We start from the raw sequence: 72,089 nt of genomic DNA on the forward strand, positions 1-72,089 counted from the left end.
GTTGAAAGGCCATCAGAAAATTTCCGGCTGAAAATGAAGATTCCGGTTTACAATCCAGTTCAAGGGAAAGATGTCTCCCACAAAGCTTTGAAGCTCTCAATATCCGGTTCAAAATCCCGGTTCAAGAAGGATTTATCTCTTGCAAAAAGTTAAAGGGTGCCAAAGAGGACCTGCTGCCATGATGCGCGGTCCAAACATGGGTATCATGCCTTATTGGCTTATCATATTATTGATCACTTGGGGGTTTGGTTGTATCCGAACCATAACCACGCCTCTTGATCGGCCTAGTGCCACAACATCACTTGGGGGTTTGGTCATGTCCGAACCAATGCAACACCTTTTGATAGGCGAAAGCCACCAGATCACTTGGGGACATGGTCAAGTCTAAACCAGTCACGCCTCTTGATCGGCCTAAGGCCATAGAGTCACTTGGGGGCTTGGTCGAACCCGAACCATTGCCACGCCACTTGATCGGCATAATGCCACGGTTTTAGTTGGGGACCTGGCTGACTTGAACCATAGCTACACCTTATTGGGAGCTTGGTCGTGTCCGACCATGGTAACACCATCTGATCGGCTCAGTAAAGCCTCTTTTTGCAAATGGTCTTATCATTGCCTTTGCTTCCATATTTTTTCATAACTGTTATTTGATTTTTGTTGCGTTTTTAAACCGACATTGTTAATCCGTTTCAAACTGTCAATTACAAATTGGCGGAACACGGTCAAATCCTAATCCGGAGACTATCTGCCCGGTTTGATTTTATGTTACCATCTTATTATGGAGTAAACCGGTGTTCATTAACCTGGCTTCACTTTCAATTACAAGTTGTCAGTACATGATCAAATCTTAATCCGGAGACTATCCGCCTGGTCTGGTTTGACTACGAGTCGCTAGTATTATATATGGTTAAACTGGTGTTTATCACAACCCGGTACGGTTTATCATAAACCGACACAGTATGAAAGGAGTTATCACCATTACTACAAAAAGTTGGTAAACTAATGATGTGATTAAATGTCACAGGTATGATATATTTCATTGATTATTCTTAAATGCAGCCTTGGTTATAAACCTGGGTTATATGTTGGGCATTATGACCCGTCCGGCAGTAAACCGCCAGGACACTTTAAACTTGTTGTATGCAGAGACAGGTTGAATAAAGCATGATGATAAATTATCCGGTGTTTGTTAACCCGGACTGGCTTTGGACTATAAGTCGCTAGTACATATTTGGATTGCGCCATTGGAATCATGCGCTTATAAATCATTGGGTTATATTATTCAAATAGCCAAACTTGGCTGAATTTTCATTATGATATTGAATGAATAAGGTTTTTCATACCAGATTATATTATCTTGAATAGCCAACATGGCTAGATTTTTATTATGGTTATCAATAACCAATATTATGATTGACGTTTTCAAAGTCGCTTCAGCGCAATGGCTATTATTTCATCAAGGGGTATGATTTATTCTACAATGGAGGGAATAGTCCCGAGTCGCTGCAGGCTTACAACCCGACACTTGGGGGCTACATTATTTAAGTTTAGATTATATCAAATATGCAAGTCTCATGTCGCTGCAAGCATGCACGATCGGCCCTTGGGGGCTACCAATAATACGGTCGGCCCTTGGGAGCTACCAACTAATGCAAAGTAATTTTCTGCTTGAAGACCCGACTCATGACATTATAATGAGTCGGCCCTTGGGGGCTACCAATTGCTCCTGTCAACAGTTGAAGGTACAAAGCTTTTTATTCATTATATTGAAGAGTCCACTGCTCAGTTGGTAAAGCACAAGGCTCTTAAACCTTGTGGACGTAGATTCAAGTCCCATGATGAGGGTTACATCATATGATGTTATTTTCATTGAAGTATATATTAAGTCCCAGCTTAATATTATCTTACCGAGCCGACACTTGGGGGCTACACATCATTGCTCAAATCTACATGATTATACCTACAAAGTCCCTGCTCATTATTGCATAATGACCCGGCGCTTGGGGGCTACATAATATGGAGTATTCAGTTTTTACTAAGTGACTGGGATGAACAACATGGATTTCTTCTTAAGTGGCAGCATTTATATTGAAGCAAGTCTTAAGCAATCACTTTGTTCTGTTCAAGACTTGGGGGCTACAGGTATTATATTATTATTGAAGAAATATTTTCAAATTCTCTGATTGAGCAAACTAGGTTGACCCGGCGTCACCAATCATTATGACCCTGTGGCTGCAACCCGACGTCATTAATAATCATGAACTGGCATTGGCAACAATCATGAACCGGTGTCTGCAACAACCATGACTCGAAATTATCAAGTTTTTATAACCCGACAGTCTTTGGCAATGATAAAACCGGCAAGTTCTGCATCTTCAAACCGGTTGAATGTCAGATGAGTATTTCAAGACCAATATTTCTTAAACCGGCGCTATGGAAGCCGACTCAAGTGGATTATTCTTCACAATATTTTTTCTATAAGAAGCCAACATCAGCAATTTGAGTATGAAGCTGGTTATTGACCCGGATTTTCTAGAAGGAGGAAATGACAAAGGACTTAAGGACGATCAGATGCCGGTCTACAAGAATTCTTAACCCGGAGCACAACCTGCCAAATTTGTTCTGGTGTTTATTTTGCAGCATAAGTTTACCATGGATAAATCCAAGCTAAACTTGGGGGCTAATGTCGGGGATATACCCTGCGGTGTAAACCGGCCGGAAGTTAACCCGGCCGGACTTGGCGGTTTATTTGAGACCCCGCTGACACTTGGCGGTTCACCGACGACCCGTTTGGACCTGGCGGTTCACGACTCATTGGTAATCCGGCAGGCGGGTGCGAGGAGCGACAAGACCTGGTGGCCCAACAGGCGGTTCATGAAGGCTGGTTCATACTATGGTGGGCCGGTTTAAGAGGAAAGGCATAAGGAATATTTGTCTTACAAGGAGTTAAGACCTGGACTTGTATCCGGTTTGTATTAGAGATAGACTAGTCCTAATCCTAATAGGACTCCACATGTAACCCGTCCCTTCAACATATATAAGGAGGGGCAGGGCTCCCGAAAGAGGGAGAAGCTACAGGTAAGAAGCAAGAAACAATCTTAGGGCTAGACACAAAGAGGAGAGCCGGTTTACGGCGACTCCCTCGTGATGATAATGAGACCTAGCCTCAAACAGCATGTAGGGTTTTTACCGGATGATGTTTCCCGGGGCCCGAAGCTGTCTAAATCCCTGTCTTGTGTTGCGTCTCTCGATCCTGATCAACCCCTTCAAGCTACCACATAGATGCGTTGGCCTCGCGACTAAGTCCTCACCCTAAGGACATCTGCCATGACAAATCCACGACAACAGTCGTCAAGATTCTCACCAAGCATACCTTTTGCTTCCTCCTTCGCCTTCGTGAAGTTCTCCTGGACAAGCTTCCAGTCAAGTTCGAGCTGGATATGTTTGTTCTCCAATTCAGTATAGCGAGACACAAGCTCGCAAGATTTCTGTGAAAGTTCACTCGACAGACACCAAAGATAGGTCACTTCTGAGTGACTAAGAGAAAAAATTGTAGCATTTCTAGGACTACAGCCGAATCAAAATATTCAACAGTAGTCTCGGGGACTACACCCAGTGGGTGCACTCAGTGTGCCCCCACTGGTTCTACCGACTCGGTTCGATCAGTCGACCGAAAGAGACAAAAAGGTTATGATCCTAAACCATAGCTAACTGCTAGCAGTCAGGCATAGTATCATCACGATCAAAAAAAAGAAAAAAAAAGAGATGTTCTTCAGACCTTAGTCGACTTCTAGCAGTCGACCATGGTCTCGGGGACTACACCCAGTGGGTGCACTCAGCGTGCCCCCACTGGTTCCAAGATTCCATTCGACCAGACCGAGTGGAGAAGTTAGAGTGAACAAATTCAAAGTATAAAGACTACAGTCGACTGCCAGCAGTCCACCATAGTCTCGGGGACTACACCCAGTGGGTGCACTCAGCGTGCCCCCACCAATGCAAATCAATCGACACACCCAATGGGTGTACAGATACAAAGATCTTCAGAAAGAAGAGTTTTCGGATACCATATCCTAACAGAACAAGCGGTGACCAACTGACCTAGACGTTGCTCTGAAGAGCTGAACTTGCATCGTAAGACGCTTGGCTGGAATCCCGGATCGCCTTCACCTCCTCCATCATAACCCCCTCCTGGCGTATAGCCTCCGTAGCAGCACCCGCTTGGTCCTCTGGGACGTGGTGTGTGGCGAAAAGGGAAGACGGATCGGCAGTCAACGATGAAGGACGAACACTCGTCAGCAGCACAGCGAAGGACACCGAAGTTCGAGCGACGTTGCCACCCTCCTGAACCAGCGTCTCAGATGCTGGCGCAACCGAGCAGTCTTGCCAGCAGGCGCCTTTTTATTCCTCCTCGGCCTCAGAGGCGCCTCATCATCATCATCAGGGAGATCCATGACATGAGGTGGGGCTACGGGAAAGATTCAAAGTTAAAAATGAAGACCCAATCGACCAAAAGCAAAACTACAGAGATCATACCAAGGTTGGAGGTGGCAGCATCTTCCATTTCTTGGTCCTCGTTCCTGGCTGAGGTCTCGGAGGTAGCAGCACTGCAGATTTCAGAAATCAGTCGGTTTGCTAACGAGTCGACCAAGAGTTTATCCATGCCAAACAAGAAAACACAAGTTCTGCTATTACCCAGAAATAGTGGGAATCACCATCCTCATCTTCGGCAGGGCCTTCGTCGGCTTTGATGACGTCGCTCGGGGTTGCTTCGGCGCTTTCTTACTCGGCATCGGAGAGGTCGTCCGAGGGCGTTTCGTCGACTGTCCAACAGGCACAGTTGCTTTGCCACGCTCGACTACGGGGTCATGGGCTAGTTTGGATCGCCTTTCAGTGTGGGGAGGGCCGACTTCCTCCTCCTCTTCCTCCTCCTCTTCTCCACCATAGCCTTCGTCTTCTTCATCCTCCTCACCATCAGATTGCCACTCCTCCTGACTTTCACCTCCGCTCCCCTCCTCCTCCTCGATCTGTTCTTGCGCCCCGTTGGGCATCGAGTACATCTCGGTAGTGACCTGGAAGACAACAAACAAGACAAAAGTCAGTCGATCGATGTTAAGCAAACAGGATGAAGAAAGCAGGATCACAGTAAAAGATACAAGATTGGACCTTGTCTACTTCATATGACTGGTCGAGTGGAGGAATCCTCCTAGCTCCTCGAGGGTTATCCTTGTTCCCTGTGATGGCAGTCATCCACCTCTCCAGCGTGGCATCCTCGACCTCCTCTGGGTGGATCTGAGTGGTGTCTTTAGTGCCAGAATACATCCACATCAGATGGTCTCGATATTGAAGCAGCTGGATGCGTCGTCGGAGGAAGACCTCCAAGAGATCCATGTCTGTCACCCTGTCACGGATAAGCTGGACTACACGCTCGACCATCACCTTAACCTGCGCCTTCTCCTCCGCGGCCACCTTCAAAGAGGACGGCTTTCTCACTCGGTCCATGGAAAAAGGAGGGAGTCCAGTCGACTGCCCTGGAGTCGGCTGGTCTTGGCAGTAGAACCAGGTCGACTGCCACCCTCGGACCGACTCGAGAAGGACCATGGCTGGAAAGGCACTTTTTACCCTCATTTGAACCCCAAGACCCCCATACATCTGAATCACTTGGGTTTTCTCGTCACTCGGATTGGCCTTTTTCACCGTCTGGGAGCGACAAGTGAAAATGTGTTTGAAAAGGCCCCAATGAGGCCGGCAACCCAAGAAATTCTCACACAAGGACATGAAAGCAGCGAGATACACGATGGAGTTGGGTGTGAAGTGGTCGAGTTGTGCCCCAAAGAAGTTCAGAAATCCCTGAAAGAAAGGGTGAGGAGGCAAAGAAAACCCGCGGTCAACATGGGTGGCCAAGAGGAGACACTCACCCTACCGAGGCTGCGGCTCCGACTCCTTCCCCGGGAGCCGTACTGATCCATGGGGGATCAGCCCTTCATTGGCCAGGTAGTCGAGATCTTTCTGACGGATCGTCGAGCGGATCCAGTCACCCTGGATCCAGCCCTACGGCAGGCCGGCCCTTGACGAGGATCCGCCCCGACTGGTTGCCCTTCTCTTCGCCTTCGCCGTTGCCTTCTTCGCCCGCTCCAAAGCCGTCGTCTTCTCCTTCAACATCGCCGGTGAAGCGCGCATGGAGCAGCAGCGCTGGGATGGAAGCGAACGCGGCGGATGAGTTTGAGGAAGAGGGAGAGGGAAATGAGGGCGCACCGTTCAAAAACCCTTGTCCGGCGCCTTATATGAGGTCGCTTCCGAGGGACTGACTTCTAGGCCCGGACAATCCTGTAAAATCCTGCAATAGTCGCGCGTGTGATACGTGGCAAAAAAGGTGGCACGGAGATCGAGGCGATCCTGCCTTATCCCATCCGAGTACCGCGGCCTCCTCCGCCTCGCGCGCTTCCTGAAATTCGGATCCCGCCAAATCCGCGAATTGCAGAGCAACTTGTCAGACGGGAGATTTCCTCCGCTCTGCCGTTCGGAGATCTCCAAGTACAGAAAAGTCACTCGACGAATACAAAGAATGGATCAAGGCGACTGAAAAAGAAGTTGGTGCCGTCACTTAAGTTCATTGATCCAGAACAAGACATACTCATAGCACGAAAAATGGGACGGAAGAGTTCTCAACTCCTTCCCCACTCAAACCTCGATCCATTCGGGGGCTAATGATGAAGCCATGTACCTAGGGTAGGGTCATGGACCTGTCCAAGATACCCTCCCCAAGGAAATCTCTAGAAGAAACCACTTGTCAGTCAACCTGGAAGGAATCGACTCGACGGACTTGAAGACACTCGACCATGAAGCCAACCACTCGACCGCACGGAGATCTAAAGTCAGTCTGCACACAAACGGTCAGTCATTAAGTAGCTTTTATGGTCATCATAGCACTTTATGTGGGACGTTACCAGTAACCCCCGATCTTAATGTACTTTAAACCCTGCATAACTGAGGGCTGGAGGGGTCTGGCGAACTCTATATAAGCCACCCCCCTCCTTAGTGTAAAGGGTTCGCACCCCTGTAACTCATACGCACATAATCCAGTCAACCGCCTCCGGGCTCCGAGACGTAGGGTTGTTACTTCCTCCGAGAAGGGACTGAACTCGTAAACATCTTGCGTATACAACTACTCCATAGCTAGGATCTTGCCTCTCCATTCCTACCCCCTATTCTACTGTCAGACTTAGAACCATGACAGGTGTCAAAACCGGTAGATCTCGGGTAGGGGGTCCCGAACTGTGCGTCTAAGGCTAATGGTAACAGGAGGCTGGGGACAGAATGTTTACCCAGGTTCGGGCCCTCTCTATGGGGGTAATACCCTACTTCCTGCTTGATTTATCTTGATGAATATGAGTATTACAAGAGTTGATCTACCACGAGATTGTAATGGCTAAACACTAGAAGTCTAGCCCATGAGGTTATGATTGTTGTGGTTAAACCCTAGAAGTCTAAACCCTCCGGTTTATATAGACACTGGGAGGGGCTAGGGTTGTACAAAGTCGATTACAGAGAAAGGAATATACATATGTGAATCGCCAAGCTTGCCTTCCACGCCAAGGAGAGTCCCATCCGGACACGGGACGAAGTCTTCTATCTTGTAACTTCATAGTCCAACAGTCCAGCCAAAGTATATAGTCCGGCTGTCCGAGGACCCCTTAGTCTAGGACTCCCTCACCCGTCTCCCTACAAGAACGCCATCCATAGCACACATGCTTATCTTGCGCATTTTAGAGTATCCACTTTCACTTGTCTATGAACTGTATAGGCAACCCAGAGGTCCTTTAACGCGGACACGGCTATTCGAATAGACCATATTAACCCTGTAGGGGTGTACTTCTTCACACACGCTCTCGCCACTTACTGCTATGTACACATCATGTATCTCGGCAACCTTCGAGCGGAAGCCTAGCAAGGGTGTCGGCCACGAGCTAACTAACCACACAAGTCTCTAGTCCAGGTTTATCGCCTATTCGGGTTCCATCTGCAAGGAGATCCGGCCGGGGTGTCGCTCACGGCCCCAAATGAGGTGAGCAGGGTTCCCAAGCCCACCATCCGGGTGCCACTTGGTACACCATGCCACTGCACCTAGTCTGTCCCAAGCCCACCTATATCGGGTGCCACTTGGTACACTACCAGCACTACCTACAAACACAAGAAACTACTTGCAACTCCTGGACAGATATCGAGTTGATTAATAAGTCGAGAGAGCTTGGAGTGCCCAGAGTCCAACGTGTGGTAGAAACTGTTCATGGATCACAAACACAGAACTCAGTTCCTAAGGACGGTTTCAATGAGACAACCCACCATGTACTCCTACATGGCCTCTCACCGCTACCTTTACCAAATCATGGTCACACACTTAGCTCACACACAATAGGACATGTTTATCACCATTCCAATACATCCCCGATGAATCAGACCTGACTCAACTCTAAGCAGTAGAAGGCATGACAAACAAGCATGAATGAGTAGGCACATCAGGGCTCAAACAACTCCTACTCATGCTAGTGGGTTTCATCTATTTACTGTGGCAATGACAGGTCATGCAGAGGATAAGGGGTTCAACTACTGCAGCACGTAACAGATGAATCATTGTTGTCCTAATGCAGTAAAAGAGAGCAGGAGCGAGAGAGTGGGATTGTATCAAAATTAACAAGGGGGTTTTTCTTGCCTGGCACTTCTGAAGATGATATAACTCTTCATCGGTGTCATCGAACTCATCGTCGGAACCACGTCTACTAAGAGGGGACAAATACCGAAAAACAAAGAAGAACACAATTAATGCAATGCAACAATATGATGCATGATCATGACATGGCAATATGATGTGGTTTGAGCTAATGCAACTAGCAACAATTTAATGAAGTTGGTTTGAACCCTAGGTTCAAATTCAAACTCCATATATGAAGGTTTAAATTCCATTATATGATTTGGCCTAAAAAATAGCGATAAGTTGTTCTAACATGCATGTAAATGGTACACATGGATAGATTGGATTTTTCTGATCATTTTTCATATATAATTTATTTCATTTGGAGCTATAGATTATTTTCTATAAATTTTAGAAGTTTTGAGCATTTTTCGAAATAAATAAATCATTACTGATTTATTTTAAACTCTAGAAAAAAATACTGCGTCAGGGTGATGTCAGCAGGTCAACTAGGCGAGTCCAGGTCAAACCTGACCAGTGGGGTCCACTGGTCAATGACATAGTGCTGCTGAGGGTCAAAGACTGGTGGGGTCGGGTCAACAGCCACGTCAGCAGGTCAACGCTGATGTGTGGGGTCCGTCAACAGGTGACGTGGCCAGGTCAAACTATCCTGTGGGCCCTGTGGGGTTAGTTTAATCTAAACAAAAACTAAACCAGGGTTAATTAGGAAGTGGCCTGATACGTCTCCAACGTATCTATAATTTTTGATTTCTCCATGCTACTTTATCTACTGTTTGGGACTATATTGGGCTTTATTTTCCACTGTTATATTACTTTTGGGACTAACCTATTAACCGGAGGCCCAGCCCAGAATTGCTGTTTTTTGCCTATTTCAGTGTTTCGAAGAAAGGGAATATCAAACGGAGTCCAAATGGAATGAAACCTTCGGGAACGTGATTTTCCAACCGAACGTGATTCAGGAGACTTGGATCGTACTCCAAGAAGTGCCAGAGGCGGTCACGAGGGTGAAGGGCGCCCCCCTGGGCGCGCACCCTACCTTGTGGGCCCCCTGACACTCCACTGACGTACTCCTTCCTCCTATATATACCTACGTATCCCCGAACGATCAGAACAGGAGCCAAAAACCTAATTCCACCGCCGCAACCTTCTGTATCCATGAGATCCCATCTTGGGGCCTGTTCCGGAACTCTACCGGAGGGGGCATCCACCATGGAGGGCTTCTACATCATCACCATAGCCCCTCCGATGAAGTGTGAGTAGTTTACTTCAGACCTTCGGGTCCATAGCTAGTAGCTAGATGGCTTCTTCTCTCTTTTTGGATCTCAATACAATGTTCTCCCCCTCTCTCGTGGAGATCTATTCGATGTAATCTTCTTTTTGCGGTGTGTTTGTTGAGACCGATGAATTGTGGGTTTATGATCCAGTATTATCTATGGAAAATATTTGATTCTTCTCTGAATTCTTTTATGTATGATTGAGTTATCTTTGCAAGTCTCTTCGAATTATCCTTTTTGGTTTGGCCAACTAGATTGGTAATTCTTGCAATGGGAGAAGTGCTTAGCTTTGGGTTCAATCTTGCGATGTCCTTACCCAGTGACAGAAAGGGTTGCAAGGCACGTATTGTATTGTTGCCATCGAGGATAACAAGATGGGTTTTTTTATCATATTGCATGAATTTATCCCTCTACATCATGTCATCTTGCTTAAGGCGTTACTCTGTCTTTAACTTAATACTCTAGATGCATGCTGGATAGCGGTTGGTGAGTGGAGTAATAGTAGTAGATGCAGAATCGTTTCGATCTACTTGTTTTTGACGTGATGCCTATATACATGATCATTGCCTAGATATACTCATCAATTCTGTCAATTGCTCAACAGTAATTTGTTCACCCACTATAGAATACTTATGCTCTTGAGAGAAGCCACTAGTGAAACCTATGGCCCCCAGGTCTATTCTCATCATATCAATCTCTATCACTTTATTTACTTGCTTTGTTTTACTTTGCCTTTTACTTTTTACTTTGCATCTATCTATCAAAAATACCAAAAATATTATCATCTCTATCAGATCTCACTATCGTAGTGACCGTGAAGGGATTGACAACCTCTAATCGCGTTGGTTGCGAGTTGTTATCGTTTTGTGTAGGTACGAGGAACTTGTGTGTGGTCTCCTACTGGATTGATACCTTGGTTCTCAAAAACTGAGGGAAATACTTACGCTACTTTGCTGCATCATCCTCTCTTCTTTGGGGAAATCCAACGCAGTGCTCAAGAGGTAGCATGAAGAATTTCTGGCGCCGTTGCCGGGGAAGCTCACGCAAGCAAGTCAACCATACCAAGTACCCATCGCAATCCCTATCTCTTGCATTACATTATTTTCCATTTGCCTCTTGTTTTCCTCTCCCCCACTTCACCCTTGCGGTTTTATTCGCCCTCCCTTTCCCAATCTCTTCCTCTCTTTCCCGTTTGCCTTTTTCCCGTTGCCTTTCTGTTTGCTCGTTCGTTAGTTTGCTTGCTTGTCGTTATGTCTGAAATTGGGGAAATTATCATTGATATGGACAATAATGATAACACAGAAAATCCTGAGGCTCCGGCCGATGAACCTCCTATCTTGCATACCAAAAAGTTTTGAATCGGTAGTGGTAACATCATTGGCAAAGGCGTTATTCAAGATTTCTTTACTTGTACCAGTGCTTTACCTTCCATGGGTTGTTCTATTCGATATAGAACTAGTAGCCTTGCGGATGCTATAGCTATGCTTGTGGTTGAACTTGAAAGACAATTTATGCATATGCACCCTTGCATTCAGAGAATTTTCTTAGAGTTCTCTAATATTGAGCACTCTTCTGTTAAGCGCGTTGTTACTATCTTTTTGGCTCATGAATTTAGATTTATCATAAGAGAAGCCAAAGAAATCTTTTGCGCACTATATGGTGGACGCTGGTCGTCCACCCATAGAAGCAATCCTCTATGATAAAGAGGAAATTAGACGTTTTCAATCTTCGGACTATGTCCCTTTCAATGAAAACCTTAGAAAAAAGGTCCCTATCAATGTCTTGGTTGATTGCATTAACGAGCTTAATAATGATTTTGCCCTTAGAAATAATGAGCTAGGATACTCTCTCGAGTATAAGCTCACAAGATTTTGCCAAAAGAATGCTTTCAGTGATGAAATAGTTGTGCACTATGAAGGGCCAAGGGAGGAACCCGTTCCTCCCGTGATTGATCTTGGGGATTTTTGTCCCACTAAATTTAGCCCTTTTGATTATTTTTTCTTGCCTCAAAGGAAACTTGCTGCTGAACGTACAGAATACGAGATGAGCTTTCAAGATCTATCTTATTATTACGGCATTACCTAGATCTATCCTTGCTTTTATGCCTAGCTAGGGGCGTTAAACGATAGCGCTTGTTGGGAGGCAGCCCAATTTTCTTTTGTGTTTTTTGTTTTTGCTTATGTTTAGGAATAAATAATCCATCTAGCTTCTGTTTGGATGTGGTTTTACCTTTTAATTAGTGTTTGTGCCAAGTAGAACCTATAGGATAACCTACGATGATAGTTGATTTGATTCTGCTGAAAAACAGAAACTTTGCACGCACGAATGTAATTTTGTCAAATCACATGAATGTGCTTTTGTGTTGATTATTTTTTCTTCTGTTCAATAAAAAAAATTCCAGGACTTTCTATTTTGGTAGAATTTTTAGAGTTCCATAAGTTTGTGTTAGTTACAGATTTCTACAGACTGTTCTGTTTTTGACAGACTCTGTTTTCCGTGTGTTGTTTGCTTATTTTGATGAATCTATGGCTAGTAAAATAGTTTATAAACCACAGAGAAGTTGGAATACAGTAGCTTTAACACCAATATAAATAAAGAATGAGTTCATTACAGTACCTTGAATTAGTCTTTTGTTTTCTTTCTCTAACGGAGCTCACGAGATTTTTGTTGAGTTTTGTGTTGTGAAGTTTTCAAGTTTTGGGTGAATTCTTTTGATGGATTATGGAACAAGGAGTGGCAAGAGCCTAAGCTTGGGGATGCCCATGGAACCCCCAAGATAATCCAACGACACCAAAAAGTCAAAGCTTGGGGATGCCCCGGAAGGCATCCCCTCTTTCGTCCACTTCCATCGGTAATTTACTTGGAGCTATATTTTTATTCACCACATGATATGTGTTTTGCTTGGAGCGTCTTGTATTATTTGTGTCTTTTCTTGTTAGTTTACCACAATCATCCTTGCTGTACACACCTTTTGAGAGAGCCATATATGAATTGGAATTTGTTAGAATACTCTAGGTGCTTCACTTATATCTTTTGAGCTTGATAGTTTTGCTCATAGTACTTCACTTATATCTTTTGAGCGTGATAATTTTTGCTCTAGTGCTTCATTTATATCTTTTAGAGAATGGTGGTGGATTTGTTTTAAAGAAACTATTGATCTCTCATGCTTCACTTAGATTATTTTGAGAGTCATTAATAGCATGGTAATTTGCTTAATGTTAATATACTTGGTGTTCAAGATATGTGAAACTTTCTTTTGAGTGCGTTGAATACTAAGATAAGTTTGATGCTTCATAATTGTTTTGAGATATGGAGGTGATAATATCAAAGTCGTGCTCGTTGGGTGATTATGAATTTGAGAAATAATTGTGTTGAAGTTTGCAAGTCCCGTAGCATGCACGTATGGTTAAAGTTGTGTAACAAATTTGAAACCTGAAGTGTACCTGGCTTGTGCATCCTTATGAGTGGCGGTCGGGGACGAGCGATGGTCTTTTCCTACCAATCTATCCCCCTAGGAGCATGCACGTAGTGCTTGATTTTTGATGACTTCTAAATTTTTGCAATAAGTATATGAGTTCTTTTGACTAATGTTGAGTCCATGGAATATACGCACTCTCACCTTTTCGCCTTTGCTAGCCTCTTCGGTACTGTGCATTGCCCTTTCTCACCTTGATAGTTGGTGCAAACTTCGCCGGTGCATCCAAACCCCGTGATACGATACGCTCTATCACACATAAACCTCCTTATATCTTCCTCAAAACAGCCACCATACCTACCTATCATGGCATTTCCATAGCCATTCCGAGATATATTGCCATGCAACTTCCATCATCATATTCATGACATACATTACTTTTGTCATATTGCCATTGCATGATCATGTAGTTGACATCATATTTGTGGCAAGGCCACCATGCATTATTTTCCATACATGTCACTCTTGATTCATTGCACCATCCCGGTACACCGCCAGAGGCATTCATATAGAGTCATATCTTGTTCTAAGTTTCGAGTTGTAATCCTTATGTTGTAATCAATAGAAGTGTGATGATCATCATTATTAGAGCATTGCCCAAATAAAAAAAGAGAAAGGCCAAAAGAAAAAAAATGAAAGGCCCAAAAAAATAATAATAAAAAGGGCAATGCTAATATCTCTTTTTCCACACTTGTGCTTCAAAGTAGCACCTTGTTCTTCATGTAGTGAGTCTCATATATTGTGCTTCAAAGTAGCACCTTGTTCCTCATGTAGTGAGTCTCATAAAGTTGTCCTTTTCATACTAGTGGGAATTTTTCATTATAGAACTTGGCTTGTATATTCCTACGATGGGCTTCTTCAAATGCCCTAGGTCTTCATGAGCAAGCGAGTTGGATGCACACCCACTAGTTTTCTTTTGTTGAGCATTCATAGCACTAGTGCATCCGTTGCATGGCAATACCTACTCCTCATGTTGACATAAATTGATGGGCATCTCCAAAGCCCGTTGATTAGCCTCGTCAATGTGAGACTTTATCCTTTTTTGTCTTCTCCACACAATCCCCATCATCATATTCTATTCCACTCATAGTGTTATATCCATGGCTCACGCTCATGTATTGCGTGAAGGTTGAAAAAGTTTGAGATTATTTAAGTATGAAACAATTGCTTGGCTTGTCATCAGGGCTATTGAAGTTGGGAACGTCTTTATGTGACAAAAATGAAGCATAGCCTAACTATATGATTTTGTAGGGATGAACTTTCTTTTGCCATGTTATTTTGAGAAGGCATGATTGCTTTGATTAGTATGCTTGAAGTATTATTATTTTTGTGTCAATATGAACTTTTGTCTTGAATCTTTTAGATCTAAATATTCATATCACAATTAAGAAGATTTACATTGAAATTATGCCAAAGTATCACTCCGCATCAAAAATTCTTTTTTATCATTTACCTACTCGCGGACGAGCAGGAATTAAGCTTGGGGATGCCTGATACGTCTCCAACGTATCTATAATTTTTGATTGCTCCATGCTACTTTATCTACTGTTTTGGACTATATTGGGCTTTATTTTCCACTTTTATATTACTTTTGGGACTAACCTATTAACCGGAGGCCCAGCCCAGAATTGCTGTTTTTTGCCTATTTTAGTGTTTCGAAGAAACGGAATATCAAACGGAGTCCAAACGGAATGAAACCTTCGGGAACGTGATTTTCCAACCGAACATGATCCAGGAGACTTGGACCCTACTCCAAGAAGTGCCAGAGGCAGTCACAAGGGTGGAGGGCGACCCCCCCCCTCGGGCGCGCCCCCCTACCTCGTGGGCCCCCTGACACTCCACCGACGTACTCCTTCCTCCTATATATACCTACGTATCCCCGAACGATCAGAACAGGAGCCAAAAACCTAATTCCACCGCCGCAACCTTCTGTATCCACGAGATCCCATCTTGGGGCCTGTTCCGGAGCTCCGCCGGAGGGGGCATCCACCACAGAGGGCTTCTACATCATCACCATAGCCCCTCCGATGAAGTGTGAGTAGTTTACTTCAGACCTTCGGGTCCATAGCTAGTAGCTAGATGGCTTCTTCTCTCTTTTTGGATCTCAATACAATGTTCTCCCCCTCTCTCGTGGAGATCTATTCGATGTAATCTTCTTTTTGCGGTGTGTTTGTTGAGACCGATGAATTGTGGGTTTATGATCCAGTATTATCTATGGAAAATATTTGATTCTTCTCTGAATTCTTTTATGTATGATTGAGTTATCTTTGCAAGTCTCTTAGAATTATCCTTTTTGGTTTGGCCAACTAGATTGGTAATTCTTGCAATGGGAGAAGTGCTTAGCTTTGGGTTCAATCTTGCGGTGTCCTCACCCAGTGACAGAAAGGGTTGCAAGGCACGTATTGTATTGTTGCCATCGAGGATAACAAGATGGGTTTTTTATCATATTGCATGAATTTATCCCTCTACATCATGTCATCTTGCTTAAGGCGTTACTCTATTTTTAACTTAATACTCTAGATGCATGCTGGATAGCGGTCGATGAGTGGAGTAATAGTAGTAGATGCAGAATCGTTTTGATCTACTTGTTTTGGACGTGATGCCTATATACATGATCATTGCCTAGATATACTCATCAATCCTATTAATTGCTCAACAGTAATTTGTTCACCCACCGTAGAATACTTATGCTCTTGAGAGAAGCCACTAGTGAAACCTATGGCCCCCGGGTCTATTCTCATCATATCAATCTCTATCACTTTATTTACTTGCTTTGTTTTACTTTGCCTTTTACTTTTTACATTGCATCTATCTATCAAAAATACCAAAAATATTATCATCTCTATCAAATCTCACTATCGTAAGTGACCGTGAAGGGATTGACAACCCCTAATCGCGTTGGTTGCGAGTTGCTATCGTTTTGTGTAGGTACGAGGGACTTGTGCGTGGTCTCCTACTGTATTGATACCTTGGTTCTCAAAACTGAGGGAAATACTTACGCTACTTTGCTGCATCATCCTCTCCTCTTCGGGGAAATCCAACGCAGTGCTCAAGAGGTAGCAGGGCCCATCTGTAAGTGGTTCTATGGTTAATTAGCAATGTCATTAGCTGCTAATGATGGGGTACGTCGACCTCGCCGGAGTTCAGCCGGTGACGACCACAGAACACGGTGGGGCGCGCCGGATTTGCGCTAGAGGCGTCGGCTTAGTGCGTTGAGGGCACCAGGGCATAGCCCTTGCTTGCCCATATTAAGAGGAATCGGAGTTGGGCGCGAGGGTCGCCAGAATCATGCCGGCGATGAGCTTTGGCGGCGGCCGGAGTTCGGCCAAGCTTGGGTATGGCGTTACGCTGAACGGGAGGATGCACGGGTGTGTGCTACATGCTCCCGGTGAGGTGTGGAGCATGGTTCCATGCTCAGAGGTGAGCTGCGGTGGCCCTGGCCGCGACAACGAGGAACCACAGCGGCCGTGAGCTCACGGCTGCGGAGATTCGGGTGGCTAGAGGTGCGTACGAGCAACGGGGGCAGGGGAGAATAAGGTGGAGCTCACAACAGGGTCGGAGACGGTCTCAACGAGCTCGAGGAGGCGGAGACGGCGGCAAATCGACGGCGGTGATCCTCAGTGGCCAATGAGGGGAACGGCAGAGCTGGTGGCATCCAGGGGCTTCCGGCGCCTTCTTTCTTGGTGAGGAGGAAGAGGGGGACGAGGCGGAGCTTCTTGGCGCGTCGGCGAGGCAAGGCAGTGGCTATGGCCACGGCAATGGTGAATGACGGCGACGATTGCACTCGGACGCGAGAGGGAGAGAGAGCAGAGGAGGGGAGAAGCACGGGAGAGTGTGAGAGAGGCCCAGGGGTGCGTGGCAACGTCTAGGGCGAGGGGGAGCAGTTGTATGGCTAGCAGGAGGTGGCCGCGGCTCGGCTGTGCGTGCGCCACACGCAATGCCAGTAGGCGCGAGGAAGACGACGCGCGATGGGGCGGGCTGGGCCTAGCAGGCCGGCTACTGTAGCAGGTAGGCGAGGTGGGCTAGAACGCCAGGTAAGTGCCCAGGTGAGTCTCTCTGTCTTTTATTTTTGTTTCCTATTTTCTGTAGTTGTGTTTGGCTTTATTAAAATGCCAGAGCATTTCCAAAAATCATGCAACTGACTATGGCCACTATTTGGAATATTTCCAACAATAAACATTTCGGTTTGTGATTATTTGGGCATTTAAAATATTTTATAGGATTTAAATGCCCAAATGCAAATACTACATGATTTAATTCAGTGACCCCCAATTGACCTAGAAAAATGTGCAATATTTTTGGCAGAGGTTCAAGACCAATCCAAAGAGGATGAACATTTTGTGAAGGCATTTTGGGTTCATTGAGAATATTTTTATTTGAACCTAGTTGAATTCTTTCTGATGCTAGGGTTTAATCAATCCCCATTTCAACTTAAATAAAATTTAAACATGATGCAACAAGATGCAAACACCAGGCAGTACCAGAAGCTAGGGATGTAACACCATTCCCCGGAATAATGGAGCGAGCCACTGACTTACTGGAAATAATACATACCGATGTATGCGGTACGATGATGTTGAGGCTCGCGGCGGGTATCGTTATTTTCTGACTTTCACTGATGATTTGAGCAGATATGGGTATATCTACTTGATGAAACACAAGTCTAAAATATTTGAAAAGTTGAAAGAATTTCAGAGTGAAGTGGAGAATCATCATAACAAGAAAATTAAGCTTCTACGATCTCATCGCGGAGGTGAATATTTGAGTTATGAGTTTGGCCTTTATTTAAAATAATGTGGAATAGTTTGACAACTCACGCCACCTGGAACACCATAGCATAATGGTGTATCTGAACGTCATAACCGTACTTTATTAGATATGGTGCGATCAATGATGTCTCTTACTGATTTACCACTATAGTTTTGGGGTTATGCATTAGAGATAACTGCTTTCACGTTAAATAGGGCACCATCTAAATGCGTTGAGACGACACCGTATGAACTATGGTTTGGCAAGAAACCTAAGCTGTTATTTCTTAAAGTCTGGGATTGCGATGCTTATGTGGAAAAGCTTCAGCCTGATAAGCTCGAACCTAAATCGGAGAAGTGTGTCTTCAAAGGTTACCCAAAAGAAACTGTTGGGTACACCTTCTATTACAGCTCCAAAGGCAAGATTGTTGTTGCTAAGAATGGATCCTTTCTAGAGAAGGAGCTTCTCTCGAAAGAAGTGAGTGGGAGGAAAGTAGAACTTGATGAGGTAATTATACCTTCTCTCAATTTGGAAAGTAACACATCAGGGAAATTCGTTCTCGTGATGCCTACACCAACTAGAGAGGAAGCTGATGATGATGATCATGAAACTTCATATCAAGTTGCTACTAGACCTCGCAGGTCGAACAGAGCACGTTCCGCACCAGAGTGGTATAGTAATCCTGTCCTGGAAGTCATGTTACTAGACCATGACGAACCTACGAACTATGAGGAAGCTATGATGAGCCTAGATTCCAACAGATGGCTTGAGGCCATGAAATCTGAGATAGGATCCATGTATGAGAACAAAGTGTGGAGTTTGGTGGACTTGCCCAATGATCGACAAGCCATTAAAAATAAATGTATCTTCAAGAGGAAGAAGGACACTGATGGTAGTGCTACTATCTACAAAGCTCGACTTGTTGCAAAAGGTTTTCGACAAGTTCAAGGTGTTGGCTACGATGAGATTTTCTCACTCGTAGTGATGCTTCAGTATGTCTGAATCATGTTAGCAATTGCCGCATTTTATGAAATCTGCCAAATAGATGTCCAAACTGCATTCCTTAATGGATTTCTTAGAGAAGAGTTGTATATGACGCAACCAGAAGGTCTTGTCGATCCTAAAGGTGCTAACGAAGTGTGCAAGCTCCACCAATCCATCTATGGACTGGTGCAAGCATCTCGGAGTTGGAATATACGCTTTGATGAGCTGATCAAAGCATATGGTTTTATCCAGACTTTCAGAGAAGCCTGTATTTACAAGAAAGTGAGTGGGAGCTCTGTAGCATTTCTAATATTATATGTGAATAACATATTGTTGATTGGAAATGATATAGAATTTCTGCATAGCATAAAAGGATACTTGAATAAAGAAATTCAATGAAAGACCTCGGTGAAGCTACTTATATATTGGGCATCAAGATCTATAGGGATAGATCGAGACACTTAATAGGACTTTCAAAAAGCATATACCTTAACAAGATTTTAAAGAAATTCAAAATGGATCAGTCAAAGAAAGAGTTCTTGCCTACATTACAAGGTGTGAAGTTGAGTAAGACTCAAAGCCCGACCACGGCAGAAGATAGAGAGAGAATGAAAGTCATTCCCTATGCCTCAACCATAGGTTCTATAAAGTATGTCATGTTGTGTACCAGACCTATTGTGTACCTTACAATGAGTTTAGCAAGGGGGTGCAATAGTGATCCAGGAGTAGATCACTGGACAGCAGTCAAAATTATCCTTAGTTACCTAAGAGGACTAAGGAAATGTTTCTCGGTTATGGAGGTGATAAAGAGTTCGTCGTAAAAGGATTACGTCGATGCAAGCTTTAACACTAATCCAGATGACACTCAGTCTCAATCTGGATACGTATTGAAAGTGGGAGCAATTAGCTAGAGTAGCTCCATGTAGAGCATTGTAGACATACAAATTTGCAAAATACATACGGATCTGAACATGGCAGACCCGTTGACTAAACCTCTCTTACAAGCAAACCATGATCACATATTATTACTCTTTGAGTGTTAATCACATGGAGATGTGAACTAGATAATTGACTCTAGTAAATCCTTTGGTTGTTGGTCACATGGCGATGTGAACTGTGCGTGTTAATCACATGACGATGTGAACTATGGGTGTTATTCACATGGCGATGTGAACTAGATTATTGACTCTAGTGCAAGTGGGAGACTGAAGGAAATATGCCCTAGAGGCAATAATAAAGTTGATATTTTTATATTTCCATGATAAATGTTTATTATTCATGCTAGAATTGTATTAACCAGAAACTTGATACATGTGTGGATACATAGACAAAACACCATGTCCCTGGTGAGCCTCTACTTGACCAGCTCGTTAATCAAAGATGGTTAAGTTTCCTAACCATAGACATGTGTTGTCATTTGATGAATGGGATCACATAATTAGGAGAATGATGTGATGCACAAGACCCATCGGTTAGCTTAGCATGTTGATCGTTCAGTTTTATTGTTATTGCTTTCTTCATGTCAAATACATATTCCTTCGACTATGTGATTATGCAACTCCCGGATACTGGAGGAATACCTTGTGTGCTATCAAATGCCACAACTTAACTGGGTGATTATAAAGATGCTCTACAGGTATATCCAAAGGTCTTTGTTGGGTTGGCATAGATCAAGATTAGATTTTTCACTCTGAGTATCGGAGAGGTATCTCTGGGCCCTCTCGGTAATACACATCATGATAAGCCTCGCAAGCAATGTGACTAATGAGTTAGTTATGGGATGGTGTATTACAGAACGATTAAAGAGACTTGCCGGTAACGAGATTGAACTAGGTATGAAGATACCGACGATCGAATCTCAGGCAAGTAACATACCAATGACAAAGGGAATAACGTATATTGTCATTACAGTACGACCGATAAAGATCTTTGTAGAATATGTGGGAACTAATATGAGCATCCAGGTTCCGTTTTTGGTTATTGACCGGATATGTGTCTCGGTCATGTCTACATGGTTCTCGAACCCGTAGGGTCCGCACGCTTAACGTTTGATGACGATTTTGTATTATATGAGTTATGTGATTTGGTGACCGAATGTTGTTCAGAATCCCAGATGAGATCACGGACATAATGAGGAGTCTCGAAATGATCGAGAGGTAAATATTCATATATTGGACGATGATATTCGGACACCGGAAGTGTTCCGGGGGTACCGGGTACATATCGGGTCACCAGAAGGGGTTCCAGGCATCCCCCCGACAACTACATAGGCCTAATGGGCCAAGAAGGGGACAGACCAGCCCCTAGAGGGCTGGTGTGCCTCATGTAGGCCGAAATAAGGAGGAAGAAAAGAGGAGAAGAGAATAAGGAAGGGGAGCAATTCGGCCTCCCCCTTCCTTCTCTCCTCCCTCCTCCTTCCTTCCCGCTCCGGATGAATATGGAAGGGGGGAGGCCGAATTGGGAGGCGCCCAAGTAGGATTCCACCTACTTCGGGAACCCCCTTGGCTGCCTCTCCTCTCCTCCAACCTATATATATGAGGGGGGCACCGCTAGAACATAGAACAATGATTGTTAGCCGTGTGCGGCGTCCCCCTCCACAGTTTACGCCTCCGGTCATATTCACGTAGTGCTTAAGCAAAGCCCTGCGCGGATCACTTCACCATCACCGTATCCACACCGTCGTGCTAACGAAACTCTCCCTCAACACTTTGCAGGATCAAGAGTTCGAGGGACGTCATCAAGCTGAACATGTGCAGAACTCGGAGGTGAGTACGTTTGGTGCTTTGATCGGTCGGAACGATAAGAAGTTCGACTACATCAACTGCGTTGTTAGACGCTTCCACTTTCGGTCTATGAGGGTACGTGGACAAACTCTCCCCCTCTCGTTTGTATGCATCTCCTAGATAGATCTTGCGTGAGTTTAGGAATTTTTTTTGAAATTGCATGCTACGTTCCCCAACACCTGTCGATCTTGCACTTCATGTTCAAGAAGATGAAATAAATGAGTGATATTGTTATAATTCTTACACTCTATGATGGTTTGAATATCTTTGTTTAATCCACCCATAAAACGTGCAAGCATAGCTTCATTATCCTCAACAATACCACATCTAATCATGCTAGTTGGTAATTCCTGATAATATTCCTTACCATAATTTTTTTCTTGTCTTAAACGCTACAATTTTTGGAGTAATTCACGTTGATAATATGGTGGAACCCAACGAGTATGCATAGCAGTTTTATATGCAGCCAAAGTAGTTGGGATATTACCATGATATAATCTACAATGTTCAGAGTATAAAACACAAACAAAACTAGTAAAATCACAAACAACAGTAGCAACACATCTATCCTTGGGATATTGTAAACTTGTAAAACGTTGTTCAGTTTCTAACTCCCAAGTAAGATATACATGAGGAATGTATCTACCCTCAAATGGCGGAATATTCAATTTAGTTTAGGGAACATGGTCATGATCTTGTACCTGAGGTGGTGGTGCAGCCCTACCATTGCGATTATATGCATGTGAACACCTGGTGGTGGTGCTGGTGGTTGCACATAGTTCTGATTTTGCACAACCTCATCCTCGTAATCATTCTCCTCCTCGACAGTAGTAGAAGGACCAAAAAAGCATCAGCAGTTGTTGCAGCGGCACCAGAATCTTGGTGTTCCTCAAGAGGAACATGCTTCGCTCATCCTACTGGATCGCGACGTGGAGGTGGTTGTTTTTTGTGTTGCAATAGTGCAGCAGGGGCAGAAGGTGGTGGTGGTAGACGCATGAGCACTTCATTGAACTTGGCGTCCAACTTGGTGTCATCTATCCTCTCTAGTGCCTTTCCAAAGCTGCTCATCACGTCTTACACTTGTTCACCCAACATTTGTTGAAATTTATCATGTAGTTACTTCTTTGTCATGTTCTCCCAGTCCAGCTCTTGCGCTTGTGATCCTACTTGGTTAGAAGCAATAGAAACACATAAGAATATGTCCTACGGACTTCTAGGAAATGGTGGTGGTGGTGTGGTGGAGAGTCACAAATCCGTCAAGCTAATCACAAATTCTTACACGCTTACCAAGCAACACGCGGTGATCAGCAAAGTTTGTAGTCAATGCTCTCAAAGCTTGGATAAAGTGATTGCCATGTGGTGTCAAATGCACAATGTAGATGATACGTGGAGTTGGGAAGGCTTACTATATGGTGGCAAAAAGGGTCAACAATAATCAATTCAGAGATGCATAGTTGAATAAATGCTCAACAACGGTACTGTGCTGGTTCTAGGCTAGACCGTACTAGAGATGCGAGTCTAGAACACTAACAAAATCATAGCGTGGCACGTAAACAAGGGCAAAGCACACTGTGGATATCTTTTTTCTTTTTCTCTCTTTTTCACTTTTTGTTTCACTTTTTCCCTCTTTTTTTGGCTCCGCAATTTTTTTTCGAACAAGTCTACAAATGGTCTAAAAACTGCCTAGCCAGAATTTTCCAGACTTAGTTTTTTTTAACTAGAACTATTTTTCTTCTACAGGTGTCACAGAAGTTGGGGAGTCCAAGTTGGTCACAACACGTAGTATGGCATGATCTGGAAATCGATAATAGAGAACCAAATACTGGACTCGGACTAGGACTGGTGGTGGAGATCAATCTGGTGAAACTCCGACTGGTGGTGGATAGATGTAGGGCTAGGGAACACGGACTGGTGGCGAATCTATGATGGAGGCAGATGCGGATTGGCGTGATGGCGACGGATATGTGTTGGTGTATATGGACTCGAATTGGCGGAGGATATGCGATGGTGGTATATGGCAGCAGTGATGACGATGGTGGTACATAGCAGCGGTGATGATGATGGTGGTATATGGTAGTGGTGATAACGGTGGTGCGATGGCAGTGATGATGATGGTGCGGCGGCGGCGTGACAACCTATGAACAGAACTCGATACTCTAAGGGACTAGACGCCAGCAACTCGACAGACAAATGCAGCCAGCAACTCCTCGAGTCTCCGGATCGTCTCCTCGCCGCCAGCGACCTCCTGCTGCTGGTTTTTGTCGCTGTCAACGGGAATCTGCTCTGCTATTGCCACCATAGCAAACTCCCGCCGAACTAGGGTATGAGTTCGACCCCTTGTGCTCTCATTTTACCTCCGATTCTAAGCACAAGGTCAATGCGATGATCTTTGCCACGTATGAAGTCAATCTATCTAGAGAAAACTTCCTTTAGGTTAAGTTTGATTCGAAAATTTACGGTTAGGTCTCCGCTGAACTCATCTCGGACCGACCGAATTGTAGAAATCGGTCTCACCGATTTGGCTTAGGCCATTGCACATGCGCTTTTCGGTCTGACCGAAAACTACAAATCAGTGTGATCGAGTTCAATTCTCTGTGAAACCCTAGCAATCTCGGTTCCACCGAACTATGACTCGATCTGACTGAGTTCACTAGTTTAGGTTCCAAATGTTGCTTCGGTATCACCAAGTTTATCAATTCGGTAGCTCTGAAATCATATCAGTAGAGAACTAAAATTAAGTTTTTGACTCATTTGTTTTGCAAAAAATTTTGCACTTTGTGATGCTCATCTACTCTACCTCATCTATATATATTCATAGGGTTTGGTGTCAGTTTGCCTGCCAAGATGTCTGACTAGAGTGATAGCCAGAATAAATCTGAAGAGCAAGTGCAAATGAGTGAGGGCACTAGTCCCTCAAGCAGCTATGATGATGGCAGCAGGAGCACTCCAAGCAACTTGCCAAAGGCAGCCACCAGGACAAGAAAGAAGAGAACCTCAGACTCTGAGGATGAGGACTATGTGGCTGTTGAGGATGAGGCCACCTCAAAGAAGAAAGTGCTGAAGAAAGAGTATGGTACTACTACTACAACAAAGCCTGGTATGCATAAGAAAGCACCTGCCAAGAGACTTCCAACATCCAAGCCTAGGAAAGCTGATGTAGAGGAAACTATGGAGTTCACTCTTGAACCCAAAGAGACAGGAGAAGGCAAGAAGAGAAAGGAGAGGGTCAGGAAGACCATTGCCAGAGTCATTGGCAAGCCCTCCATGATGAGAGACCCATCTGATGATGAAAAGGAAGAGGATGCTGCACCAGCACCCAAGTCACAAAAGCTTATGGGAGATGCAATCAAGTGAGGGGTTGCTACTTCTAAGCCTAAACCTGCTCCCAAAGCTACTGCTCAAACCACCAAGTCTGCACCCAAGAGAAGCACCAGGAACATTCCTGCTGAGGAGAAGAAAGGGAAGGCAACTACAGATGCTTTTCAGCGAGTGCCAAGAGGTCAAAGGTCAGCTGCAGTGCCAGTACCAGATACTAGAGCTACCACATCAGCACCAGAGCTACAGCTTTAGTGCCACCTCCAGCAGCCACTCCACCAGCTCCAGCTACATCGACTGATGCCTTCATCCTTGGAGTTCCATCTACACCACCTCCTGAAGACCAAGCCTAAGAGACGCACAGCACTATGCATATTTGAACTTTTTGGTAACTTCTTGCCAAAGGGGGAGAAATATGTATAGATCATAGGCTTCGAGAGAGAGTGTTGCTTTTTGCCTCTCTTGCTATTTGTTTGGTTGAACTTTATTTGGTTAAACTTTATAGTGTGCTTGTTTGATACCATATGTCCTTGTGTGAGATACTTGTATGATCATGTGTTTGTTCATATGCTACTTTAATGTTTGCTTGGATGATATTATCTCTTATATCCATATATGATCATTCACTTTGCTTGGTGATAAGTGAATTGTTTTAATTGCTATCATTTTGAGCGCTCCACCAAGATGTATGTGACATGGAAGAGTAACCCATGATACTAATCGATTGTGCATTTGCTTTCAAAAGCAAGTCTTAAATAATGGACAAATTTAGGGGGAGCTCTTGCTTATCACATACTTCTCAAAGCAACGATGTATTTCAATCTTATTATCATTTGTCGAAGCTTTGATCTATATGTTGTCATCAATTACCAAAAAGGGGGAGATTGAAAGTGCAACTATCGCCGGGTGGTTTTGGTAATTATTAACAACATATAGCTCATTGAACAAATGCTATTTCAAGATGAATATTTCAGGAAACTTCAACGATTGGCATGGCATGGATTAGGAATGTGGACCCCTCAAAATGCTAAGGACAAAGGATTGGCTCAATCTCTAAAGCTCAAGACTCTACATTTTACTTTTAGTGATCCAAGGTCACATTGAGTCCATAGGAAAAGCCAATACTATTAAAAGGTGTTGCTTAATGGCTTGCTTGCTCAAGATGCTTAGTGATATGCTCCAAAAACCCTCTACCACTTTCTCATATCCACATATGTCCCAAACTAAAAGTCAAACTCGGCCCCACCGATTTGATCTATCCGGCGCCACCGAGTTCATTTGACATAGCCACTGCCAGAAACCCTAGTCACTTCGGTCTCACCGATAGGGATCTCGGTCTCACCAAGATGGGATTGCAAACTCTCTATTTCCTTTCGTAACGTTTCGGTCTAACCGAATGAGCGATCGATCCCACCTAGTTTGCAATGCAAACTCTCTATTTCCCCTTCGTAATGTTTTGGTCTCACCGAGATGAGCGAATCGGTCCCACCGAGTTTGCGCGACCAACTCTTTGGTTAGCTTATTACCAAAGTCGGTCCCACCGAGTTTGTGTAATCAGTCCCACCGAGATTACTTTATGCCCTAACCCTAAAGAAATCGGTCCCAGCGAGTTGACATGCCGGTCCCACCGAAATGCCTAACGGTCACATTATGAACTAAATTGGTCTGACCGAGTTTTCTGATTCGGTCTCACCGAGTTTGCTAAATTTTGGGTAACGGTTAGATTTTGTGTGGAGGCTATATATACCCCTCCACCCTCTCTTCATTCGTGGAGAAAGCCATCAGAACATGCCTACACTTCCAGCATTCATTTTCTGAGAGAGAACCACCTACTCATGTGTTGAGGTCAAGATATTCCATTCCAACCACATAAATCTTGATCTCTAGCCTTCCCCAAGTTGCTTTCCACTCAAAACATCTTTCCACCAAATCCAATCCTATGAGAGAGAGTTGAGTGTTGGGAGACTATCATTTGAAGCACAAGATCAAGGAGTTCATCATCAACACACCATCTATTACCTTTTGGAGAGTGGTGTCTCCTAGATTGGTTAGGTGTCACTTGGGAGCCTCCGTCAAGATTGTGGGGTTGAACCAAGGAGTTTGTACGGGCAAGGAGATCGCCTACTTCATGAAGATCTACCCTAGTGAGGCAAGTCCTTCATGAGAGATGGCCATGGTGGGATAGACAAGCTTGCTTCTTCGTGGACCCTTCATGGGTGGAGCCCTCCGTGGACTCGCGCAGCCGTTACCCTTCATGGGTTGAAGTCTCCATCAACGTGGATGTACGAGAGCACCACCTATCGGAACCACGGATAAAAAATCTCCGTGTCTACATTGAGTTTGCTCCCTCAAACTCCTCCCTTTACCTTCATGTGCAATGTTTTACATTCCGCTGCTATACTCTTAGAATTGCATGTGTAGGTTGATTGCTTGACTTGTGTAAAGTTGCTAAAATCTGCCAAGACTTAAAATTGGGACAAGGCTAGTTTTTATTTGGTCAAGTAGTCTAATCACCCCCCCCCCCTCTAGACATACTTTCGATCCTACAAAAAACAAATGTATCCAATTTAGGAAGCACCATATTCACATGAACATTGGAATTGTTACCAAGAAATGAAAGTACCTGATAATTTAATTTGCGTGCGCGAGCTCTAGTAATTGGTCCAGTATATGTAGCAACAGGGATTGTGGGTGTAACTATAGTAGGGATGTCCTCATCGGGCCTTCACCGACAACTGCAGCAGGCCCTCTAGGTTGAAGTTGTAGGGTCAGAATCACTGCCATGACCTTGTCGGAAATCTTTGGCATGTAATGATCCTCCAAATAAATTTTAGCATGATCCGACCCTTTTAAGAGATACCCAACCATGTAGCCCTTCTGATCAACATATAAACGTCAAAGTGAGTCGCATTTCTAGGATGGCCCACGACCGGGTCAAGTCGTCTTGGACCGCCTATGTGGCAGGCGGAAACACCAAACTGAGACGTGTTTCTAATAATGTCTGAGCTCCTTGATGTGGTCACTTACTACAGGTAGGGTTAAGGACCCATCATTCGGGACCCACATCGGGCCCATCGCCATCATAGGTAGGTCCCTGGACCATGCCAACATTCATATGCATTTAACAGGAGGATCACTCTGACGGCTCTGCAGCACTCGGACAGCCACATGTCACTCAGCGGACGATCAACCACTCAGACGTATAGGGTAAGAAGGCGTCGTGGGAGCTGCAACAGTCGAGGAATCCTAAGCCATCCACTAAATAGAGTCATAGCTACAGTTACATGTATCTGTTGTAGTATAGGCTCATTACACTAGTAACTGCCTCATTCAATGGTATTAATTGCCCCGGCGGCATGGGAGACCTGGGGCTGCAGCGCACTCGATATAAGCCGCACCCCTCTCCATAGCCTGGCACATTCAACTATGTAATCCTATCTATCAAATCAAAACAAGCCTCAGGACACGAGACGTAGGGCTTTTACCTCCATCGAGTGAGGGGCCTGAACTCGTTAAACACCTTGTGTAAACCTATGCCGTAGCTAGTCTCTGCCCCCTGATTCGTACCCCTAGTACTCATTTTCAGGATCATAACCCCGACAGTTGGCTCCCACCTTGGGGCTAGGTGCCTAGCAAAATTTCATGGTGTAGGTGGATTTCATCATCGTCGTCATCATGTCAGTTAGCGGTGAAATCTGGTTCGGGACGATCTCCTTCATCGCCGACGACTCAGCGTGGTTAGGTGAAGCTCCACTGGACGTGGAGGCGTTGCCCACCCGTGGCACAACGCATTCCGAGATTCTTCCTACGGAGTCCTTCTCCGACAGCCCTCGGCTCCATATCGAGTGGTTGCTCGTCCCACCGTTGTATGCCGTCGTAAGCGCTCTGGGCGTTCACGGCTGCAGCATTGGATTAAGAATGTTATCACCACTCAGGCGGCAGCAGAACAAGTGGCAGCTATCAAATTTGATGAGCCCGCCCTGGACTTCTCCAACGAGTCACTCGGCGATTCCTCAGAGGAGTCCAAGTACGGTAGCGTTGATCCGACCGCCAAGATTCTCATGGCGGACAATTTCGAGCACCGCATGCTCCCGAGCTACCTGGAGCCCAAAGGCAATCACGCGGGCGCATCTCACGTCAACACCAACAGCGGCTTCCCAGGGCACGAGCCATATGTGCCTCAAGCTCTCACTCGGGAGCAGCGGTATGAACTCCGCCGCTCAAAAGACCAGCTCCTGCACACTCCCATCACTAGAACGACTCCCGAGGCGTTAGCCATGGAGTTGACTCGCTTGGCTACTTTGGCTGACACTACTAGGGAAAAGCCTATACACAGAATCTTATCAGCAGCGCGCTTGAAAATAACTCGCTACTGCTAACTAGCAGTAGCGCGCGCAGACAAAACTCACTACTGAAACAAATATAGCAGTAGCGCGTCCTCTCAAAGACGCGCTGCTGCTATAATTCCCACGAGGCCGCCGCGAGGCTAGTTATAGCAGCAACGCGTTATAGCGAAGCGCACTACTGCTACGTAGCATAGTAGCAGCGCATTTCTCAGATAAGCTCTACTGCTAAGTTTCCTACAAAAATTTAGTCCCACCTCGCTCCGTGAAGAGAGTTTCTACCACCTTAAATATGTTACTTCTCAAACTTTCACAACTTGATCTACATTGAACTCTATGTGTAGAATTTGTGGCTACAATATGAGTCTTCACCTGTTCCTAAACCAGTGAGGACTCATATTGACAAATCAGATTGTACACAAAAAGATCGTTGATGATCAATGTATTTTTGATATATTGAAAAAAGTCTATTTTTACATGTTGACACATAGCAGTAGCGCTTTATTGTGAAAGGCGCTGCTGCTAGATAGCTTAGCAGTAATGTCTTTTCCTAGAGCGCGCTACTGCTAAGCCATTCATCTCCCCATCTCCTCTATTCCGATCCACTCACACAGCCACTCAATCCTCTCCGTCTGCGCCGCGCGCCGGTCCACCCCCGTCGCCCCTCCTCCGTCTGCGTCGCATGCCATCACCTCCTCCTTCTTGCTGGACTCGGTACCGGCCTCCTCCTCCATTCTCCCTCTCCACTCGCCGCTGGCCGGCCCCTCCTCGCTCCGCCTTCCTCCTCCGTCCTCCCTCAACTGGCCGCGCCGGCCGGCCCCTCCCTGCTCCACCTTCCTCCTCCGTCCTCCCTCAACTAGCCACGCCGGCCGGCCCCTCCTCGCCCCGCCTTCCTCCTCCATCCTACTCTCTTCTCCCTCCTCGAGTCGCCCCTCCTTCTCCCTCCTGCTCATTTAGTTGATTTAGTAGGCTAGTTCATTTAGTTGATTTAGAAGGCTAGTTGATTTAGTTGATTTAGAACATTTTGATTTAGTTGATTTAGTAGGCTAGTTGATTTAGTTGACTTAGAACATTTTGATTTAGTTGATTTAGTAGGCTAGTTCATATGCAACATTTTGATTTAGTTGATATGATTTAGTTGATTTAGTAGGCTAGTTGATTTAGTTGACTTAGAACATTTTGATTTAGTTGATTTAGTAGGCTAGTTCATATGCAACATTTTGATTTAGTTGATATGATTTAGTTGATTTAGTAGGCTAGTTGATTTAGTTGACTTAGAACATTTTGATTTAGTTTATTTAGTAGGCTAGTTCATATGCAACATTTTGATTTAGTTGATATGATTTAGTTGATTTAGTAGGCTAGTTGATTTAGTTCACTTAGAACATTTTGATTTAGTTGATTTAGTAGGCTAGTTCATATGCAACATTTTGATTTAGTTGATATGATTTAGTTGATTTAGTAGGCTAGTTGATTTAGTTCACTTAAAACATTTTGATTTAGTTGATCGTTAATCCTTTGCTCATATTGCTTTAGGAAAAATGGCGCCACCACCACCACCACTATGTCGACTGTGCAAGTCAAGATGCACCAGCAGCCTTGCCACTGGCAAGCTGTTCGGCATCTACTTCCAACCGAGTTTTCGTCATGTGGCGGTAAGAAATTAGATGAAATGTAATAACTATTTTATTTTTAGTGTTGGCATTACTGCATTGTGTCATTTTGCTTATTTTACACAGATCGTCCCATGCAATGTGAGGTTGAAATTCAACAAGCTGACAGGAGACACTGTGACATTTGAGGCTCCTGGGGGGCCGTACACTATGGAGGTCGAGAAAGGACACAATATGTCATAGATTGGAGGAGATGGATGGGCCCATTTCGTCGCTCGCATGCGTCTTACTGGTGGTGAGTTGATCAGCTTCTCCTTCCGAGCAGAATGACCCAAGATAGCTGTCATTTATCTCAACCTGGTGGAAGATGATGAAGATGACGAAGATGATGAAGATGATGAAGATAATGACGACCCACTCGATGAAGATGATGAGGACCCACTTCATGAAGCCATCATAGCTCAAAGAACAAGGCTGAGTGAGGAGGAGGTGTCCAACCTGTGGGACATAATTCCGCCACGTGCTGACTTTGTCGGGGTGCCATTCATGACCCGCTTGACAAATAACATGGTTGATCGACATGATATGGTATGTTATACTTACAAATGCAAATTATCCGATGAATTACTTAGTGTACAGTCCAATGATATGGTATGTTGTGTGGAATCTAGTCGATGATATGTTTAAGTGTAGAGTTCGATCACATGCTTATTAGTGTAGAATCTAAGAAAACTATTAATAGTGTAGATAATCCATATGTACTTATTTGCGAGGCTATTTATTAATTGATATGTTTTTCTTATTCAGAAATTGGCAAAGAGCATATCTGTGAGTTATGGTATCGAGCCTGATGAAGAAGGCTCAGCTGGACTACGCCTTACTGCAAGGGACTCCGTCACAACCTGTACTTACCACGTGGACACGGACGGTCACACACACTTAAACTCGGTTGGGTGGAAGAAATTCCTCGATGGAAAGAATCTTCGTGTTGGACAGGCCATCCTAATTACTATCAGGAACACCAACCGCCCAGGCTTGAGGATGATGATTGTCTTTGATATCATCTAGAACTACATATATATATATATATATATATATATATGTGTGTGTGTGTGTGTGTGTGTGTGTGTGTGTGTGTGGCTATATCATCTTGAACTACATATGTGTGTGTGGCTATATCATCTAGAACTACATATGATGATCGTCATCGATATCATCTAGAACAACATATGATGATGGCCGTTGATATGACCTTGTACTGCTTGAGGATGCATGTTGACTATGCATAAAATTGTTATCTAGTACTCCCTTTGTTCCAAATTACTCGTCGTGGTTTGAACTAAAACCACGACGAGTAATTTGGAACGAAGGGAGTACTACCTAGTAATGGTTTATGAATTTGATATCTACTAGCAGTACCTAGTATCTAGTATCTAAAAGGGAAACTGAAAGGGAAAGGGAAAGGGGTAATGGGAAAATGATGAAAGATATAGCAGTAGCGAGGGATGGCGAAATTGCTACAGCTAGTTAATAGTAGCGCGTTCCTAAAAAGTGCTGCTGATATCGTCAACAGTAGTAGCGCTAGTTAGGGCCGTGCTACTACTATGAGTTAGCTGTAGCGCCTTATTAGTAGCGCGGCCACCCGCGCTACTGCTAGCCTCAAAACCCACGCTACTACTAGGGTTTTCCCTAGTAGTGCGAGCGCGATCACCTCGAACGGCTTCAAAAAGAGCTGGATGAACGCGAGCGCCATCAACCCAGTTCCAGTCGGCACAAGCGTCGGCTCTACTTGAGTGACCAGCCCCGTAAGTATCAAGTTCATAGCACTCGATTGCAAAATCTAGATGCTGCCACTCAGATCGCGGATTCCATTTAGCCCTCTGGCTCTTCATCCGGAGAGGGGATTTGTCAGATCTAGGCACTCCTCAAGACAGCACTGTCCCAGAATGCAGAGGTCTCCTAGTCCAAAGACCGGATCCATAGTGCATCCGTGCGTGCGGAGACTGTCCAGTCGTCTCATAGCCCGCTCGGGTCGGACGGGCGCCTAGCTTCTTCCTCCTCTAGAGACCACCACAAAGATCGGAAATGTGATCGAGTCGCGTCCCTTGGTGTAACGACGACTACGATCATGCACTGATGCCTCCACCCCGGGACGTCGCGTACGGGTGCCAGCCCTATGATGATAGGCGAACTCACAGCGGTGACCGCAGACCGAGTCCTACTCATCTGTCGAGGAATGCTTGAGACCCGCTATTCAACGCGAGATCTTTTCTCGCTCAGAACTTGGTCGAAAAATGCCGAGCCTTGCGGGAGGGCCAGGAGCATGATGTATTGGGTGGTTCTGTACCATCAGGAATCAAGTGCTTCAGCCGTTACATACGAGCGGCCGAGATTCCTAACAACTTCCGGCTGGCCACAGGGATCAGCAAGTTCACCGGAGAATCCAAGCCTGAAATTTGGTTAGAAGATTACCGAGTGGTAGTCTAGATCGGCAGTGGCAACGACAACGTGGCCATGAAGCATTTGCCACTAATGCTAGAAGGCTCTGCTCGGGCTTGGCTGACACAGCTTCCGCCGAGTAGTATCTTTTGCTGGGAGGACCTAGCAAAGGTATTCATCAAGACCTTTGAAGGCACGTACAGGAGAGCAGGAGGTTTGACCGAGTTGCAATACTGTGTGTAGAAGCCGAATGAAATTCTCCAAGAGTACATCCAACGGTGGACCACTCTGCATAACATAGCGGAAAATGTCACCGAACACCAGGTAATCTGCGCCTTCAAGGTCGGAGTCAAGTACCGGGAACTGAACATGAAGTTAGGCCAAACTGAGACCCCGACTCTCAGTCGGGATATGGAGATAGAGAACCGGTATGCCAATGGTGAAGAATAAGACCGTCTGAGGAGTGGCAAGAGCCGGATAGGTGACGCACATCAGTCGGAGAACAAGACCAAAAAGCACAAGCGGAAAGTGGGTGCTAGAGGGAATGCTGAGGCCGCAGCTCTGGCTCGCCAAGGCAAAAAGAATCCCCAAAAGCAGAAGAAGGATTGGAAAGGAAAGAAGCAAGTCACCGTGAAGAGCGACTTCCTCGACCAGCCTTTCCAGATCCACACGAAGAAAGATGAGGAGGCTAACTTGATCTTTCCCAAGCATATCACTCGGGAATGTTGACTCCTGAAGCAGGAGATGCGGCAGGATTCTTCTAGAGAAAAAGACGACAACGACGAAGATAGAGGCAAAGGTACTTTTGGGTACCCCAACGTTGAGAATGTTCTGATGATCTTCACCGACGTTGAAAGCAAGAGCCACCTCAAGGTGATCAACTGAGAGGTCAACATGGCAGTTCCGACTGTCACCAAATATCTCGACTGGGCCAAGACCCGGTAACTTTTGACCAGTCAGATCATCTGGCTCACATACTGATCCCCAGGAGGCAATCCTTGGTGGTGGATACATCGTGGGAGGAGTCCGATTGTGCAAATTCCTAATGGACGGTGACAGCGGGCTTAACATCATCTATGTCGACAACTTAGAGGCGATGGGCATCCCGATGACTTGGCTCAGCAAGAGCAATATGCATTTCCACGGGGTAATCCCCGGGAAGAAGTCTAAATCACTTGGCCAAATCGCTCTCAATGTCGTATTTGGCGAAGAGAAAAACTTCCAAAAGGAACGGCTGACTTTCGAGGTGGTAGACTTCCGAAGCGCTTACCATGCCATCCTGGGTAGGCCTGCCTACGCATGTTTCATGGCCCGTCCATGTTACGTATATCTTGAACTCAAGATGCCAGGGCCTAAAGGGGTGATCTCTATCACAGGCAATCAGAAGTTAGCAAAAGAATACCTCCAAAAGGGCTCCCAAATCGCTGATGAGCAGATGGCGATGGCCGAGTTGGCCGAGTAAAAGATTGTGGCAAACCCAAGCAAACTTTTGAAGTCCAAGAAACAAACTATGGAATCTACTTTCCAGTCGTCAGGGGAGACGAAGCCAGTGCACGTCCATCCTAATGACCCGAACGCTGCCCCGACCGACATCTCCACCACCCTGGACAACAAATAGGAAGTCGCGCTCGTCCAGTTCCTCCATGAGAACTGGGACATCTTCGCATGGAAGCCTTCAGACATGCTGGGTGTTCCCAAGGAACTGGCCGAGCACAGACTCCGTGTCAATTCGGCAATGAAGACCTTCGGTGATCTTCAACCGAGAAACACAAGGCGATTGGCGAGGAGATAGCACGGCTCCTAGCTGCCGAATTCATCCGAGAGATGTACCACTCCGAGTGGCTCGCCAATGTTGTCATGGTGTCGAAGAAAGACAAGTCTCTTCGAATGTGCATATATTTTAGGCATGTCAATCGGGCCTACCCGAAAGATCATTTTCCTCTCCCTCGCATAGATCATATAGTAGATTCTACTACTGGAAGAGAGCGGTTATCATTTCTTGATGCGTACTCCAGGTACCACCAGATCCGGCTGTACAACCCTGATGAAATAAAAACATCATTCATCACCCCATTCAGGTGTTTCTATTATATCACTATGCCATTTGGTTTGAAAAACGTTGGCGCCACATTCCAGCGTATGATCCAGAGGTGCTTACGGAAGCAAATTAGTCGGAACGAAGAAGCTTATATGGATGACATCATGGTTAAGTCCAGGAAAGGTTCCGACCTCCTGACTGACCTCGTTGAAACCTTTGCGAATTTGCGAACCTTTGGCATCAAGCTCAACCCAACCAAGCGTACATTCGGCGTACCCGCAGGCAAGTTACTCGGCTTCCTCGTTTCCGAATGAGGGATCGATGCCAATCCTGAGAAGATTGGGGCAATCATCCGGATGAAGAAACCAGAACATCTCCACGACGTGCAGCGTCTCACAGGCTAGCTTGCAGCCCTGAGTAGATTCATCTCATGACTCGATGAAAAAGCCATGTCGCTTTACCGACTGATGAAGAAGTCTGACAGGTTCGAATGCACTCCCGAAGCGCAGGCTGCATTCCAGGAACTTAAAGCCCTGCTTTCCACCCAGCCGGTGCTAGCTGCTCCGAGCAGAAAGGAGGCCTTGATTTTATACATCGCGGCCACGAGCCAAGTTGTTAGCATGATCCTCATGATGGAACGGGAAGAACAAGGCAAAGCCTTCAAGCTCCAACGACCAGTCTACTACATTTTTGAAGTCCTCACACCTTCCAAGCAAAGGTATCCACATTATCAGAAGCTAGTATATGGAATTTATCTAACTACAAAGAAGGTAGCACATCATTTTCAAGAACACTCGGTCATGGTGATAAGTGATGCTCCTCTATCTGAGATCATGAACAATAGAGATGACACTGGCCGAGTTGCCAAGTGGGCCGTTGAGCTTCTCCCATTGGACATCAGTTTGAAGCCAAGAAGGCCATCAAGTCGCAGGCCCTGGTAGATTTTCTGGCCGAATGTATTGAGCAAGAGCAGCCCGTCCCGAGTGTTCCCGAACACTGGATGATGTTCTTCGATGGCTCGAAGATGCTTCACGGCTCCGGGGCTGGAGTGGTCTTGGTATCTCCTAAAGGCGATCAACTCAGTTATGTTCTTTAGATTCACTTCGACTCCTCCAACAACGAAGCTGAATACGAAGCTCTCTTATATGGTTTGCCAATGGAAATCTCTCTGCCAATGGCAATCTCTCTAGGGATTCGTCGACTGATGATCTACGGCGACTCGGACCTAGTGGTGAATCTAGTCAAGAAGGAATGGGACATCCGCAGTCCGGCGATGACTGGTTACTGCAATGCCAACAAAAAATTAGAGAAACACTTCGAAGGGCTGGAGCTTCACCATGTGTCGCATCTCAAGAACCAAGCGACTGACGACCTGGCCAAGATGGGTTCCACTTGAAAGCCAGTACCCAAGAATGTGTTCCTGGAACACTTGCACTCACCCACTATCAAGGAAGTTCCTTTATGTGGAAGAGCCCCCGCAACCAGTTGGACCTTCCAATCGGGCTAAAATATACATTCTCGCAGTAATCGATTTGGTCCAAGAGGTATTTGTCATCACTCCCGAGTGGACCTAACCATATCTAGCATACTTGCTCCGACAAGAACTCCCAAAAGATGAGGATGAAGCTTGACTGGTCGTCCGCCAATCCAAAGCTTTCACTGTCATGGGTGATCAACTGTACAAGAAAAGTATGACTAGAGTCACTTAGTGATGCATATCCCCAGAGGAAGGGCAGCAAATACTGCAAGAGATTCACTCGGGAACATGCGCGCATCATGCGTCCTCTCAGACCTTGGTCTCCAAAGCATTCAGAGCCGGATACTATTGGCCCCGAGCCAATGAGCCCGCCCGAGACAGTGGATCAATGCGTCGGGTGCCAGTTCTATGTGAACCAGTCGCACAAGCCAATGTCCGCCTTGAAGACTATCCCTCTCACTTGGCCATCCGCTGTCTGGGGACTCGACATGGTCGGCCCTCTCCGTACCGGAGCGGGTGGCTTCACACATCTGTTAGTAGTAGTAGACAAGTTCACCAAGTGGATTGAGGCCAAGCCCATAAAAAATTTGGACTCGGCCACCGCAATTCAGTTCATCAGGGAGATCATCTTCAGGTTCGGATTCCCACACAACATCATCACCGACAACTGGTCTAACTTTGACTCAGACGAGGTCGGCGAGTTCTGCTACACCCAAGGCACTCTGGTTGACTACGCCTCCGTAGCGCACCTGCAGTCGAATGGATAGGCCGAGAGAGCAAATGGGCTCATACTCCCAGGATTGAAACCCCGCTTCATGCGTGACCTGACTCATTGTTGTCTACTACGCAACATTCTTCTTGTAGACGTTGTTGGGCCTCCAAGTGCAGAGATTTGTAGGACAGTAGCAAATTTCCCTCAAGTGGATGACCTAAGGTTTATCAATCCGTGGGAGGCGTAGGATGAAGATGGTCTCTCTCAAGCAACCCTGCAACCAAATAACAAAGAGTCTCTTGTGTCCACAACACACCCAATACAATGGTGAATTGTATAGGTGCACTAGTTCGGCGAAGAGATGGTGATACAACTGCAATATGGATGGTAGATATAGGTTTTTGTAATCTGAAAATATAAAAACAGCAAGGTAACTAATGATAAAAGTGAGCGTAAATAGTATTGCAATGGTAGGAAACAAGGCCTAAGGTTCATACTTTCACTAGTACAAGTTCTCTCAACAATAATAACATAGATAGATCATATAAAAATCCCTCAACATGCAACAAAGAGTCACTCCAAAGCCACTAATAGCGGAGAACAAACGAAGAGATTATGGTAGGGTGCGAAACCACCTCAAAGTTATCCTTTCTGTTCTATCTATTCAAGAGTCTGTAGTAAAATAACATGAAGCTATTCTTTCCGTTCAATCTATCATAGAGTTCAAACTAGAATAACACCTTAAGACACAAATCAACCAAAACCCTAATGTCACCTAGATACTCCATTGTCACCAAAAGTATCCGTGGGCATGATTATACGATAAGCATCACACAATCTCAGATTCATCTATTCAACCAACACAAAGTACTTCAAAGAGTGCCCCAAAGTTTCTACCAGAGAGTCAAGGCAAAAACGTGTGCCAACCCCTATGCATAGGTTCATGGGCGGAACCCGCAAGTTGATCACCAAAACATACATCAAGTGGATCACGTGATATCCCATTGTCACCACAGATAAGCACGGCAAGACATACATCAAGTGTTCTCAAATCCTTAAAAACTCAATCCGATAAGATAACTTCAAAGGCAAAACTCAATTCATCACAAGAGAGTAGAGGGGGAGAAACATCATAAGATCCAACTATAATAGCAAAGATCGCGATACATCAAGATCGTGCCATAGAGAGAACACGAGAGAGAGAGAGAGAGATCAAACACATAGCTACTGGTACATACCCTCAGCCCCGAGGGTGAACTACTCCCTCCTTGTCATGGAGAGCACCGGGATGATGAAGATGGCCACCGGTGAGGGATCCCCCCTCCTGCAGGGTGCCGGAACGGGCTCCCAAGAGGTTTTTGGTGGCTACAGAGGCTTGCGGCGGCGGAACTCCTGATCTATCTTGTGCTTCGATGGTTTTAGGGTATATGGGAATATATAGGTGAAAGAAGTCGGTCGGGGGAGCCTCGAGGGGCCCACGATGGTGGAGGGCGCGCCCAAGGGGGTGGGTGCGCCCCCCTATCTCGTGGCTTCCTTGATGCTTCCCTGGCTTGCACTCTAAGTTCCCGGGATTGCTTCTATTCCAAAAATAACTTTTCCGAAGGTTTCATTCCGTTTGGACTCCGTTTGATATTCCTTTTCTTCGAAACACTTAAATAGGCAAGAAAACAACAATATGGGCTGGGCCTCCGGTTAGTAGGTTAGTCCGAGAAGTAATATAAAAGTGTATAATAAAGCCCGTAATCATCCAAAACACATAATAATATAGCATGAATGCTTCATAAATTATAGATACGTTGGAGACGTATCACTCATGCAGCGGGAGCCTTGGTGACCGAACTTCCATCAGTCCTCTGGGGCCTATGAACGACTCCAAATCGATCCACTAACCGCACTCCATTCTTCATGGTGTATAGGTCAGAGGCAGTCCTGCCGAGTGACCTCCTCCACAGTTCTCCCCTCCTGGATATTTATTCGGAAGCTAAAGTCGAGGAAGCAAGGCAGGATGGCCTAGACCTTTTGGAGGAAGATCATGAGCTAGCGCTCATAAGATCAACTTTGTATCAATAAGACCTACACCGCTACCACAACAGACACGTCAGAGGACGTGCCTTCCAGGAAGGAGACCTGGTCCTCCGAGTGGATCAATAGAAACCTCACAAGCTAGCACCCCCTTGGGAGGGACCATTCGCCATCTCCATGGTCTTGCACAATGGAGCATACAGACTGTAGAACTTCACCAGAGGGATAGAAGAGCCCAGAGCTTGGAATGCAGACCTGCTTCGCAAGTTTTATACTTAGAATAAAATTTCTCCGTTGTAATAGTTAGTCCGAATGAGCTAGGATGAATAAAAATCTCGCTTTTCCATATATTGTCTAGTTCGACCTACGATCGCATCTCACTTGGGTGATTATTTGCATTCGGAAACCAACACACCTTCAGTGGGTGATAAGAGTTGAGAAAACTTAGCTGCAAAATAGTTTTCGCCTAAGTGAAAAAATAATCTGAGTGAGGATCCGCTCCACACTCATGGGATTAGCCGCGAACCAGTTTTCACCTAAGTTCAAAAATAATCCAAGTGACTATTCGCTCCACACTCGGGGGCTTAGCCGCGAACTAGCTTTCGCCTAAGTTCAAAGTAATTCGAGTGAGGATCCGCTCCATACCCGAGGGCTTAGCCGCGAACCAGTTTTCGCCTAAGTTCAAAAATAATCCGAGTGAGGATCTTCTCCACTCGGGGGCTTAGCCGTGAACCAGCTTTCGCCTAAGTTCAAAATAATTCGAGTGAGGATTCGCTCCACACTCAGGGGCTTAGCCACGAACCAGCTTTTGCCTGAGTTCAAAAATAATCCGAGTGAGGATCCGCTCCACACTCGCGGGCTTAGCCGCGAACCAGCTTTAGCCTAAGTTCAAAAATAATCCGAGTGAGGATCCGCTCCACACTCGGGGGCTTAGCCGCGAACCAGCTTTAGCCTAAGTTCAAAAATAATCCGAGTGAGGATCCGCTCCACACTCGGGGGCTTAGCCGCGAATTAGATTTCGCCCAAGTTGAAAAATAATTCGAGTAAGGATCCGCCCCACACTTGGGGGCTTAGCCGCGAACCAGTTTTTGCCCAAAGTCAAACAAAACGCGAAGCAAATAGAAGCGCAAAGCATTTCAAGTTAAAGATTCGATCTGTCTAAATGTCTTCAAAGCAAATCGAGCCCAAGGCTCGGCAAAGTATTTCATTGAATCCACCACCCGACATTCCGGGGCAAATTCAATCAAATGTTTTCATGTTTCCGGTGGAGGGCTAGCTGGGTCGATGAAGATCTCTAGATCGATCCCATCGGCGATGAGAGTGGCGGCTTCACTGAAGGTCTCCATAAAATCCTCAAATTTGAGGTTCTTGTTCACCACTCGGAGGCTCTTCAGCTTCTCTTCGTCCACATTCTTGCAATGAAAGCGGACGAGTGATAGCGTCACATCAGCACCGCTCTGGGCGGGAGATTTCTTCCAAGCCTTCACCCGAGCAGGAACATCTTTCAGCCACATCAGGATCGACTCCAGGTCCTTCTGAGTCTCTTCACCCGGCTGCAACTCCTCGTCAATTCGACCTGCCACACCTTTCACCCGAGTGATGAAGCCCAATGCATTCTCCAAGCGGTCTTCAAGCCGAAGGATGGCAAGGGCGGCGTTGTCAGGGACAAGCAACCTAGTAGGGTCCAGATCCCTGTCTGCAGCTCCAGTTCCTTGTTCTAACAATGCTCTGCGTTGAGAAGGATAATCTATGAGAAGATGATCAAGGGAAAGCTTTTGGCAATATGCAGATTTCACTCTCCCGAAGAAAAACTTACTAACAAGCTTCTCACTAAACTCTTCACAAACATCTTTGATGTGTTTCTCCAGGACATCCTTCTTGTCAGTCAGCTGGGTGACCTTCTTGTCTAGTTTGACCTTCTCCTGAGTGAAAGCCTCGGTGGCAGCCTTAAGGTTCTTGATCTCCTGCTCCAGCTTGCCGACTGAAGCCAGCTTCTCATCGGCAAGTTTGGCCTTGGTCTTTGCTTCCTTCTGGGCCAATGCCAGGTCCTTGTCCTTGTTCTCCAACGCCTACTTCATTGTTTCTAAAGAAAAAGAAGTCCTGAGCCTCATTAAGAGTTGAGCATTTTTGCTACGAACATCTGTCAGGGTGAAATGATTCGGATCAAAGGGGAAAGCATTGCATAGCTTCCATTCAGAGGAGATAACTTACCTCCCATGGCCTTCTTCTTCTACTCTAGTCGGGCGCTCTTGAGCTTCTCAGCCTCCAAGTCAAGTAGAAGGGTCGTCACCTCCTTCTCCATCATAGTGTAGTGGGATCCCATTTTGCAAGTCCTCTACATCATAAGAAAAATAGTCAGTCAGAAGATCCTGAAAGGAAGCCAAAAGCAATAGCTCACAAGCACCCATGCAGGCATCGCCGGAAGGAACAAACTAGACCAATACTAGATCTTGAAGTACCCACTGATCTATCCTCACTCGGCTGACTCCCGAGTCAGCAACGAAGAAGATAGAGGACAACAACACAAGATGACCTACTCCACTTGGTTGACCACTGAGTTGGCGATGAAGATAGAGGACAACAACACAAGATGACATACTCCACTCGGTTGACCACTGAGTCGGTGATGAAGAAGATAGAGGACAACAACACAAGATGGCTTACTTCAATTGGACAACTCCCGAGTCGGTAACGAAGGAAATCTTACTTATTATCTCACTAGCGCACGAGTGTCGTAGGGCGCCCTGAACGCCTAATGACAAGCTCTAAAGACTACCACCGATTGCCAGCGATCAATGGCAGCCTCGGGGACTACACCCAGTGGGTGCACTCGGCGTGCCTCCACTGGAAAGTGACTCGTTGATGAGCTAAAAAAGTAAGCTCTAAGACTACCGCGGACTGCTACAGTCAACGATAGCCTCAGGGACTACACCTAGTGGGTGCACGCAGCGTGCCCCCACTGGATCATGTACATTCGGCTATGCTCTGGCTAAACTCTGAGTGGACATAAGAAAATTCTACACTCAAAGACTCCTGCCGACTGATTCTAGTTGACAGGAGCCTCGGGGACTACACCCAGTGGGTGCACTCAGCGTGCCCCCACTGAATCATGTACATCCAATGGGTGTGCCCTGTAAAAACCCACTGGTAGAAATCCTACTACAATCTTATTACGAGAAAAGAAGAAACTTCGACTGGAAATTATACTCACAATCGTACTTACTCAAATGTTGGTCTGCAGCGCCGCACTGGCGTTGTACGCCTCCTTCAGCCGATCAAACACTAAACCCACCTGGATCAGCGCCTCCTTACTCACCCCACCTGATCCTCAGGGACACGATACATGGGGAAAGAAGTAGTTGGAGCTGACGGAGGTGCAGGAGTCGGCCTCGGATCTAGGATCACTGCCGTTCCAACCGGAGGAGTCTGGGTAGACCCCACGGAGGGCACCACTACCGACGAGGATGCCGACCCCCCTGAGCTAGAGGGCTAGGCCTCGCAGTCCTGGCAACAACCTCCACCGGAGAAACACGGGCCGTCTAGCGAGGAGAGGCGTCCGTCATTGGCGTGTCAGCACCACGCACTCCCTCCCTAACGGCGTCCAAGTTCGGTGGGTCGGCGCCCACTTCATCATCTAGTTGGATAATCTCAGGCGGGGCTGCATAAATCAGAGAAGTCATCAAAGTTTAGTCAGAAAGGGCATAACCATGTGGATCAATCAACACAACACACCGTTGGAAGCAGTGGCGTCTGCCTTGTCGGCATCACTCGGGCCAGGCTTACAGGCGCCCGGGTCTGCTGAGCTTGTCGAGGTGTCATTGCTGCAAAAATAAAACAACACTCAGTCAGCAACAGAATGAATTCAAAAAATAGACAAAGAGTCAGCGAGAAAGCTTACTTCAAGGCCACAGGCACCGCCACTCGGATTCGTGGCACGAAAGCCTTCTGAGGCATGGAGGAGATTTTCTTAGGCAACTTGGGTTGCTTCTCCACCAAGCTCTCAGCCTCGGCACGGGTGCGCTTGGAACTCCAAGTCGCTTGCCAGAAGCAGTCGGCTAGTGAGTTTCTCCCGCCTTGCCCTTGGGATCATGTAGTGATAACCCACAAGTATAGGGGATTGCAACAGTTTTTGAGGGTACAGTATTCAAACCAAATTTATTGATTCGACACAAGGGGAGCCAAAGAATATTCTCAAGTATTAGCAGTTGAGTTGTCAATTCAACCACACCTGGATAACTTAGTATCTGCAGCAAAGTAGTATGGAAGTAATGGTAATGGTGGCAAAAGTAACAGTTGTAGTTTTGTAGTAATTGTAACAACAGTAACAATAAAGTAAATAAGCAAGGAGAAATATGTGAAAAGCTCATAAGCATTGGATCAGTGATGGTTAATTATGTTGGATACGATTCCTCATGTAATAGTTATAACATAGGGCGACACAGAACTAGCTCCAGTTCATCAATGTAATGTAGGCATGTATTCCGAATATAGTCATACATGCTTATGGAAAAGAACTTGCATGACATCTTTTGTCCTACCCTCCCGTGGCAGCGGGGTCCTAATGGAAACTAAGGGATATTAATGCTCCCTTTTAATAGAGTACCAGACCAAAGCATTAACACTTAGTGAATACATGAACTCCTCAAACTATGGTCATCACCGGTAAGTATCCCGATTATTGTCACTTCGGGGTTAACGGATCATAACACATAATAGGTGACTATAGACTTGCAAGATAGGATCAAGAACTCACATATATTCATGAAAACATAATAGGTTCAGATCTGAAATCATGGCACTCGGGCACTAGTGACAAGCATTAAGCATAGCAAAGTCATAGCAACATCAATCTCAGAACATAGTGGATACTAGGGATCAAACCCTAACAAAACTAACTTGATTACATGGTAAATCTCATCCAACCCATCACCGTCCAGCAAGCCTACAATGGAATTACTCATGCACGGCGGTGAACATCATGAAATTGGTGATGGAGGATGGTTAATGATGACGACAGCGACGAATCCCCCTCTCCGGAGCCTCGAACGGACTCCAAATCAGCCCTCCCGAGAAAGATTAGGGCTTGGCGGCGGCTCCGTATTGTAAAACGTGATGAATCTTTCTCTCTAATTTTTTGTCTCCGCGAACTCGAATATATGGAGTTGGAGTTGAGGTCGGTGGAGCTTCAGGGGTGCCACGAGGCAGGGGGCGCGCCCTAGGGGGGCGCCCCCACCCTCGTGGACAAGGTGTGGGTCCCCTGACGTTTATTCTTTCACCAATATCTTTCATTAAATCCAAAATTTTGCTCCATGGATTTTCAGGTCATTCCGAGAACTTTTATTTCTGCACAAACATAACACCATGGCAGTTCTGCTGAAAACAGCGTCAGTCCGGGTTAGATCCATTCAAATCATGCAAGTTAGAGTCCAAAACAAGGGCAAAAGTGTTTGGAAAAGTAGATACGATAGAGATGTATCAACTCCCCCAATCTTAAACCTTTGCTTGTCCTCAAGCAATTCAGTTGACAAACTGAAAGTGATAAAGAAAAACTTTTACAAACTTTGTTTGCTCTTGTTGTTGTAAATATGTAAACCCGGCATTCAAGTTTTTAGCAAATATTATGAACTAACCATATTCACAATAACACGTAGATCTCATGTTTACTCATATCAATGGCATAATCAACTAGCGAGCAATAATAATAAATCTCGGATGACAACACGTTCTCAAAACAATCATAATAAGATATAATAAGATGATATCTCGCTAGCCCTTTCTGAGACCGCAAAACATAAATGCAGAGCACCTTTAAAGATCAAGGACTAACTAAACATTGTAATTCATGGTAAAAGAGATCCAGTCATAGTCATACCCAATATAAATTAATAGTAATGCATGCAAATGACAGCGGTGCTCTCCAGCGGGTGCTTTTTAATAAGAGGGTGATGACTCAACACAAAAGTAAATAGATAGGCCCTTCGCGAGGGAAGCAGGGATTTGTAGAGGTGCCAGAGCTTGATTTTGAAATAGGGATAAATAACATTTTGAGCGGTATACTTTCACTGTCAACATAACAACTGAGAGATCTCGATATCTTCCATGATACACACATTATAGCCGGTTCCCAAACAGAATGGTAAAGTTTATACTCCCCCGCCACCAACAAGCATCAATCCATGGCTTGCCCGAAACAACGGGTGCCTCCAACTAACAACAATCCTGGGGGAGTTTTGTTTGTAATTGTTTTGATTTGATTTGAGCATGGGACTGGGCATCCCGGTGACCAGCCATTTTCTCATGAATGAGGAGCGGAGTCCACTCCTCTTGAGAATAACCCGCCTAACATGGAAGATACAGACAGCCCTAGTTGATACATGAGCTGTTCGAGCATACAAAATGGAATTTCATTTGAAGGTTTGGAGTTTGGCACATACAAATTTACTTGGAACGGCGGGTAGATACTGCACATAGGAAGGTATGGTGGACTCATATGGAATAACTTTGAGGTTTGTGGATTTGGATGCACAAGCAGTATTCCCGCTTAGTACAAGTGAAGGCTAGAAAAAGACTGGGAAGCGAACAACTAGAGAGCGACAACAGTCATGAACATGCATTAAAATTAATCAACACTAAGTGCAAGCATGAGTAGGATATAATCCACCATGAACATAAATATTGTGAAGGCTATGTTGATTTTGTTTCAACTACATGCGTGAGCATGTGCCAAGTCAAGTGACCTGAATCATTCAAAGGAGGATACGATCCTATCATACCACATCACAACCATTTTAATAGCATGTTGGCACGCAAGGTAAACCATTATAAGCTCCTAGCTAATTAAGCATGGCATAAGCAACTATAATCTCTAACTATCATTGCAAACATGTTTATTCATAATAAGCTGAATCAGGAACGATGAACTAATCATATTTACAAAAAAGAGAGGTCGAGTTCGTACTAGCTTCTCCCATCTCAATCAGTCCATCATATATCGTCATTATTGCCTTTCACTTACATGATCGAACGGTGTGGATAATAATAATAGTGCACGTGCATTGGACTAAGCTGGAATCTGCAAGCATTCAATTCAAGGGAGAAGACAAGGTAATATGGGCTCTTGATTAAATCAACAATAATGCATATAAGAGCCACTCAACATTTTCACTATGGTCTTCTCCTCTCGACCCCCAAAGGAAAGAAAAGAAATAAAACTATTTACACGGGAAAGCTCCCAACAAGCAAAAGAAGAACGAGAAATCTTTTTGGGTATTCTTTTAATTACTACTACGTGCATGAAAAGTAGACTAGCTAAAAGCTATAACTAAATTTTTTTGGTTTTTCTTAAGGTTATTCAAACACACCAAAAGAAAGCAAGAAAAGAAAATAAACTAGTATGGATAGTACAATGAAAAAGTATGAGCACCAACAACTAGAATGAGTGTGTGAACATGAATGTAATGTCGGTGAGAAATACATACTCCCCCAAGCTTAAGCTTTTGGCCTAAGTTGGTCTATGCCCATGGATGGCCTGGCGGATATCTGAAATTGTAACTGAGGTCGTACTGAGATGCAACAGCCATTGCTTCATGAGCCGCAGCTTGGAGGCGGGCTGCCTCCGTCCTCCTCTCATACTCATTCACCTCCTCCCTGGTGATAACATATCTTCCTTTTGCCTGATAGTCAAAGAAGGCAGGAGCAGGGAGAGTAATATGGACAGTGCGATGTCTGTTAAAGATTAGTCGATACTGGAGGGTTTGTTCATTCCTCTCAAGAAAATAATGATTAACCATGGCATTATAATCTAAATAAGCGGGAGGCAACTCCCTATCATTTTCATGTGCACGTATACCAAGATAATTAGCCACACGGGTTGCATAAATCCCTCCAAATAAGTCTCCATCTTAACCATTATTATGCAACCTACGTGCAACAATTGCCCCCAAGTTATATTGTTTATCACCTAATACAGCACTCTTGAGAACACAAAGATCCGGAACACACATGTGACAAGCTTCATCTTTACCGTTAATGCATCTACCTATGAAGAGAGCAAAATAATGTATAGCAGGAAAATGAATGCTCCCTATGGTAGCTTATGCTATTTCTCTAGATTCCCCCACAGTGATACTAGCAAGAAAGTCTTTATATTCAGATTTACGAGGTTCATTGACACTGCCCCACTTCAGGAGTTTACAAGCAGTAGTAAAATCTTCTAAGTCCATGGTGTAAGATTTATCATAAAGATCAAATAGGATAGTGTGAGAATTGCGTGAAGATTTAAATTTGAACCTTGTCACAAAGGAGTCAGTTAAATGGTAGTATTGAGGGCACTTATCTTGCATGAAGTCCTCAAGATTAACATTACGCACATATGCATCAAATTTATCCTTGATGCCGCTTTGACCATAAACTCCTCTGACGGCCATTCACAAGGCCGCACACAAGCTTCCCTCGGTGGTTCATCGTCCTGCTCACGTATTGCAAGCGTGGGTGCTTGCTTCCTTGAGAACCACCTTGGTACATTTTCCTAGACATATTTCTTCCTCTGAAAAATTTCTGAAAATTTTTAGTAACTCAAAATAAAAGTGAACCAAACTCAACAAAATTGATAGCAACTACTCCCACAAGTGCCTAGAGACTATATCATGCATTAGAACTACTTGGGACCATCTAAATTTGACATGCAAGCTCAAGAACAGGGTCACCTAGGCAGCAAATATTTCCAATCAATAAAGCACTAGAACAAAAAATAATTGGACCATTGGAGGAGTCACATACCAAAGAACAACCCCCCAAAGCAGTTTTGTGAATGGAGCTTTGAGCAAGGAGGTTGAAAATGGCAGCAAGATGAGCTAGAACTCGTGCTTGAGCTGGATAGTGATTTTTTTGGAGGAAGGAGAAGTGTGTGGGTGCAGGAATAAGTGGAGGGGGGCCACCGTGGGCCCATGAGGCAAGGGGTGCGCCCAGGGGTGTAGGGCGCGCCCCTGACCCTCGTGGCTAGGTGCTTGCTCCCCCTGTTGTGTTCTCAGTGCCAGATATTCTCAAATATTCCAGAAAAAATCATACTAAATTTTCAGGGCATTTGGAGAACTTTAATTTTCGGGGTATTTTTTATTGCATGGATAATTCAAAAAACAGACAGGAAATACTATTTTACTTTATTTAATCTAAATAATAGAAAGTAAAAGGAGGGTACAAAAGGTTCTGCCTTCTAACTTCATCCATCTCATGCTCATCAAAAGGAATCCACAAACAAGGTTGATCAAGTCTTGTTAACAAACTCATTCCGAATAACATGGAACCAGAGAAATTTCGAATAACACTAGGTTACCTCAATGGGGATATGCACATCCCCAATAATAAAATATTATATTTCTTCTTGACAGTAGGAAGAGGAAATTCAAAACCTCTAATAATAATTGATGGAATTTTTCCAATAGAATTGATATTGTGAACCTGAGGTTGTTTCCTCGGAAAGTGTACCGTATGCTCATTAACATTAACATGAAAAGTGACATTGCCTTTGTTGCAATCAATAACAGCCCCTGCAGTATTCAAAAAGGGTCTACCAAGGATAATCGGCATACTATCATCCTCGGGAATATCAAGAATAACAAAGTCCGTTAAGATAGTAATGTTTGCAACCACAACAGACACATCCTCAGAAATACCGACAAGTATAGCAGTTGATTTATCAGCCATTTGCAAAGACATTTCAGTAGGTGTCAACTTATTCAATTCAAGTCTACGATATAAAGAGAGAGGCATAACACTAACACCGGCTCCAGGATCGCATAAAGCATTTTTAACATAGTTTTTTTAATGGAGCATGGTATAGTTGGTACTCCTGGATCTCCTAGTTTCTTTGGTATTCGACCCTTAAAAGTATAATTAGCAAGCATGGTGGAAATTTCAGCTTCCGGTATCTTTCTTTTATTTGAAATAATATATTTCATATACTTAGCATAAGGATTCACTTTAAGCATACCAGTCAAACGCATACGCAAAAAGATAGGTCTAATCATTTCAGCAAAGCGCTCAAAATCCTCATCATCCTTTTTCTTGGATGGTTTAGGAGGAAAAGGCATGGGTTTCTGAACCCACGGTTCTCTTTCTTTACCGTGCTTCCTAGCAACAAAGTCTCTCTTATCATAACATTGATTCTTTGATTGTGGGTTATCAAGATCAACAGCAGGTTCAATCTCTACATCATTATTATTGCTAGGTTGAGCATCAACACGAACATTATCATTAACATTATCACTAGGTTCATGATCATCTCCAGATTGTGTTTCAGCATCAGAAATAGAAATATCATTGGGACTCTCAAGTGTGTCTACAACAGGGTCACTAGAAGCATGCAAAGTCCTATCATTTTTCTTTTTCTTATTTTTAGAAGGACTAGGTGTGCATCAACATTATTTCTCTGAGAATCTTGCTCAATTCTCTTAGGGTGACCCTCAGGATACAAAGGTTCCTGAGTCATTTTACCCGTTCTAGTTGCTACTCTAACAGCAAAATCATGTTTATTATTTAATTCGTCAAGCAAATCATTTTGAGCTTTAAGTACTTGTTCTACTTGAGTGGTAACCATAGAAGCATGTTTACTAATGAGTTTAAGTTCACCTTTAACTCTAGCCATATAATCACTCAAGTGTCCAATCATATAAGCATTTTGTTTCAATTGTCTACCAACATAAGCATTGAAGTTTTCTTGTTTAGCCATAAAGTCATCAAATTCATACAAAGCATTGGCTAGCAAACTTAGTAGACGGGATTTCAACTTTATCATATCTATAGAGAGAATTTACCTTTACTACTTGTGTCGGTTTATCAAGACCATGTGTTTCTTCAACAGGTGGTATATTAAGACCATGTATTTCTTCAATAAGAGGTAAATTCTTAACATCTTTATCTTTATGCCTTTCTCTTTCATAGATTTCTTTGCCTCTTGCATATCTTCAGGACTGAGAAATAGAACACCTCTTTTCTTCGGAGTTGGCTTAGGAGTTGGCTCAGGAATTGTCTCAGGAGTTGGCTCAGGAAGTGTCCAATTGTTTTCATTTGTCAACATATTATTCAATAGTAATTCAGCTTGGTCAACTATTCTTTCCCTGAAAACACAACCAGCACAACTATCCAAGTGGTCTTTGGAAGCATTGGTTAGTCCATTATAAAAGATATCAAGTATTTCATTTTTCTTAAGAGTATGATCAGGCAAAGCATTAAGTAACCGGAGAAGCCTCCCCCAAGCTTGTGGGAGACTCTCTTCTTCAATTTGCACAAAATTATATAATTCCCTCAAGGCAGCTTGTTTCTTATGAGCAGGGAAATATTTAGCTGAGAAATAATAAATCATATCCTGGGGACTACGCACACAACCAGGATCAAGAGAATTAAACCAAGTTTTAGCATCACCCTTTAATGAGAATGGAAATATCTTAAGGATATAGTAGTAGCGAGATTTCTCATCATTAGTGAGCAGGGTGGCTATATCATTTAACTTAGTAAGATGTGCCACAATAGTAGCCATAAAAAGGATCAGATTCAACCAAAGTAATTATGTCAGGATCGACAGAGAAATCATAATCCTTATTAGTAAGAAAGATAGGTGAAGTAGCAAAAGCAGGGTCATATTTCATTCAAGCATTCAGAGATTTCTGTTTCAGCTTAGCTAATAACTTCTTAAGATCAGATCTATCATTGCAAGCAAGAAAATCTCTAGCAGTTTCTTCATCCATAACATAACCCTCAGGAACAACAGGTAATTCATATTTAGGGGGAGAACCTTCATCATCACTATCATCAACAATATCAATTTCAAGAATTTCATTCTCTCTAGCCCTAGCAAGTTGTTCATCAAGATATTCACCTAATGGCACATGTACTATCAAGCATAGAAGTAGTTTCATCATAAGTATCATGCATAGTAGAAGTGGCATCATCAATAACATGCGACATATTAGAATTAATAGCAGAATCGGGTTCAGGTGTCGCAAGCTTACTCATAACAGAAGGAGAATCAAGTGCAGAGCTAGATGGCAGTTCCTTACCTCCCCTCGTAGTTGAGGGATAAATATTAGTTCTTTCGTCTTTAAAGTTCCTCATAGTGACCAGCAGATATAAATCCCAAGTGACTCAAAAATAGAGCTATGCTCCCCGGCAACAGCGCCAGAAAATATTCTTGATAACCCACAAGTATAGGGGATCGCAACAGTTTTCAAGGGTAGAGTATTCATCCCAAATTTATTGATTCGACACAAGGGGAGCCAAAGAATACTCTCAAGTATTAGCAGTTGAGTTGTCAATTCAACCACACCTGGATAACTTAGTATCGGCAGCAAAGTATTTAGAAGCAAAGTAGTATGGAAGTAACGGTAACAGTGGCAAAAGTAACAGTAGGAGTTTTTTAGTAATTGTAACAGTAGCAGCGGTAAAGTAAATAAGCAAAGAGCAATATGTGAAAAGCTCGTAGGCATTGGATCAGTGATGGATAATCATGTCGGATGTGATTCCTCATGTAATAGTTATAACATAGGGCGACACAGAACTAGCTCCATTTCATCAATGTAATGTAGGCATGTATTCCGAATATAGTCATACATGCTTATGGAAATGAACTTGCGTGACATCTTTTGTCCTACCCACCCATGGTAGCGGGGTCCTAATGGAAACTAAAGGGATATTAAGGCCTCCTTTTAATAGAGTACTGGACCAAAGCATTAACACTTGGTGAATACATGAACTCCTCAAACTACGGTCATCACTGGTAAGTATCCCGATTATTGTCACTTTGGGGTTAACGGATCATAACACATAATAGGTGACTATAGACTTGCAAGATAGGATCAAGAACTCACATATATTCATGAAAACATAATAGGTTCAGATCTAAAATCATGGCACTCGAGCCCTAGTGACAAGCATTAAGCATAGCAAAGTCATAGCAACATCAATCTCAGAACATAGTGGATACTAGGGATCAAACCCTAACAAAACTAACTTGATTACTTGGTAATTCTCATCCAACCCATCACCATCCAGCAAGCCTACGATGGAATTACTCACGCACGGCGGTGAGTGATGACCCACAAGTGTAGGGGATCTATCATAGTCGTTTTGATAAGTAAGAGTGTTGAACCCAACGAGGAGCAGAAGGAAATGATAAGTGGTTTTCAGTAAGGTTTTCTCTGCAAGCACTGAAACTGTAGGTGATAGATAGTTTTGTGATAAGATAAATAGTAACAAGTAACAAGTAAATAAAGTAAATAAAGTGCAGCAAGGTGGCCCAATCCTTTATGTAGCAAAGGATAAGCCTAGACAATTTCTAATAATGATAAAGGATCTCCCGAGGACACATTGGGAATTATCGTCAAGCTAGTTTTCATCACGTTCATATGATTCGCGTTCGGTACTTTGATAATTTGATATGTGGGTGGACCAGTACTTGGGTACTTCCCTAACTTAGAAAAGCAGCCCCCTTATGATTAACCCCTATTGCAAGCATCCACAACTACAAAAGAAGTATTAAGGTAAACCTAACCACAACATTAAACATATGGATCCATATCAGCCCCTAACGAAGCAACGCATAAACTAGAGCTTAAGCTTCTGTCACTCTAGCAACCCATCATCTACTTATTACTTCCCCATGCCTTCCTCTAGGCCCAAATAATGGTGAAGTGTCATGTAGTCGATGTTCACATAACACCACTAGAGGAAAAGACAACATACATCTCATCAAAATATCGAACGAATACCAAATTCACATGACTACTAATAGCAAGACTTCACCCATGTTCTCAGGAACAAACGTAACTACTCACAAAGCATATTCATGTTCATAATTAGAGGAGTAATAATATGCATAAAGGATCTGAACATATGATCTTCCACCAAGTAAACCAATTAGCATCAACTACAAGGAGTAATCAACACTACTAGCAACCCACAGGTACCAATTTGTGGTTTTGATACAAGATTGGATACAAGAGATGAACTAGGGTTTTGAGAGGAGATGGTGCTGGTGTAGATGTTGATGGAGATTGACCCCCTCCCGATGAGAGGATCGTTGGTGATGACGTTGGTGATGATTTCCCCCTCCCGGAGGGAAGTGTCCCCAGCAGAACAGCTCTGCCAGAGCCCTAGATTGATTCCGCCAAGGTTCCGCCTCATGGCGGCGGAGTTTCGTCCCGTAAGCTTGCCCCCGATTTTTTCTAGGGTAAAAGTGATGATATAGCAGAAGATGGACACCGGAGGCCCACCAGGGTGCCCAGGAGATAGGGGGCACGCCCTATAGGGGGGCGTGCCCCCCTATCTCCTGGACAGGGTGTGGGCCCCTTGGCCTATTTCTTTCGCTCAGAAATTCTTATTAAATCCAAAAAGTTGTTTCGTGGAGTTTCAGGACTTTTGGAGCTATGCAGAATAGGTTTCCAACATTTGCTCCTTTTCCAGCCAGCATTCCAGCTGTCGGCATTCCCCCTCTTCATGGTAAACATTGTAAAATAAGAGACAATAGCCATAAGTATTGAGATATAATGTGTAATAACAGCCCATAATGCAATAAATATTGATATAAAAGCATGATGCAAAATGGATGTATCAACTCCCCCAAGCTTAGACCTCACTTGTCCTCGAGCGGAAGCCGAAATTGAAAAATATGTCCACGTGTTTAGAGATAGAGGTGTCGATAAAAATAAAATACGGACATGAGGGCATCATGATCATTCTTATAACAGCAACATATATAGATTTTGTCATATGATTTCCTATGCTCAAGTAACAAGCAATTCACAATATCAAGTATTGTTCAAAAACTTATTGGGAACTAACAAACTATAATCTCAGTCACTGAAGCAATTGCAATTTATTGTAACATCAGAAAGAGTCAATAATAGAGCTTTTCAGCAAGCTCACATACTCAACTATCTCGTAGTCTCCTACAATTGCTAACACTCACGCAGTACTTGTGGTTATAGAGTTTCAGCCGGACATTGAGAAAGATAGGAGCTTATTGTGTTGGGGCTTATTGTGATGCCTCCCAACGTATTCACCTTTAGGTGATGTCAACAATAATAGCCTATGCCAACTTACATCCAATTGGATATATATATATATATATATCATGATCTTTCAAACACGAGGAGCTTGCCAAAGGATAAAATAAAAAGGGGAAAGGTGAGGATCACCTTGACTCAAGCATAAAGTAAAAACATAAAGTAAAAGATAGGCCCTTTGCAGAGGGAAGCAGAGGTTGTCATGCGCGTTTAGGGTTGATGCACAAAATCTTAATGCAAAAGAACATCACTTTATATTGCCCCTTGTATGTGTACCTTTATTATGCAGTCCGTCGCTTTTATTACTTCCACAACAAGTTCGTACAAAGCTTATTTTCTCTGCACTAATAAGTCATACATATTTAGAGAGCAATTTTTATTGCTTGCACTGATGACAACTTACTTGAAGGATCTTACTCAATCCATAGGTAGGTATGGTGGACTCTCATGGCAAAACTGGGTTTAAGGATATTTGGAAGCACAAGTAGTATCTCTACTTGGTGCGAGGAATTTGGCTAGCATGAGGGGGAAAGTCAACTCAACATGTTTGGAAGGTCAATGACAATATACTTTAACTGAGATGTCGTAAAACATAAACCATTACGTTGTCTTCCTTGTCCAACATCAACTCTTTTAGCATGTCATACTTAATGAGTGCTTCACAATCATAAAAGATGTCCAAGATAATATATTTATATGTGAACCCCTCTTTCCTTATCACTTCCTATTAATTGCAACGATGACCAAGGCTACGCTCATCAACTCTCAACAATTTTTATGCCTCATACTTTCTATGTGCGAAGTTATCACTATCCATAAGATCGATATGAACTCTTTTATTATTTCTACTTCCTCAAGATCATAGCAACATAGCAAAGCCCTTGACTCAACAGTAATCTTTATTATAGATAGCACACGGACTCGATTACAAAAAGAGATCACAATGCAAAACTCAAAACTACTTGATATCAAAACTTCAAACTACTAGATCAAGATACTACTAAAAGGATCGAACTAAATAAAGCGGTAAAGATAGGAGTGTGATGGTGATACGATACTGGGGCACCTCCCCCAAGCTTGGCAGTTGCCAAGGGGAGTGCCCATACCCATGTGATTATGTCCTCGGAGGTGGTGAAGTAGGAGTTGTTGATGATGTAGACTTGTCGTCCGTCTTCCAAGGCATAGGCTCTCCATCATAAAAGGATGATCGAGTCTCCGGGATCCTTAAATCTGCAGCCAAACTCATTCGCTTGAATCTATATTCATACTCATAGTTCTAATTTTGTAGGTCATAGATCTGGGCTTGGAGGTGCTCAATTTTCTCTTGAAGCTTGAAGATGGTCTCCCCAATGACTTTAGCATCTAGCTTGTGGTTGTTGGTGAATTCCGTGATCATCATCTGGTTGGCGTTGAGTCCACGCTCCACCATCCCTTGGCACTTGAAAACTTCCTGTTCCACGGCTTTGAGCTTTGTCTCCATGCTCCTAGTACACCTTGGTACCTCCACATCGCGGATGTGCAGCACCCCCTCACGCATCTCAATGGTTTGAGGATGATGCAGCACCTCCGCGAGATAGGGGTTGATAACCGTCTCGAAAAACTTATCCTTGGGAGCGCTTGGAGACGCCATGATGCTCTAGATCTGAAACAGAAACAGCTCGAAACAAAAATAGAGGATATTTGCGTGATACGGTGGTCAAAACCTTTGGGAGTACATATAATGATTTTTTACCGACCAAAATACGTAACGTGCAAGAAAACGGAGTCCGGGAGGCACACGAGGTGCCCACAAGATAGGGGGCGCCCCCTACAGGGGGGCGCGCCCTCCTCTCTCGTGGGAGCCTCGTGTACCTTTCGGACTACTTCTTTCTTCCTAACATTCTTAAATATTCCAAAACTGATAAAAATTGCTATTAAAGTTGTTTTGGAGTCGGTTTACTTACCGTACCACATACCTATACCTTTTCGGAGTCTGGAACATTCTGGAAAGTGTCCCTTATGTATTCCTCAGGGGTTATGGTTTCAATAATATTAGTTTCAACATTAATAGGATTACCTAAAATATAGTGTTTAATTCTTTGACCGTTAACCACCCTTGGACTTGTGCCTTCGAAGTTGTTGATTTTTATAGCACCAGAATGATAGACCTCCTCGATAACGTAGGGACCTTCCCATTTTGAGAGAAGTTTTCCTGCAAAAAATCTTAAACGAGAGTTGAATAATAGCACATAATATCCTATGTTAAACTCACGCTTTTGTATCCTCTTATCATGCCAACGTTTGACTTTTTCTTTGAAAAGCTTGGCATTCTCATACGCTTGGGTTCTCCATTCATCAAGTGAGCTGATATCAAACAACCTCTTCTCACCGGCAAGTTTGAAATCATAATTGAGCTCTTTAATAGCCCAATATGCTTTATGTTCAAGTTCAAGAGGCAAATGACACGCTTTTCCATAAACCATCTTATAAGGAGACATACCCATAGGATTTTTGTATGCAGTTCTATAGGCCCATAATGCGTCATCAAGTTTTTTGGACCAATTCTTTCTAGATCTATTCACAATCTTTTGCAAAATTAATTTGAGATCTCTATTTCTCAACTCTACTTGACCACTAGACTGCGGATGATAAGGAGATGCCATTCTATGATTGACATCATACTTAGCGAGCATCTTACGGAAAGCACCATGAATAAAATGTGAACCACCATCAGTCATAAGATATCTATGGACTCCAAACCTCGGAAAAATAACTTTGTTAAGCATTTTAATAGAAGTGTTATGATCAGCACTACTAGTTGGTAAAGTTTCTATCCACTTAGTAACGTAATCAACAGCAACTAAAATATGTGTATAACCATTAGAGGCAGGAAAAGGTCCCATATAATCAAAGCCCCAAACATGAAACGGTTCAATAACAAGAGAATAATTCATAGGCATTTCTTGACGTCTACTAATGTTACCTATTCTTTGACATTCATCACAAGATAAGACAAACTTACGAGCATCTTTGAAGAGAGTAGGCCAATAAAAACCAGATTGTAGTACCTTGTGTGCAGTTCTATCTCCAGCGTGGTGTCCTCCATAAGATTCAGAGTGACACTTACATAGAATCTGTTCTTGTTCATGCTCAGGCACACAACGTCTAATAACACCATCTACTCCTTCTTTATAAAGGTGTGGATCATCCCGGAAGTAATGTCTTAAATCATAAAAGAACTTTTTCTTTTGCTGGTATGTGAAACTAGGTGGTATAAATTTAGCGACAATGTAATTAGCATAATCAGCATACCAAGGAGCAGTACGAGAAGCATTGACGACCGCTAATTCTTCATCAGGAAAGCTATCATTAATAGGCAGTGGGTCATCAAGAACATTCTCTAACCTAGACAAGTTATCTGCAACGGGGTTCTCAGCTCCCTTTCTATCAATAATATGCAAGTCAAATTCTTGGAGCAAGAGAACCCATCTAATGAGTCTAGGCTTAGCACCTTTCTTTTCCATAAGATATTTAATAGTAGCATGATCAGTGTGAATAGTAACTTCTGAATCAACAATATAAGGTCTAAACTTATCACATGCAAACACAACTGCTAAGAACTCTTTTTCAGTAGTAGCATAATTCCTCTGGGCAGTATCAAGAGTCTTACTAGCATACTGGATAACATTCAATTTCTTATCGACTCTTTGCCCTAAAACAGCACCTACAGCATAATCACTAGCATCGCACATAATTTCAAAAGGTAAATTCCAATCAGGCGGCTGAACAATAGGTGCAGTGATCAAAGCTTTCTTAAGTACTTCAAATGCTTATACACAATCATCATCAAAGACAAAAGGAAAATCTTTTTGCAATAAATTAGTCAGAGGCCTAGAGATTCTAGAAAAGTCCTTAATGAACCTCCTATAAAAACCGGCATGACCAAGGAAACTTCTTATACCTTTTATGTCCTTGGGACATGGCATCTTTTCAATAGCATCAACTTTGGCCTTATCAACTTCAATACCTCTCTCGGAGATCTTGTGCCCCAAGACAATGCCTTCATTAACCATAAAGTGACACTTTTCCCAATTCAGGACGAGACTAGTGTCTTCGCATCTCTGCAAAACTCGAGCAAGGTTGCTCAAACAATCATCAAAAGAGGATCCATAAACAGAAAAGTCATCCATGAATACCTCACAAATCTTTTCACAAAAATCAGAGAATATAGCCACCATGCATCTTAGAAAGGTAGTAGGTGCATTACATAAACCAAAAGGCATACGTCTATAAGCAAAAGTACCAAAAGGGCAAGTAAAAGTAGTTTTAGATTGATCCTTCGCTGATACAGGTATCTGAGAGAAACCAGAATAACCATCTAGAAAGCAAAAATGTGTGTGTTTGGATAGTCTTTCTAGCATTTGATCAATAAAAGGTAAAGGGTAATGATCTTTCTTAGTAGCTTTATTTAACTTACGGAAATCAATTACCATCCTATAACCTGTAATAATTCTTTGCGGGATCAATTCATCTTTATCATTAGGAACAACGGTAATACCTCCCTTTTTAGGGACACAATGGAAAGGGCTTACCCATTCACTATCAGCAACGGGATAAATAATACCTGCCTCAAGGAGCTTTAGTATCTCCTTTCTTACCACTCCCTTCATCTTGGGATTTAATCATCTTTGAGGATCTCTAACTGGTTTGGCATCTTTCTCCACTGAAATTTTGTGTTGACATAATGTGGGACTAATGCCCTTAAGATCATCCAGAGTATATCCAATAGCAGCTCGGTGTTTCTTCAGAGTTTTCAATAATCTTTCTTCTTCTTTCTCTGAAAGGTTAGCACTAATAATAACAGGATATATTTCTTTTTCATCAAGCAAGCATACTTAAGATTATCAGGTAATGGTTTGAGTTCAAACACGGGATCACCCTTGGGTGGAGGGGGATCCCCAAGAATTTCAATAGGGAGGTTATGTTTCAGCATAGGTTCCTGTTTAAGGAACACTTCATCTATTTCCTCCCTTTCCTTCATAAACATATCATTTTCATGGTCTAGCAAATATTGTTCTAACGGATCAGTTGGAGGAACAGCAATGGAAGAAAGACCAATAATTTCATCCTTACTAGGTGGTTCCCTTTCACGAGGTTGTCTACTAAACTTAGCGAAATTAAACTCATGAGGCATACCATCTATGCCAACAGTGACAATATTCTTTTCACAATTAATCTTAGCACTAGCAGTATTCAAGAAGGGTCTACCAAAAATAATGGGACAAAAATCATCTCGTGGGGAACCAAGAACAAGAAAATCAGCAGGGTATTTAACCTTCCCACACAAAATTTCAACATCTCTAACAATCCCAATAGGTTTAATGGTATCCCTATTAGCAAGCTTAATAGTAACATCAATGTCTTCTAATTCAACCAGTGCAATGTCGTGCATAATTTCTTTATATAGATCATAGGGTATCGCACTAGCACTAGCACCCATATCACATAAGCCATGATAACAATGATCTCCTATTTTAAACAGAAATAACAGGCATGCCTACTACAGGTCTACGTGTCTTAGTATCGGGTCTAGCAATATTGGCAGACTCACCCAAGAAAGAAATAACATGCCCATCTAAATCCTCATCCAAGAGATCTTTAACCATAGCAATACTAGGTTCAACATTAATTTGCTCAGGATGTGTATAAGTCCTAATATTACTCTTACGAACAATAGTTGAAGCTTTAGCATGATCTTTTATCCTAACAGGAAAAGGAGGTTTTTCAACATAAGCAGTAGGAACAATAGGATCACTATAGGTAATAGTCTTTTCTTCGACTGTAATAGGTGCAACTACTTTCACTTCAACATGAGGATTATATTTAAACCACTTCTTTTTAGGGAGATCAACGTGAGTAGTAAAAGATTCACAGAAAGTAGCTACTATCTCAGAGTCAAGTCCATACTTAGAGCTAAATCCACGGAAAGCATCGGTATCCATAAAAGATTTAACACAATCAAACTTAGGTGTCATACCTGACTCCTTACCATCGTCAGAACCCCAATCTTCAGAGTTGCATTTAATTTTTTCCAATAAGTCCCATTTGAAATCAGTAGTCTTCAGCATATAAGAACCAGCACAGGAAGTATCGAGCAGGTTGCGATTATCAAGAGAAAGTCGAGCATAAAAATTCTGAATAATCATTTCCCGATAGAGCTCATGATTGGGGCATGAATATAACATTGACTTAAGCCCCCCCCCCCCAAGCTTCAGCGATGCTTTCTCCTTCGCGAGGCCAGAAATTATATATGTAATTACGATCACGATGAGCAAGATGCATAGGATAGAACTTCTGGTGAAATTCCAACTTCAATCGCTTATAATTCCAAGATCTCGTATCATCACATAGCCTATACCATGTCAATGCATCTCCCTTCAAAGATAAAGGGAAGATCTTCCTTTTGACAACATCATCGGGAGTACCTGCAAGCTTAAATAATCCACAAACTTCATCCACAAAGATAAGGTGTAAATCCGGATGCAATGTTCCGTCTCCTGCAAATGGATCTTAAAGTAAATATAGTGATCCTATCATACCCGAAAGAATCTCAAAGTAAATATTTTCATAAAGTTCAGTAGGTTGAGGAGCAACTCTTTGCTCTTCTGGTTGGGGTGAAGATACCTCAAACAAGCCCCTCAAAGGATTAGTTTCCATAGTGATAAGTAACAGAAAATTTCAGCACACTATATAAATGTTTCCTTACCAAGTTCCACTCACCAAAAGCGCTACACTCCCCGGCAACGGCGCCAGAAAAGAGTATTGATGACCCACAAGTGTAGGGGATCTATCGTAGTCCTTTCGATAAGTAAGAGTGTCGAACCCAATGAGGAGCAGAAGGAAATGATAAGCGGTTGCAAGCACTGAAACTGTACGTGATAGATAGTTTTGTGATAAGATAAATAGTAACGAGTAACAAGTAAATAAAGTGCAGCAAGGTGTCCCAATCCTTTATGTAGCAAAGGATAAGCCTAGACAATTTCTAATAATGATAAAGGAGCTCCCGAGGACACATTGGGAATTATCGTCAAGCTAGTTTTCATCACGTTCATATGATTCACGTTTGGTACTTCCATAATTTGATATGTGGGTGGACCAGTACTTGGGTACTGCCCTAACTTGGACAAGCATCCCACTTATGATTAACCCCTTTTGCAAGCATCCGCAACTACAAAAGAAGTATTAAGGTAAACCTAACCACAACATTAAACATATGGATCCATATCAGCCCCTAACGAAGCAACGCATAAACTAGGGTTTAAGCTTCTGTCACTCTAGCAACCCATCATCTACTTATTACTTCCCCATGCCTTCCTCTAGGACCAAATAATGGTGAAGTGTCATGTAGTCGACGTTCACATAACACCACTAGAGGAAAAAACAACATACATCTCATCAAAATAGCAAACGAATACCAAATTCACATGACTACTAATAGCAAGACTTCACCCATGTCCTCAGGAACAAAGGTAACTACTCACAAAGCATATTCATGTTCATAATCAGAGGAGTAATAATATGCATAAAGGATCTGAACATATGATCTTCCACCAAGTAAACCAATTAGCATCAACTACAAGGAGTAATCAACACTACTAGCAATCCACAGGTACCAATTTGTGGTTTTGATACAAGATTGGATACAAGAGATGAACTAGGGTTTTGGGAGCAGATGGTGCTGGTGAAGATATTGATGGAGATTGACCCCCTCCCGATGAGAGGATCGTTGGTGATGACGTTGGTGATGGCGTTGGTGATGATTTCCCCCTCCCGGAGGGAAGTGTCCCCAGCAGAACAGCTCTGCCAGAGCCCTAGATTGATTCCGCCAAGGTTCCGCCTCGTGGCGGCAGAGTTTCGTCCCGTAAGCTTGCCCCTGATTTTTTCCAGGGTAAAAGTGATGATATAGCAGAAGATGGACGCCGGAGGCCCACCAGTGGGCCCAGGAGATAGGGGGCGCGCCCTATAGGGGGGCGCGCCCTCCTATCTCCTGGACAGGGTGTGGCCCCCATGGCCTATTTCTTTCGCTCAGAAATTCTTATTAAATCCAAAAAGTTGTTTCGTGGAGTTTCAGGACTTTTGGAGCTGTGCAGAATAGGTTTCCAATGTTTGCTCCTTTTCCAGCCAGAATTCCAGCTGCCGGCATTCCCCCTCTTCATGGTAAACCTTGTAAAATAAGACACAATATCCATAAGTATTGAGATATAATGTGTAATAACAGCCCATAATGCAATAAATATTGATATAAAAGCATGATGCAAAATGGACGTATCAATGAGTATCATGAAATTGGTGATGGAGGATGCTTGATGATGACAACGGCGACGAATCCCCCTCTCCGGAAACCCGAACGGACTCCAGATCAGCCCTCCCGAGAGAGATTAGGGCTTGACGGCGGCTCCGTATCGTAAAACGCGATGAATCTTTCTCTCTGATTTTTTTTCTCTGCGAACATGAATATATTGTTGGGGAACGTTGCAGAAAATAAAAATTTTCCTACGGTTTCACCAAGATCCATCTATGAGTTCATCTAAGCAACGAGTGAAAGGGGAGATGCATCTACATACCACTTTGTAGATCGCGAGCGGAAGCGTTCAAATGAACGGGGTTGAAGTAGTCGTTCTCGTCGTGATCCTATCACCGGAGATCCTAGCACCGAACGGACGGCACCTCCGCGTTCAACACACGTACGGTCAGCGTGACGTCTCCTCCGTCTTGATCCAGCAAGGGGGAAGGAGAGGTTGATGATGATCCAGCAGCACGACGGAGTGGTGGTGGATGCAGCAGAACTCCGGCAAGGCTTCGCCAAGCTGCTGCTGGAGGAGGACGAGGTGTAGCAGGAGGAGGGAGGCGCCAAGACTTGGGGTGCGGCTGCCCTCCCCCCTGCCCTCCTTTATATAGGCCCCCAGGGGGGCGCCGGCCCTGGGAGATGCAATCTCCCAAGGGGGCGGCGGCCAGGGGGGTGGAATGCCCCCCAAGGCAAGTGGTGCGCCCCCCCCCCCCACCTAGGGTTTCCAACCCTAGGCGCAGGGGGCCCAAGGGGGGCGCACCAGCCCACTATGGGCTGGTTCCCCTCCCACTTCAGCCCATGGGGCCCTCCGGGATAGGTGGCCCCACCCGGTGGACCCCCGGGACCCTTCCGGTGGTCCCGGTACAATACCGGGTGACCCCGAAACTTTCCCGATGGCCGAAACAGCACTTCCTATATAGTTTTCTTTACCTCCAGACCATTCCGGAACTCCTCGTGACGTCCGAGATCTCATCCGGGACTCCGAACAACATTCGGTTTGCTGCATACTCATATTCATACAACCCTAGCGTCACCGAACCTTAAGTGTGTAGACCCTATGGGTTCGAGAGACATGTAGACATGACCGAGATGGCTCTTCGGTCAATAACCAACAGCGGGATCTGGATACCCATGTTGGCTCCCACATACTCCTCAATGATCTCATCGGATGAACCACGATGTCGAGGATTCAAGCAACCCCGTATACTATTCCCTTTGTCAGACGGTATGTTACTTGCCCGAGACTCGATCGTCGGTATCCCAATACCTCGTTCAGTCTCGTTACCGGCAAGTCACTTTACTCGTACCGTAATGCATGATCCCATGACCAGACACTTGGTCACTTTGAGCTCATTATGATGATGCACTACCGAGTGGGCCCAGTGATACCTCTCCGTAACACGGAGTGACAAATCCCAGTCTCGATCCGTGTCAACCCAACAGACAGTTTCAGAGATACCTGTAGTGCACCTTTATAGTCACCCAGTTACGTTGTGACGTTTGGTACACCCAAAGCACTCCTACGGTATCCGGGAGTTACACGATCTCATGGTCTAAGGAAGAGATACTTGACATTGGAAAAGCTCTAGCAAAACGAACTACACGATCTTGTGCTATGCTTAGGAATGGGTCTTGTCCATCACATCATTCTACTAATGATGTGATCTCGTTGTCAATGACATCTAATGTCCATAGTCAGGAAACCATGACTATCTGTTGACCAACGAGCTAGTCAACTAGAGGCTTACTAGGGACGTATTGTGGTCTATGTATTCACACGTGTATTACGATTTCCGGATAATACAATTATAGCATGAATAAAAGACAATTATCATGAACAAGGAAATATAATAATAATCCTTTTATTATTGCCTCTAGGGCATATTTCCAACAGTCTCCCACTTGCACTAGAGTCAATAATCTAGTTACATTGTGATGAATCGAACACCCATAGAGTTCTGGTGTTGATCATGTTTTGCTCGCGGAAGAGGTTTAGTCAACGGATCTGCGACTTTCAGATCCGTATGTACTTTGCAAATATCTATGTCTCCATCTTGAACATTTTCACGGATGGAGTTGAAGCGACGCTTGATGTGCCTGGTCTTCTTGTGAAACCTGGGCTCCTTGGCAAGGGCAATAGCTCCAGTGTTGTCACAGAAGAGTTTGGTCGGCCCCAACGCATTGGGTATGACTCCTAGGTCGGTGATGAACTCCTTCACCCAAATTGCTTCATGCGCTGCCTCCGAGGCTGCCATGTACTCCACTTCGCATGTAGATCCCGCCACGATGCTTTGCTTGTAGCTGCACCAGCTTACTGCTCCACCATTCAACATATACACGTATCCGGTTTGTGATTTAGGGTCATCCAGATCCGTGTCGAAGCTAGCGTCGACGTAACCCTTTACGACGAGCTCTTCGTCACCTCCATAAACGAGAAACATGTCATTTGTCCTTTTCAGGTACTTCAGGATATTCTTGACCGCTGTCCAGTGTTCCTTGCCGGGATTACTTTGGTACCTTCCTACCAAACTTACGGCAAGGTTTACATCAGGTCTGGTACACACCATGGCATACATAATAGATCCTATGGCTGAGGCATAGGGGATGACGCTCATCTCTTCTTTATCTTTTGCCGTGGTCGGGCATTGAGCCGAGCTCAATCTCACACCTTGCAGTACAGGCGAGAACCCTTTCTTAGACTGATCCATTTTGAACTTCTTCAAAATCTTATCAAGGTATGTGCTTTGTGAAAGACCTATGAGGCGTCTCGATCTATCCCTATAGATCTTGATGCCTAATATGTAAGCAGCTTCTCCAAGGTCCTTCATTGAAAAACACTTATTCAAGTAGGCCTTAATGTTGTCCAAGAATTCTATATCATTTCCCATCAAAAGTATGCCATCTACATATAATATGAGAAATGGTACAGAGCTCCCACTCACTTTCTTGTAAACGCAGGCTTCTCCATAAGTCTGCATAAACCCAAACGCTTTGATCATCTCATCAAAGCGAATGTTCCAACTCCGAGATGCTTGCACCAGCCCATAAATGGATCGCTGGAGCTTGCACACTTTGTTAGCATTCTTAGGATCGACAAAACCTTCCGGCTGCATCATATAAAGCTCTTCCTTAAGATAACTGTTAAGGAATGCCGTTTTGACGCCCATCTGCCATATCTCATAATCATAGTATGCGGCAATTGCTAACATGATTTGGGCAGACTTAAGCTTCGCTACGGGAGAGAAAGTCTCATCGTAGTCAATCCCTTGAACTTGCCGATAACCCTTAGCGACAAGTCGAGCTTTATAGATGGTGACATTACCATCTGCGTCCGTCTTCTTCTTAAAGATCCATTTGTTTTCTATCGCTCGCCGATCATCGGGCAAGTCAGTCAAAGTCCATACTTTGTTTTCATACATGGATTCTATCTCGGATTGCATGGCTTCTAGCCATTTGTTGGAATCTGGGCCTGCCATCGCTTCTTCATAGTTCGAAGGTTCACCATTGTCTAACAACATGATTTCCAGGACAGGGTTGCCATACCACTCCGGTGTGGAACGTGTCCTTGTGGACCTACGAAGTTCAGTAGCAACTTGATCCGAAGTACCTTGATCATCATCATTAATTTCCTCTCCAGTCGGTGTAGGCACCACAGGAACATTTTCCTGAGCTGCACTACTTTCCGGTTCAAGAGGTAGTACTTCATCAAGTTCTACTTTCCTCCCACTTACTCCTTTCGAGAGAAACTCTTTTTCCAGAAAGGATCCGTTCTTGGCAACAAAGATCTTGCCCTCGGATCTTAAGTAGAAGGTATACCCAATGGTTTCCTTAGGGTATCCTATGAAGACGCATTTTTCCGACTTGGGTTCGAGCTTTTCAGGTTGAAGTTTCTTGACAGAAGCATCGCATCCCCAAACTTTTAGAAACAACAGCTTAGGTTTCTTCCCAAACCATAATTCATACGGTGTCGTCTCAACGGATTTAGACGGTGCCCTATTTAAAGTGAATGTAGCTGTCTCTAGAGCGTATCCCCAAAATGATAGCGGTAAATCGGTAAGAGACATCATAGATCGCACCATATCCAATAGAGTGCGATTACAACATTCGGACACACCGTTACGCTGAGGTGTTCCAGGCGGCATGAGTTGTGAAACGATTCCACATTTTCTTAAGTGTGTGCCAAATTCGTGACTTCAATATTCTCCTCCACGATCCGATCGTATGAATTTTATCTTTCGGTCATGTTGATTCTCTACTTCATTCTGAAATTCCTTGAACTTTTCAAAGGTCTCAGACTTGTGTTTCATCAAGTAGACATACCCATATCTACTCAAGTCATCAGTGAGAGTGAGAACATAACGATATACTCCGCGAGCCTCAACGCTCATTGGACCGCGCACATCGGTATGTATGATTTCCAACAAGTTGGTTGCTCACTCCATTGTTCTGGAGAACGGAGTCTTGGTCACTTTGCCCATGAGGCATGGTTCGCATGTGTCAAATGATTCATAATCGAGAGACTCTAAAAGTCCATCAGCATGGAGCTTCTTCATGCGCTTGACACCAATGTGACCAAGGCGGCAGTGCCATAAGTATGTGGGACTATCGTTATCAACTTTACATCTTTTGGTATTCACGCTATGAATATGTGTAACATTACGTTCGAGATTCATTAAGAATAAACCATTGACCATCGGGGCATGACCATAAAACATATCTCTCATATAAATAGAACAACCATTATTCTCGGATTTAAATGAGTATCCATCTCGTATCAAACGAGATCCAGATACAATGTTCATGCTCAAACTTGGCACTAAATAACAACTATTGAGGTTTAAAACTAATCATGTAGGTAAATGTAGAGGTAGCGTGCCGACGGCGATCACATCGACCTTGGAACCATTCCCGACGCGCATCGTCACCTCGTCCTTCGCCAGTCTCTGCTTATTCCGCAGCTCCTGCTGTGAGTTACAAATGTGAGCAATGGCACCGGTATCATATAACCAGGAGTTACTACGAGTACTGGTAAGGTACACATCAATTACATGTATATCAAATATACCTTTAGTGTTGCCGGCCTTCTTGTCCGCTAAGTATTTGGGGCAGTTCCGCTTCCAGTGACCCTTCCCCTTGCAATAAAAGCACTCAGTCTCAGGCTTGGGTCCATTCTTTGACTTCTTCCCGGCAACTGGCTTACCGGGTGCGGCAACATTTTTGCCGTCCTTCTTGAAGTTCTTCTTACCCTTGCCTTTCTTAAACTTAGTGGTCTTATTGACCATCAACACTTGATGTTCTTTCTTGATTTCAACCTCTGCTGACTTCAGCATTGAGAATACTTCAGGAATGGTCTTCACCATCCCCTACATATTGTAGTTCAACACAAAGCTTTTGTAGCTCGATGGGAGCGACTAAAGGATTCTGTCAATGACCGCCTCGTCCAGGAGGTTGATCTCCAGCTGGGACAGGCGGTTGTGCAACCCAGACATTTTGAGTATGTGCTCACTGACAGAACTGTTTTCCTCCATCTTACAACTATAGAACTTGTCGGAGACTTCATATCTCTCGACCCGGGCATGAGCTTGGAAAACCATTTTCAGCTCCTCGAACATCTCATATGCTCCGTGCTTCTCAAAACACTTTTGGAGCCCCGGTTCTAAGCTGTAAAGCATGCCGCACTGAACGAGGGAGTAATCATCAGCATAACGTCTTGGTTCTTTGGGATGGGTGCTTCACCTAGCGGTGCATCTAGGACATAATCTTTCTTGGCTGCTATGAGGATGATCCTCAGGTTCCGGACCCAGTCCGAATAGTTGTTGCCATCATCTTTCAGCTTGGTTTTCTCTAGGAACGCGTTGAAGTTCATGTTAACATGAGAGTTGGCCATTTGATCTACAAGACATATTTTGCAAAGACTTTAGACTAAGTTCATGATAATTAAGTTCATCTAATCAAATTATTTAATGAACTCCCACTCAGATTGACATCCCTCTAGTCATCTAAGTGTTTACATGATCCGAGTCGACTAGGCCGTGTCCGATCATCATGTGAGACGGACTAGTCATCATCGATGAACATCTCCATGTTGATCGTATCATCCATATGACTCATGTTCGACCTTTCGGTATCTGTGTTCCGAGTCCATGTCTATACATGCTAGGCTCGTCAAGTTAACCCTAAGTGTTCTGCATGTGTAAATCTGTCTTACACCCGTTGTATGTGAACGTAAGGATCTATCACACCCGATCATCACGTGGTGCTTCGAAACGACGAACTTTAGCAACGGTGCACAGTTAGGGGAACACTTTCTTGAAATTATTATAAGGGATCATCTTATTTACTACCGCCGTTCTAAGTAAACAAGATGCATAAAACATAATAAACATCACATGCAATTATATAGTAGTGACATGATATGGCCAATATCATATAGCTCCTTCGATCTCCATCTTCGGGGCTCCATGATCATCTTCGTCACCGGCATGACACCATGATCTCCATCATCATGATCTCCATCATTGTGTCTTCATGAAGTTGTCACGCCAACGACTACTTCTACTTCTATGGCTAACGCGTTTAGCAATAAAGTAAAGTAATTTACATGGCGTTCTTCAATGACACGCAGGTCATACAAAAAATAAAGACAACTCCTATGGCTCCTGCCGGTTTTCATACTCATCGACATGCAAGTCGTGATTCCTATTACAAGAACATGATCTCATACATCACAATATATCATTCATCATTCATCACAACTTCTGGCCATATCACATCACATGACAATTGCTGCAAAAACAAGTTAGACGTCCTCTAATTGTTGTTGCATCTTTTACGTGGCTGCAATTGGGTTCTAGCAAGAACGTTTTCTTACCTATGAATAACCACAACGTGATTTTGTCAACTTCTATTTACCCTTCATAAGGACCCTTTTCATCTAATCTGCTCCAACTAAAGTAGGAGAGACAAACACCCGCTAGCCACCTTATGCAACTAGTGCATGTCAGTCGGTGGAACCTGTCTCACGTAAGCGTACGTGTAAGGTCGGTCCGGGCCGCTTCATCCCACAATACTGTTGAAGCAAGAAAAGACTAGTAGCGGTAAGCAAGTTGACAAGATCTACGCCCACAACAAATTTGTGTTCTACTCGTGCAATGGAGAACTACGCATAGACCTAGCTCATGATGCCACTGTTGGGGAACGTTGCAGAAAATAAAAATTTTCCTATGGTTTCACCAAGATCCATCTATGAGTTCATCTAAGCAACGAGTGAAAGGGGAGATGCATCTACATACCACTTTGTAGATCGCGAGCGGAAGCGTTCAAAAGAACGGGGTTGAAGTAGTCGTTCTCGTCGTGATCCTATCACCGGAGATCCTAGCGCCGAACGGACGGCACCTCCGCGTTCAACACACGTACGGTCAGTGTGACGTCTCCTACGTCTTGATCCAGCAAGGGGGAAGGAGAGGTTGATGATGATCCAGCAGCACGACGGTGTGGTGGTAGCTGCAGCAGAACTCCGGCAGGGCTTCGCCAAGCTGTTGCGGGAGGAGGACGAGGTGTAGCAGGGGGAGGGAGGCGCCAAGACTTGGGGTGCGGCTTCCCTCCCCCCTGCCCTCCTTTATATAGGCCCCCAGGGGGGGGCACCGGCCCTGGGAGATGCAATCTCCCAAGGGGGCGGCGGCCAGGGGGGTGGAGTGCCCCCCAAGGCAAGTGGTGCGCCCCCCCTCCCACCTAGGGTTTCCAACCCTAGGCATAGGGGGGCCCAATGGGGGGCGCACCAGCCCACTAGGGGCTGGTTCCCCTCCCACTTCATCCCATGGGGCCCTCCGGGATAGGTGGCCCCACACGGTGGACCCCCGGGACCCTTCCGGTGGTCCCGGTACAATACCGGGTGACCCCGAAACTTTCCCGATGGCCGAAACAGCACTTCCTATATAGTTTTCTTTACCTCCGGACCATTCTGGAACTCCTCGTGACGTCCGAGATCTCATCCGGGACTCCGAACAATATTTGGTTTGCTGCATACTCATATTCATACAACCCTAGCGTCACTGAACCTTAAGTGTGTAGACCCTACGGGTTCGGGAGACATGTAGACATCACCGAGACGGCTCTTCGGTCAATAACCAACAGCGGGATCTGGATACCCATGTTGGCTCCCACATACTCCTCAATGATCTCATCGGATGAACCATGATGTCGAGGATTCAAGCAACCCCGTATACTATTCCCTTTGTCAGACGGTATGTTACTTGCCCGAGACTCGATCGTCGGTATCCCAATACCTCGTTCAGTCTCGTTACCGGCAAGTCACTTTACTCGTACCGTAATGCATGGTCCCGTGACCACACACTTGGTCACTTTGAGCTCATTATGATGATGCACTACCGAGTGGGCCCAGTGATACCTCTCTGTAACACGGAGTGACAAATCCCAGTCTCGATCCGTGTTAACCCAACAGACACTTTCAGAGATACCTGTAGTGCACCTTTATAGTCACCCAGTTATGTTGTGACGTTTGGTACACCCAAAGCACTCCTACGGTATCCGGGAGTTACACGATCTCATGGTCTAAGGAAGAGATACTTGACATTGGAAAAGCTCTAGCAAAATGAACTACACGATCTTGTGCTATGCTTAGGAATGGGTCTTGTCCATCACATCATTCTCCTAATGATGTGATCCCGTTGTCAACGACATCTAATGTCCATAGTCAGGAAACCATGACTATCTGTTGACCAACGAGCTAGTCAACTAGAGGCTTACTAGGGACGTA

The sequence above is a fragment of the Triticum aestivum genome, chromosome 6B (genome assembly GCF_018294505.1).
Source record: "Triticum aestivum cultivar Chinese Spring chromosome 6B, IWGSC CS RefSeq v2.1, whole genome shotgun sequence".
NCBI classification, from domain to species: Eukaryota; Viridiplantae; Streptophyta; class Magnoliopsida; order Poales; family Poaceae; genus Triticum; species Triticum aestivum.